The sequence below is a fragment of the Tauraco erythrolophus genome, chromosome 18, assembly GCF_009769465.1.
Source record: "Tauraco erythrolophus isolate bTauEry1 chromosome 18, bTauEry1.pri, whole genome shotgun sequence".
Classification (NCBI taxonomy): Eukaryota; Metazoa; Chordata; class Aves; order Musophagiformes; family Musophagidae; genus Tauraco; species Tauraco erythrolophus.
The window spans coordinates 11,048,216-11,119,901 of NC_141482.1; the positions used below are offsets into that span (position 1 = coordinate 11,048,216).

The 71,686-nt window shown below is 39.2% G+C and overlaps 1 protein-coding gene and 1 non-coding gene across 2 annotated transcripts; one reads left to right on the forward strand and one right to left on the reverse strand.

Moving 5' to 3' along the window:
• Nucleotides 1-632: 632 nt before the first annotated feature.
• On the reverse strand, nt 633-32,232 carry LOC104381049 (uncharacterized). The gene is made up of 20 exons (XR_015222704.1): nt 32,177-32,232; nt 30,740-30,845; nt 29,210-29,314; nt 27,208-27,294; nt 25,105-25,278; nt 23,420-23,568; nt 21,112-21,287; nt 20,247-20,497; nt 20,072-20,214; nt 19,727-19,888; nt 15,962-16,073; nt 11,909-11,999; nt 11,255-11,345; nt 10,834-10,842; nt 9,015-9,154; nt 7,272-7,400; nt 7,117-7,149; nt 5,258-5,361; nt 3,943-4,026; nt 633-737 (listed from the first exon to the last, which is right to left on the reverse strand). It is a non-coding gene; the product is annotated as an uncharacterized LOC104381049 (transcript).
• A 26,364-nt stretch (nt 32,233-58,596) lies between these two features.
• On the forward strand, nt 58,597-59,574 carry MC3R (melanocortin 3 receptor). The gene has a single exon (XM_009988682.1). The coding sequence runs from the start codon at nt 58,597-58,599 to the stop codon at nt 59,572-59,574; it is 978 nt and encodes a 325-aa protein (XP_009986984.1).
• The last annotated feature ends 12,112 nt before the right edge of the window (nt 59,575-71,686 follow it).

Consider the following 71,686-nt stretch of genomic DNA (forward strand, 5'->3'; position numbering starts at 1 on the left):
ATAGTATTTTACCTGAATACATGGCATTAGCATTAAAAAGCACCGTTTTATTGTACTACCTTGGGGAAAAAAAAATGAAAACACCCAGTCAGACACATTACATACTAAGGCTGCAAAGCTTTAATAGCAGAAAGACAAATAAGAATTTCTGCTAAATATTCTCCTCTGTGGGTAACAGCTCCCCATTTCATTATAAAACTTGTAAAGTTGTATTTAGAAAACCACAGCAAAAATAATTAAAAATTACATCACCATACAGAAACATATTCATTGAAAGTAATAGTTAAAACTCAGTCAGAAGACTAGGTATCAAAGGAAAAGATTAAAAAGAGAAATTATAAAATGTCAAAAGTGTCTCCTTTCTAAAGATACAGGCATCTCAAGGTACAACAGCACATACATCAGAAAAACGAAAGAGAGGCTCATAAGTGATCTGTGATCCTACAGGTCAAATACCATCTACAAATTACACATTATAACTTGAATAGCTCTTAAAATCAAGGTATACTACTGTACAAACTATATACTGTCTACGAGCTACTTATAAGCAGAGAAACTTTCAAATCAATTAACTTAAACATTATTTCCTGGACTTCTCTTTCCCTCACCTCTTTATAAGATTTGTGTTGTCCTTATTGCATGACTTCAGCACAGGCCTTCCTAAACTCACTAATGAACGAAGATATCCATCCAAATAATTCCTGAGAGTCTAGGTCTTGCGCCTCCCCAAATTTTACCTGTAAATTGAAAGAAAAAAATATTTAACATTAGTATATCCAAGTAATCTAAATCATGTCCAGGATCTTAATGAATTATAAAAGCAAGGAGAAAAGCATAACAATAATAATAATAGTAATAACAACAACAATAACAACAACACTTAGAGCTGGCTAAAATCTCCAGCAAGCTGAGATCCAAAACATCCCAATCAAAAGCGGCCCAGGACTTGTCATTGAATTTCCTCCGTAACCTGGGTTTCTGTATAACCAGTCTCTCTGGCTGGACTATGGATCTCCAGCTGAAGAGCAGAAAAATCAGTAAATCATGAAGCTTCCCAGCTCTGCAGTTCGATGAACCCATTCATAAAAGAAATCCATACATTAGGGAAACAGTTTGTATCCATGGTGGGCATGGCAGCAGCACGTTCAAGCCAAAAAGTTTTCCTTTTCTGTCATTTTGCTTTGTAAACAAACAATAATACTCATAGGGAAGCAGGACATTTTCAGGAGAAGAAGTAATTTATCAAAGAGCCACCTTTCCCTGCTCACTTCTTTCCTTCACCTGAAAAAGGTGAACAGATGGAAAGGTTTTGAAAAGACGTGAACAATATTGGCATCACATCGGCTCCGCTATAAAACAAGAAGCAAAAGGCAGTCATATTGCAAAGTTCAGTACTAGGGAGGATTCCTGCATTTACTAAAATTACTTCCACAAAGGTTCTCCAGTTCTAGGATAGGAAAGCATTTTTGATGTTAAACCTACTGCTAAGGTTTAATTCAAGAGATTTGTCATCATTTTCAAAGATTCCTCCTGAACAGGATCCATGAGTTAACATAACACTGCCTGCAAGGGCTTTCCAATTGAGCAGAACAAATCTAGAGGACTTACTCCAAAGGCTTCATCAAAAAGTTTAAAAAGGCATCCTGTGTTGCTACAAGTTCTTATCTTGGCTGTAATTGAGAGCTACAGCTCTCCCAAGGCTGAACAGCAATGCAGTTGTATTTCAGTATTCCAGATTGCAACCAAAATATACAGAAAGGTTTGGACAGGTATCCGTCATTATCTAAACATGTTCACTTGGACATCATCTAACATGTTCCTAGGAGCAAACCCTCTGCCTGGAAATCAGAACCAGTAAAGGAACCACTCACATATAATCCAATCCAAAAACTTTAACATTAACTGGTGACACCTGATTAATAGTTTTGCCTGTTGTGTTCCTAATTGCACCTCCTGGTGCTCCAAGCCCTTGATCTTTGGCACGCCTCGCCACTCACCCATGGTGTACCATCAGTTAAACAGTAATGAGAGAGGCATTTCCTGGAGCTAATGACCATCTGTGAGAAGTTGATAGCCCACAGCTATACCACAGGCAGTTATCCCCAATTTATTGTTCGTTCCATAGAAGTGTCACATGCCAAGGTCATTATTGATTTTATAAGCAGAATATAAAATCATAAGGTAGGCCTGTGGATTTTTTGTTTTATGTGTAACATGATTTCCATGGCTACCTACAACACATTTCCAGATCAGATATTCCCCCAGGTAAGCTGGACTATTCCTTCCTAGTTCTGTTGAGATGACAGCCTGGTCTTTGATCACCCATCCTATTTAATATTTGCTTTACATTTTTGCTGCTTTATAAATATGCAAAAAGATCTGCCTAGCAATAACATTATTCAAAAGAAAAAATCCGTTCTAAGTGAGAGAAATATATCAAATGCCTCACTTTAGAGAATAATGAGGAAGGGAGACCATGAAGCAGCTGGGTTAAACTTGAGGAAACTTCCAGCTACATGGAAAATGAAATCCCTTCAGATGCAAATAAGAGTCTCAGATGAGAGTTTCCAATACAAGGAAGGAAAGCAAAGAGCCTCACGCATATATCTATAGCACAGCATCATGCCTCCTGGCTGAATGTACACAGCTGGAGAGAAATTATGTATGGACATGCAGTGTCTGGATTAAGTAGTAGATGCAGAGATGGACTTTTTTTTTAGTAGATGCAGAGTATGGACTCTTCCCGTTTGTGAAAAGCTGCAAAAGACACAAAGAAACTCTTGCACATTCTTACAATATCACTTTAGTAAAACACTACTAATTAAATTTCCTCTCTCAAACATCTCACTAATCTTCAGTGTCTGTTCAGCTAGGTCCCCAAACGTCTTCCTGGCTGCATCTTCCTGTGTAACATTTGCCTATCTTAAAACCTATCTACTTCTAATCCCTCTCCCTCATAAAAAAAGGAAAAAAATAAAACCAACACCACTTAAAGCTATGTCCTAATCCCAGGACTGGGAAGTTATCCCAGTTCAGAGAATAGCACTGCATTTCAGCAAATCTATCACTTTCCTTAAAACCTCCTACTGTGAATATTCTGCTGGAGAATACAGTTACCATAGCGGAGAACTCCTAAATTTCTATCACACTCCAAGAACATTGTACTAAACGAGTCATCTACATGCTATGTTGTTAAAATTGCAGCGTGGAGCTTTATCATTCCTTCTGGTGTGACCTTCTGACTCAAAAAACGTTTTCTAGTGTATTGGACCTAGATGGGTTGCTTCTGTTCAGAGGAAAAAATGATTGAGAAAATTAGGTGCTTCTCTGATGCAAGAGTGGGTGAATATAATAGGAACAAACAAGAACAGACAGTTTCTTTATCAGAAATCTTCTACCCATGGAGCTTCCTTTCTGCTCTGCTCATTTTTTAGATCTCTGCTACTACTAACATCTCTATCCCTGTCTCTCTCTCACTCAAGTAACAGTAGCTAAATCAATACCCGAGACTATAAGCTTGATACTAGGAAAAAAACCTCAGCACAAGTAACAGAATATTTGCAGCTACCTACCAGCCACAGATATGATGGCTGGTAGGCAGCAGAAAGCATTGTTATTTTCCATAACATTTTCTGAAACATGTTGAAAACATTCAACAGTTAAGCTCATTGAATTTATAAAGTTCATGAACATCTACTCTTCTTTTTTGATACTTGGGCCATAGACTCTCTAAAAAGTGGGATGTAAGTCCTCAAGGAAAATAAAAGCCAGGTTTTCATTCAAAATATTCCACCACTGTTAGATGTGATTTTTTTTTCCCGTTTCTGTGCACAGTATAACTATAAAGCATGTGAAGTATGAGAACTTCTGGCACTTCTTCCTCTTTTTTTTTTTTAAAAGAAGCGTAGATTTTATTTCATTGCATTTTAATACGATATGTACCAGTATGTTGCTATAAAGCTTCTTCATTTCATCACATCTTTTTGACAGCTGGGATAGATCCCCTTCATATTTCTGAATTAAATCCTGTAATAAAATACAACTTCTTAATTTGGTATAGGAGCATAATATTAAAGCAGAAATTAAATAGCAGTGGAAAACAAGATAATTCAAGTCAAAATTTTCATGTCACAAAAATTTCAAATTTCACAAAAGATAAGCATACATCAAGTGCACATATTTCCTTGCAAGTATTAAGACATCAAAGACAAAAAAGAGAAACATCAGTGTTAGAGAATTTTTTACTGTATCATCCAATGACACTACCTAAATCTATTAAAAATGACAGAACTAAATAAACATCATAAGGTCCTAATTTCCACCCACATTTGCATAGTCCAGCCTTTTTGCAGGTGAAATAAACATTCCTAGTTGCTCGTTCTTAAGTATCAGAAGAAATACTTAAGTATTAAGGCCTGTAGAAACTAACACATTGAGACCAAATTTGTTAATCTTAGCTCCTTGTAACGTATACATTTATATAAATGTATACACATATACAAGACAACCCAATACGTATTGAAGAAGCATAGCATTGAGCTGTGCAAGGGAGAAGGAAACGTGGGTTTAGCAGATGCCAACACTACCCAGTGAAGCACAGCACGAAGATATCCAGGACAGCGGAGATGAACACGTCCACACCACGGCAGTGGGGAACGCCCTCACTGGAAGTACCCTTGTTCATAACTAGGCACCACAGCGCTCTTGAGAGTTAATTAGCTTCTTTACCCTGGAGATAATAAGGCCTGTGTTTGGCTCCGCTGACTCCTGGCCAGAACTGGGCTCCCTCCAGCCTGCTCAGGTGCATCTCCATTGTGTCCTCCAGTTCATCTCGTTCTGCCACTAGTATGGGCAGAATCATCTTATATCAAACTATACTCACAGCTCAGGCATGCCCTTGGGTGATGTTTCTCTATGCTATTTTTTTTCCCTTCTGTCCAAGGGCAGAGGAAGCTATTACAAACTCCTATATGCTCTAAAATTGCTATTATTCCAAAGTGCTTATCTTGGGCAACAGTGGGCTACCTGTTCCTCACCTGATCCAGCCTATTTGCCTGTGAAGCAAAAGCAGGAGACACAGAAACTCTGAAAAGCCCTTCCCCTGCTGCAGTTTAGGGTATGAGACATCATCAGAAAGGAATAAAGACCACTTTCTCTCAAATACTCCTGAAACTCCTTGTCAGAGCAGGACTCATCATAAACTAAGCAGATTACTCATCTTTTACTCCAGCCCACAATACAGTTGTGATAATGTTACCTTTAGTTCCTTCCAGAACTGTGACTCCTGGGGTGTTGCCTTGATCGTCTTGGGTTTAATAAGCCGCTTGCACTCAATAACATTTTCCAATTCTTTTTTTAAAACTAACAAAAGAGAAAGAAAATGAGAAATTTCACTAGCATGCAGTTGTGTCCAAAGGACAGCAAATGTCTAATTTAGGACACAGAAAATTTAGGAGAATATGGGTCTATAATATGTTCATCTAGGAATATTAACTTTCCATTTTGAAATAGAAATTCTAAAAAAGGCATAGGTCTTATGGAGAAAAGTAGTCTGTGATCACTTTACAAACAACTGCAGAATAATAAAGAGGTCGATAGTATGGTTATGCAGCAGCAATAAATTGACCTTTCCTGGCTTTGAACGTTGGGATGAAAATAACATTCTTCAAACCTACGTTTTTGTGTAGGAAAGTTCAGTGTTTCCTTTAAAGATAAAAGAACAGAAATGCTACTCTATGTAACAGTAAAAAAATCTTGTCAGTTGGCACTAAGCACTACATTCAAACTGCTACTGTGGGACTTCTCATGGTGTGAAATAGGGAGAGAAGAGGATACAGCCTTGGAGCCGGGGGCTCAGTCCTGAACTGACCCAGGCTGCAGTTCAGCATCTTCCTTCCCTTCTGTTTGTGCAATACTTGCAGCAGACAAGCCCCAGGATGTGCCTTGACCTACATAGTGAGAAAGGCTGTTTCAGTGGCATTTGTCCATCTCTTTCCCTCTCTGCCCTGGAGAATGGGACTCAGAAGAGTGATCTACAGTGGGCCTATCAGGAAGCCATGGAGGGAAGAGGCCAGCCAATCTCCTCCAGTTCCCATAATTTGCCTCTTTGATAGTTCCCAACAGTTTCTGGTACTGTGTCTATTGTACCATTTACCCAAGACTTTCCAAACTGTCTTTAAAATATTTAGTGATTTGGAATTGCTACCACATTGTCGCGGAAGAACACAAGTGACTGAAGGCAAATAGTGTTATTATTAGTTAAGTATGTCTCCTAAAAAGTCAATTGGAATTTCTTGGAACAGAATAAACCACACTTTGGTAGTCTCAAGCTACATGCCTGGTTGACTCCAAAAGTCCAGCAGAATAGGTGCAAGGGTTTTTCAAACAACAGCTGAGACTGACTATCATTCAGGTATGTTATCAAAGGGTGAAATAGGATATACTGGTCTGTAGTTACAGTCAACATCCATGCCACATTTTCAAAAGACAGATTATTTTTTATACACTTTCAACACAATGCAAGTCATTTTCATCCACTCATACACCTTATCTATCAGCTCTCAAAGGGTTCAATTTGAAATCCATTGACTTCGCTGGTCACCTTGTGATGCTGTTGAGTGGTAAGTTGTAAATGTCTCCCCAAGTCTATCTTAACATTTGAACGACCTTATTATGTTCTCCTCCTGTTGACTTCACTAGTATTAGACTCCTTTCTAGAGAAGGATGCTAGTTTAGTTCAAAGAAATTCTTGAACTTCAGACTGAACTGTAGGAAGTTTTCTCCTGCTGCATTGCCTGCCTCCTGGAGACTCCACTATAGCCCGTAACTTTGACGGATCACTTGTATCGCTTGACATTTGTAGTTTATGATAAAGTCTATTTACCATGGGCAGTATATTTTTTATATTCTAAACCACCTGGACACACTTTAATATTTCTATTTCAACAATTCTTCACAGTAACATGGCAGGTTAAGTTTCACCATAGCAACACTTTACCTCAATGTTTTGAACCTTTACCTCTCTTTACAAACTACAGAAGTGCAATGAAAACCTGTTCCAAATGACTGCATAACATAAGAAAATCTTCTCTGAATTTAGAAACCACATTTACATACCATCAACTTCAGCACTGAGGCCTTTCATGGAAGCTGGAAAGGAAGAGGGAAAAAAATGCTAATAAATGTCATTCATATTGCGCAGACGAGAGTTCCACAAAAGTTGAAGGACTTATTATTTGTTGATTTATTTTTTTTCCTCTTCCTCCTCTTACCATCAGGAACAGCTTCAAATTCTGTCAACTCCTGAGAAATTTAGCCAAATCAGGCTCATGTAAGAAGATCTGTTCCACAAGGGCGTGAAGCAAGGTGAATGTCCTCTCCTTACCCCGCAGCAGAGGTAACTGCAAATAGAATAGAGCAATAACTGACAGACTGAGCTATTATACTTTAAAAAAAAAAAAGAAAAAGAAAAAAAAAGAAAAAGAAACGAAGGGATGTTGATAGCTCCTAGGTAAATTTGACAAGAATAGAAACACAATGAAATTAAACTTCTTTCAATCTGCCATTTCACAGACATTCTTGATTAAGATCAGCTTTACAATTTCATATCCTTTGCCCTTCCTTGTTCTTTTGTGTCTTCTTTACTCACAGGGGTCTTTTTTAACTTAAGGTATCTTAATTGTTTGCAACTGATTTTGGACCTCCAAACGCAGTCATCATTCCTTTCCACTTAAAAGCAGTGTGCTGTGTTCACAAAGATAGTGAAGTTCCTTAATTGAATCTGGGAAGATGCTCTGTGGCAGAAAATGATTTTGTAGGCATTTTTCATTATGTTTTTCATTATGATAGATGTGGTATTACAGCTATTATATATATATATTAAAAAAAAAAAGAATGCAAGTCGTGCCTCAGAATTGTCACTAGAGTTATAAATCACTCATATATTAAAGTCTGCAGATAGGAAAGATACCTTTCAAAAACAAAGTAAAAATTCTTCTCTTTTTCTATTACAGATCAGGCATAATCTTAGAACAGTGTTAAAGGTATAAGGCAGCTTAGGAAATTTGTATCTATTTCTTATTTTTTAAGATAAGAGTATGATGCTCTGCCATTGTTGGGTGGAGGAGGGGGAAAAACCCTGTGCTCAGTAGCAGCATTTTCTGATGGCAAATTCTGATGATGAGGAGAAAGCAGTTTCCTTAGAATTAATGGAAAAAAATCAGCCTAATTGTCACGCAAGTAGTAGGTCAGTGAAGAGACCATGAGAGAACTAAGAGGTAGATGATGCTTCTTGTAAAGCAGATCTCAATCAGGAAAGAGTAAAAATCACAGCTGCCGCCTTTGTCCCCTGCTCAATCAGCCAGCAGAGCAATGATGGGGGGTTAAAACCGTTGCAGGCAAAACTTCACTCCCTTTGAATTTATTAATTTATTTTCTTCTACTTTCGAAACTTCACCTTACAATGGCATTGTACCACTTGTTGCAAAGACCTTTGCATTGGAGTAAAATGAAGCGCCAAGAAACTACTCCAGTGCCACAACAGTGTGACTACACAGAAGAAATGCCGCAGTTACAGCCTCTGACCACGGTGAAATGAAGAGGATCCATACAACAGTGCTCAGCACAAAACTGCAAAATAAAATTGATCTAAACTTGCATCTAACCAGGGACCTGCAGCTCAGATGCCTCTTCTAGCCACACGATCGTAATATCCGGGCAGCCAGCATTGTATGTTCTACCTCATTAGAAACTCAGCGTTTTAACTCCCCAATGCCCCCATCCAGCCAGCGCTGCTGCCTAACATCAGGAAATACATCTTCTTGTAATGCACATTAAAGAATATATTGTTAAACAGGATTTTGTTTCTAGTGTAACCAAGAGCAGACATTAAAATGTTAGCTTACTCATTAAAAATTATTGCCTTTCCCCACATTCAGGGGCAAAACTGAGTGAATATTAATGGCTAACATATCTTATAATACAATTACTTTAATGACAAGAAAACAGTTACTCACTTTGGTCAAAGATGACAATCGAAATCCTTTAGCCCTCTCTTTTCCTGCCTTTTCATTTAAATGGTTGCCAATGGCTAAAATGTACTCCAAGACAGCAACAAATTTCTGGCTGGATTGCAGCTGCTTACTCGCTTGGATTTCTGGTTTATTAGCTGAAACACACAAATCTTCCTTCAGTTCAAATTGAAAATGGCAGCAAATCATAGTGCCTATACCTTCCCTTTGCCAAAAGCCTCACTGTCCCCACCTGAAGCAAGTCACACAGCGATGGATACCTGCCTATTCCACTTCCTTGGTGGAACAAGCCAGGGGGGTCTCAGGAAGGACCAGTTAAAAGTCTCCCACTGAGATAAAGCTAGTGTTGGCACAGTTACCCTCGCCGTGATGGAGGTCGCATACTTCTGGCTGCCAAACCAGCCCTGCCAAAACGACTTCAACTTCATCTCTTAAAATTGCTTCCGAAGAAAAAGTATTTGCTGTTTGAATGCACCAGATTGCACCAAATGTCAGGCACCAGGGGAAGCAGATAGCTGAAGCGCAGTATAAGGTTCTCCATCCTTCACCTCCCACCCTTCTGTTTATACTAGCTGAAGACTGTTATCAACATTCTTAGCACATTTCCTCACAAGGAAGAGGAATAATTTCCTGTAATCAAACTCAGTATCAATTTCTGTTTTCCTGGGGAAGCCACATCCCTTCTGGGGCTATAGACACAAGAGGTGGTTTTGTTTTAAATTAGGAAATGTGTATTTTTTTAGCACCACACCTCTCTTCGTCAGTCACCAACACGCAAATTAAAAACAGGGAAAGGATGAATGCTCAGGAGAGCTGAAAGCCATTTATAGCACATCACAGGGCCAGAGGGTGCTGAAAGCAATATTCAGAGGGTCCCATAGAATTTGGATGTGTAATCTATGGTTTGCAAACACGTGTTAGTGTGCCTAAGTAGAAAATACTTTGACAACTAATCATCTCTTCAATGAACATTAAATATCCTTCAAAGCAAACAGGATCTATAATAGCTTCCAAACATTCAAATATTGGGTTTCAGTGAAGGACAGCAGAGGTGAAGTTTTGTACCAGGCAGGGTCAGAAATCTGTGCATCTCCCCAGTGTTTTCCATCTGTTCCTCTTCCAAGTTTTGTTCCCTGTACTATGGTTTTAATCACAGTCAGAAAAAGGATAACAACTCGGACTTGCACACTCTCAAATTTGTTTTCATTCCCATGCAGAATGAGAGCAAAACCTTTGAAACATTTTCATAGAAACAGATCGTGTCCGAAACACTTTGTTTGAATCAAAGCATGTCCACACCCTGGCAGGTAATGCAGCGGTTTGGAACAGGAAGATCCAGTCCATGAGACTGGAATGCTGTTTATTTGCATCCCCTCCATCCCTAGGTCATCATGAAAAAGGCAGAAAGGGACTTGAACTTTGGTTGCAACGGTTTCCCTTCAATGCTGTAATCCTTAGGGTGAACAGTTTCCTTCAGCCTTCTGAAAATGGTAAATGTCTATGAGATGCTGGTCGAATGAACTGCTCTATCTATGACTTTAGATGGATTCTTTCAGCTTGTAGGGCAAGAACCTCCTCACAAAGAGGAAAGTTTGACAATCCCATATAAAATCTGAAAATCCTTTCCTGTTCTTTTCTCCCTGCTTTGTGGATGTCTATTCCACTGCAGGCCCTTCAACAACTGCTTCTTGGACCTTAGTGGAATAAGGGTGGTATTAAATGCACATAAATATACATGCATGCATGTTATAGATCTCATTTGTCTCCATTTTTTTTTTTACTGTATTTTGTTTTGAACCAGTACTGTGGAGTACTATCATTAACAAAAAAGAATAAAATTAATTGGATTCCCAAAAGTATTCCAAATGCACAAGTCCATAGTGTCACTATATTTCAAATGTAGCCTCTCTCTAACAGTCTCATGTCATTTACAATTCCTTGACCGTCAAAGTCATGACCTATAGAGATTTTTAGAAAATTTTTTTAACCTTTTTGCTTGTTACTTTTGAACAGTGTCATGAAATGTTTTTTCTATACTAGGCTGCCTGGATGATTACACTATGGACTGTGAGATGTTTTCCTATGGGGGGGGAGGGAGGGATGGAAAAAAAAACACAAACCTCTGCAGCTACAGAGCTGTGAAATCTGCATTGAGGCCACTTGGCTCTTTACTATCTAAACTGGTAGACTTTGATTGCAAACACACTATGAAGCAGGCAGGTTACTTACAGGCTCCAAATCTCTCATGCTCACAGGGAGCTCACGTACGGTAAGCAGGAGATCCAGCCTCTGGCCTAAGTGGGGGATTTTGCACATCTGCATAGAATTGAACAGAAAAGGAATCAAACCCCATGTTTATACCAAAACATACACATATCTTTCATCATTTATTGAGTAACCCAACCACACCATAGTTTTCCTAATTTCTATGCTCATTTATTAATTTTGTTCTAGGCCTTGCATCTGTAGATACACTTTGGCACATACCTGAATATGCATCTTCTGAATATGCAAATTCAAGAAGACACTCTATGCTCGTAGGGCCAGACATCATTAAAACCAATGACGCTCATTTCTTGTGAAAAAGAATAGTTAAATGCATACAGTTTTACTTTATAGATTTTGGAAATCTAGCTCAGAATAAATCAGCTCCTACTTTGGAGGAAGCGAAAGGGGTCTGACTTGGAAGCACAAAAGAATCCATGCAGTTCTCTTCATAATATCTAACTGTCTCAACTCTATCAGATAAATCCTCTTATACTGATTCTGGCTGAGACTGTAAATTTAAGTTTCAAACAACAGCTTCTTGTAGTGGTTTTATCTAGAAGGGAGCATCCTAGAAATAGCATGTGGTGTGTTTGAACACTGTGTCTTCTTACCTCCAACATAAACTGGTCAACCACATGCAGCTCTGAAGGAGACCCCTTGAATGACTGATACCTTTCTGCATCTTTTGGTGTTGGCATGTATCTGTAAAACAGCAAATGAAAATTAGTGTTGCAACATAAAATAATCACTCCATTCCACACGTGGAAATTTCTTACTGTTTAATGTGGTTTACGTATTGCATATTTATTCATTAACCATTCGAATTTTATGGACATTCGAGCCAACTATGCAATGGAAAGCACAACTGTTCTGCAGATACATCTACATATCTGGAAATACTTATATATACACAAGGCTTGAAAATAACTGTCAGCAGCGTTCACCTGCAGATCTACAGACAATTTCCAATGTCATGGGCTGTTGTAAACCCGTGTGACAAAGGACTTAAGCCATAATTTCCAAAGGGGTTCATTAATTTTGTGCTTGATACGTATGTGCCTTGTTTCCATTGATACGAGGAACCTTTCAGAAGCACCTAGAAACAATATGCGATTTTTGAGCAGTTATGGCCGGACTGACTCAGCTTGTCTCCTGCAATAACTTCTTTGGAAAATTAGGACAAAAGCAGAGCAGACTCATGCCGCGGTGTGATTAACCAGTGGACCCCACAGGCTGACTGCATCCTATCTCTAAAACTTTTTTTAATTGCCCATGAAAGAAAAGTGGGCAATGACATTTCTGTCTAAGTGCCACATCATGAGATCCATTTCTCAGTTTTTGCTGTGATAGCACGTAACACAGCCTCACAACTTTCTTCCTTCTGCATAAGGTAACAGAACATTCTCCCACAGTACTCCAGAGTTGCAGATTTTTAGAAAACTGACATCTTTAAACATGCCTCTACTTGGAAAAATAAACTCACCACCACAGTTCCCCTCCTTCGGAGATCTTCCTGTCTGTCTGACTGATACACCATGGGAATTCATAGCATATCTTAAAGAAGAAAATTAAATCGATGCTATAGCTAACACATAAGAAGGAGTGTAAAGAATCTTAAACAAGTATTCAGGTCTACTATCTTCTCTTCTTTCTCTGCAAACAATCTACCAAATTTGTAGCAAGTGTGATTAAAAATTCCTGGGGACAGATATATATTTCATTAAATGTAAGGAAATTTATTCAAAGATGGAAAAAAATAAAGCAAATAATTTAGCATGTTATACTGAACAATAAGTTTTTTTTCACTGTTGTCAATAATTTAATATGACACTTCAATTGAGTAATTGCTGGGGTTTGAATTATTAAATCTATATTGAAGCAGATTATAAAATATTCCATTCATCACCCTGCATCATCAAGAACAAAAATGAATTCTCATTTAAAAACAACAGTTATCTTTCAGCAAATGAAAGGTTTTTTATTTATCATTAAAAATAGTTTAACTTTTTAAGTAAACTCAAGAACTTTTTTTTAAGCTGCAGCAAATATCTTCATTTAATCAGAAGTCTGATATCTCATCAAATTGTTTTAATGTATCGTGAATATAAAACGAAGCTAGCAGATTATCTACAAGGTTTAAAGCTTAAAGCATTAAACAATGGAAGCCATGGAAAAGGAAGCACAAGAGCGTGTGAATGCATTCCATAAATATCTTTTACATGAATGCAACTCTAATGGAATCTGTGTAATGAAAAAGCTCCCACTGTTCTGAAAAATTAAGTTTATAGAGACAAAGAGTGCTTAGCTATTGATTTTAAGACATCAGGATAAAGAACCATTCAGAGAACTATGGAAAGGTTTCCATATCAAAATAAGTCTTGAAGTTTCTAATAATATTCCACCACCTCCACTAACCTTCACTGGATACGTCAGCACAACATTTGCTCCCTGGTCACAGTCTTGAAAATGTAATCTTGATTTTGGCTTTAAATATTTTTCATTTCACAATAAAAGAATTTAGACTTCCTGCTCAGACTTAGACAATATGACAGGTATAATTTGCACAGGGAGGAATTTTCCAGTCCCTGACTATCCTGCTTAAACTCCTGTCATAACCACAGGTTGTCAATTAATTGGAGGCCACAGTTTTCAACAGCAGAATTTTCCACTGTGGCACGTAAGTCAAGTGGAAGGGTCTCCAAAAGTGTTAAGTGTCCTGCTACTTGTATCATGCCAACTCCACTACAGTGCATTGTACAAGAGAAACTTCTGAATGCTGATGGTTTTAGACAAGCATCTGCCCCTTCCATGAGATGTCTGAACGGGAGCGTAAGACATGAACTGCCTTGGAAATCCAACCCTCAGTTCTGCAATGCATCTCATCTATTTCAATAACATTTTTTAAACTGTTGAGGTGGAAAAAACAAGCTTCCTTTCACTACAAGATTTGTACATGCATTCCTAGATTTTGGCAATAAATAAGAATCTCAGGAATTGAATCCTTAACCCTAAAAAAATACAGCAATACAGCATCCAATATCTTTTACACATTCTATTGCTAGAAAAATTTCCTCAGAGTTATTGCTATCAAAGGAAGATTCTGAAATCTTCAAGGAAAAACTAAAATATTTCAAGCTTCATTCCCATCATTGCCATCATCATCATCATCATCATCTGATGACAAAAAGCCCAGATATTACAAATCAGTGATCTCAGTGGTCTTACACTAATTTTAACAGCATGGAGATCCTGGACAGAATCTGCGGTGTTATATTAGGGCTTGAACAACAGAGAGCACTCTCGATGTCCAAGACATTTCACTGCAAGCATGTCCTTACCAATTCCAGCACTGCAATTAGAAACTGCAGTAAGATCCTTCTTTTTTGAATGAAACCTTTAAGGTCAACTTTTGAAAGGCAAGAGAGCTCCATTACCTTTGGTGGGGCGATACACCTTTCACCAGCTCAAAATCTGCTGTGCACCAGTGTGGGGTACAACTGATAAAGTACTGGGCAGCAGGGACTTCCTCCAGAACATTGGCACGATTAAAACATTTAAATATTCAGTGTCTTGCTCATATCCCTTTAACCTTCAGGCAAGCTTTGTACAAGCAGTCTCTCAGAATGACTTTAATTCCATACATTACCTATCTGTTCTTCCTATTCACATCACTTTGTAAGTACAGACATGATTCTGCAGACTTTAAAATTACTGTTGATGTACTGATTAAGATCAGGATTTGAAGGCCAGAATTAAACTCATTCCACAAGAAGTACACATATTGGTCGCAAAATTGATTATTTACTTCCTCAGTTTCTTTGCCAGTATCATCTTTTTCCAAGCACACTCTAGCAAAAAAACTCAAATGTTTTCTCATTTTGAAGCAAGAACCAATTTCACATCAGATTTTCATATGAATGTATCTAATGAAATGGTACAGGTAACGCACGGGAACCGGGATGCACAACAGACACTACTTCAGGATTCCACTTCTTTATTTCTTTCTCTGTCTTAAGTTATTCAAAAAGATACAATCCAGTTCCTACAAATTTCACATGCCAATAGTTTGCTTACACTCCTGAAATCTATTTCTGTCACTATAGTAATTCAATTTTTTAGACATACAGAAATTTGCATTCTCCTTTAAACCCACAAAGCTCTGCCACTCAGAAATACTGATATTCTTAATATCCTGTCATCCATGAAGCTCCTTTAACACTTGCCTGGCTTCCTCCTCTCCAAACTAATTTTAAATAGGGAACAAGATTCCTTTTCTTTCATTTCTGATCCCCTAATAGATGGTAAGGCTGTAGTAAGAGGTGTTATAAAGTCATCTCATTGAGTTACACTTGCTCACTGCCACGACTTAGTCTTTTATTAACTCTGCTCCTTGTAACCACTTCACAAAATCATGTCAGATTTGCTGTCATTTTGTGCAATCCTCTTTCCTACATAACGTGGGGAAAAGTGGGTTTTGGGGACGTACTCTAAAACCTCAGTTGCAAGGATTGAGGTTTCTGTGTGCAGCACAAATATTCTATTCACAGCCAAGATAGATCCAATGTCTCCGTAACATCTCTCCTGAACTTCCAGTATTTACAGAAGATTATGCCTTCTCCAAAAGATAGCATATTTTAAACAAAAGATTGAACCTTAAAGATTACCTTCTTAGTGCTGTAATCTGCTCATCTGTAAGTCCACCACTCTCTTCATGTATAATGTACAGTTTTTCTTTCAGCTGGCTTGGTTTTATACGGAAACTTTTAAGAAAAATATCTGGAGGAAAACGATTCTTAGGTTACTTGGAAGAAAATCTTCAAGAGAAGGAAAATCACCAAAATATTTCACATTTAGTTTCCAGACTAAAGAGGGGGAAGGGGGGAGGACACCAGAAACCTCCAAAACAGTACCTGCTAATGCTAAGGCAAAAACTCAGTCTTCAGGTTTTCTTTAAATACACATAGCAATAGTCAAGTGAAAACCTACTTCTGTCAGAACACAGCCAATGCTTAACACGGAATTGTCAAGATACTGTTATTGGAAGGTACTCAAGTACGTGATATTATATATTTTCTTGTACTCAGCTGAACAGTGAAAATACTTTTTTCCAAATAAATACAAAATGTACTGGCATATTATAAAATTTTGAAGGGTAAAGAAATTGAATTTTCCATTTGTTTTCATTTTGTTTACTTGCTTTTTTTAATTTCTAGGGTTCAGAAGAAAGTAGTTAAAAGTCCATGCAAGAAAAATTACTCCCAAAACAAAAGCAACCTGGGAAACAGAAGTACTCGCTTCTTCCACGCTGCCTGATCTTTTAAAATCTGATTAAGATTTTTTGTAATGTTTAAGACATCTGTACTGACATGGGGCTGTCTCTTACTAGGCATGGAAATAAGACTTCTATTCCCCAAACAGGTGCTGTTTGGAAGGCAGTTGCTTCCAAAAAAAGTACTTTGACTTGCCATTATTCTTTAATTACTGTCTATCTCCATCATTACCAAAGGATGAAGGTCAAAAAGGAAGCACAAGGAAGTGAACAGAGGGCATAAGCAGAGAAAGCAAAAAGGTTTAAATGCTTCTCAGTGTTGGCATGAAATTGTCCTGGAGTCTCTGCTACAGAAGAACTCCTCTGAGCAGCACAAGGGGATTGGGAAGGAGAATTCAAGAAGGATGTGTATGATTTCCTGTGGATTTTTTTCTCCAAACCTAAAAAGGAACCGTTTTTCAGGTTATAGGAACATGCTGAAGCCCAAATCAGCTATTAATGGTTCTCAAGAGGTGTTGGCCAATGGAGTATATACCATTTATTCTTCCTCTGACACACTTTCCACCCTTTTAATTTTGTTACAAGATCTAGCTTTAGTGTTAAGCCTGGCAGAATCTTCCCTTTTTCATTCTTATGTTTTATGCCTTTTATATTTGCTTCCCTATGCCTTTTAAACCATATATCTCTGCAAGTGGGGTGATGTCTATGGACTGTAACAGAGTGAATCATTCGTAGTAAAACGTTGATTTTAAAATTTAGCTGCTTCCTTTTCACAAACTGTCTACAAAGTGTTCATTTTGGTTTTAACATTTTCAGTAGTTGAAATTAGCCACTGAATAAATCCCAGTAATCAGGCTTTGGCAAAGTAATCAGCTGCAATATTTAACAAGTAAAATTTAAGATATTCTTTGTTGGTCAAAGGTCACAAAGGCTTGTTTCAGCAGCTCCTTTTCCTGGTTGAATTTGTTCTGAGAACTGGATTTCTAATGAAAATATTTATCACACAAGTTCAGAATTACTGAACTTATCAGAACAAATCAGATTTTCAAATCTAACAAAATCAGAAATATTTTCTAATCTTTTGTACGAATTCACTGTCTATAAATGTTTAGCCTGTTAAACTCATTTTTCAAAATACTCATGAAAACCTGGAACAAAGTGGATGAATACAGTGATTTGTCTGAATACATAACTTACCTTAAAAACTAATAAAATCCTATTCTGCTATAGCATTTACCTCTCTTTCGAAGTAGGTAAATTCATGCCTCCTTTCTAAAATTCCCTTCTTTCCAAAATAGTATCGGCAACTTTTCTTCAAAACTAATACGTATGTTCTTCCTGCTCCGTTTCTACTGTTCTTGATTTTTTTTTTATCAACATTACCATGTCATTGAGTTTCAAAGTATTTTCTTAGGCAAAATAAGGATGTTTATATGGGAAACTGAGTCTTGTACAGAGAAACAGGCACCAATCAAGTCTCAGAAGCTGGTATTTTGACTCCTAAATCAGTTTTTCACCCACTAGATCGCACATTCTTAGATTAACACGTACATTATAGTGTCTCCCAAAACATTTGCATTGGAAATTTGAGATGTTTTTCTCCTTTTTCTGATATTTGTTCTCTGTATGGCAGAAATTTATTTTGTCTACAAGAAGCCATTATATAGCTTTTATTTGCATTTTCTCATACTTTAGGCTGGAATTCGGTGTGCAGATTTTCTCTCAGAAAGACTCAGAACATTTTCCTCTTGGGTTCAGAAACCCATTCAAATTCTAAAGAAATTTTAATCTACTGGCATTTTGGACCTTCATCTTTTTATTCGTTAATTTAAGAACTGTGGTTTGCAGCACTTGCAGGAAGATTAATCAGAATTCTCAGGATCAAATTAACTTTTGATCTAAGTAATGTCCATTGTAATAAGTATATGCCAAAAATCTCACTGATGAGACTTTAAGAATAAGATTAAGAAACACATGCAGAATGTCTCAATGAAAAAAGTTTTAAGAGGAACAGGATCAAAAGGAAGAATGGCGCTACTTGCAAACCAAAAGAAATAAATTTCCTCAAAGAACTGCAATAATTTAGCAGATAAAAGTGCTATTACAGGATTCTTTTTCTCTGCAACAGCACTTTTGTTCCACTCATTCCTTTTAACCCTTCAAATTGTTAGTCAATGGATGTAATAATTCCAACAAGTTATCTCCATTTACAGTTTCCAATTAAAATTTCACACAATCTCCAAAGTATACTTTTTTATCAATATTCATCAAAGATTAAATCATTAGAACTTCAAAATTAACTGCCCCAACTTCTTTACATATGTAACATTTCTTAAAACAGCGCTAGGTTTTAGAACTTTTTTGGAAAGCCATTTCTGTAATAGAAATCAGAGTAGTCTTTGAAGAGTACTCTTGCTCCTTCAATATCTACCACTTCTTCTCAAAGGAGTTGAAAGACCTTTACATCATTTTATTAGTAAGACCAGAGCTATGTGTTGAACTGCTTCATTAGCTGTGAAAGACTGTTCTAGGTCAGGCCTTTAGCAGAATAATATCTGGGATATGAGAAGGAAGGATCCTGTTCATGATCATTCAAGACAACCATTCACAGTCTAAGCTATTGGCCAGAGAAAAAAAGAGAGTTCCTGCGACCTGGCTTGTAGCTGTCTCAAAGGCTTCTTACACCAACCCGTCTACACCTACATGAATTCTTGAACTCGATATAGGAGAGAGACTGAGCACAGTCCTCGAAGTTCTAGATACCAATCTGTTTCTGTTGACTTGTTTCACCTGGACAGCCCATAAAATTTGAAAAGTCTTTGAAGTCAGAGTCTTAACATTGATTTCACAGGCATCATACGTGATTTTACATGTCTGCCCTAAGACAACAGCAACACAGCTCAATGGCACACCCACATGTTTTGTACAAAAGGAGGAGAAGCTTGGTGCTTCTACTTTACATCATTAAGGACCACATTTAGAGCAACAGAGCCATGAGGTCTATTTTTATAAATGAGTAGAGGGGCACTGAATTAAAAGGTGATTTAGACACAAGCTTGTCTCCTTTGCATATTGAATGGCAGAAAGTATGAATAGAAAATACATGCAGTGCTCACCCCAGGCTTTCAGACAGGAGTACAGTTCTTATTAATACACTTACTGAAGTTATGTGCAACTTTTCGATCTAACATGATGTGCTGATTCACTGAAGGTTCATTGCTTGAAAATGCTGCCATGTCCTGGATCTGGAACTGATCACAGAGTCTGGATACGTCTATTTTTTCTTGCATGGGTCACATGATCCCCAGATAGATTTTTGAATCTAAAAATATAGAGTAACAGGGTAAACAAAAAGCCAAAAGAACAGAGTCACTTTGTTCCATGAAAACATACAGAAGGGTATCCATGTTGTTGTGTGGCACAGCTATACTTCTATGATAACTATGCCTGTAATACAGGCTACAATTTTATGTTTTTCTTTAACAGCTACCATCACTTTCATCACCTTATCACAAGGAACAACATCCCAGTGAAAGGCTTTGGTTCTCTTTGTCGATGGAGAGAGGCTGCAGGGCTGCGGGAATGCAGGTGGAGCTGGTGGTACCTCTGCCTTACTTATGGGAAGTGGAAGAGATGTTGATGCTGGGGCTGTGTCGCCTCTGCAGGCTTTGTCTGAGAACTTGAAGACTTGTTCAGACTGGTTGTTGCAGAACTCACACCTAAGAGGAGGGCCTCCTCTTTCTGTTCATTCAGAGGTACAGTAAAATCCTCATAATCAGCTTCAGAGGAGGTGCATCCTTCAGATCGCTCCTGAGGCACTGAGGCACCCTTGCACAGTGGACAGTACCTTTCTATGAGAGACACCCATTCGTTCTGGAGCTTGCCAACATCCTCTGCCCTGTTATTTTGGACAGTAAAGGGTATTCGAAACCTGAAATTTAAGAATGTCACATATAAACGCAAGGAAGTGTAAAAACATGCTGACTAATACAGCCATAGATATTTCTTATTTAAGCAGAATGATGTTCAGCAGCTTTACTTGTCAAAGGAGCCCAGTGCTGCTGACTCTGACCTTTTCAGAGAGAGTTAATTGCTTACGTGTCTAAGGTTAGAGAGCTGAAGTTTTGCCATATATTGACTTCGTGGTGCAGTTACCTCGTAATTCCTCTTCTCCACCTTGGGGGAAGGTGAACAATGTGCTACGTCTTACTGAGCTTGTTGCACAAGCTAGTCAGAACCTGTTCACATGTCTGTCCTACAAGCTGAATTATATCTCTCTTCACTGGCTCCTGACATGACAACTAGACAAGTCTTTGAGGGCAGTATTTCAATGTATCTTCTCAATCCCACAATGTGGTACCTTTGATTCCTCCTTAAAATACTCATCGAATCAGTGCAGGGCTATGGGAGGGGTTATCTATACAATTCTGATGGCTTCATTTCTCCACTGTTGTGTTTTGTTCTGAGACATTGAGATTCTCTGTTGCTTGACCTTGTTTTCAGTGGTTCTGCTTTAACAAGTTATTAATTACCAACTATACTTACAAATAATTGTGTTCTTTGGTCTGGACTGAAAAGGTACTGCATCCATTCTCCTTGCTGACACTCACATTACCACCTGACAAATTAATTGTATTTGTTACAGGGTCTGCAGACTTGTTCTTTCCTCCAGACCTATGCAATATAAAGTCAATTCTCCTTCACGTAGTTGTACCAAGTACCTGAAGGACAAGGAATGGAGATACAGTTCATTTTTAACTAACTACTTATTTATACAAGCCTTGCCTTTATTAAAGCATTTTCTAATGTCATTAGGTCTCCATGGAACAGTCAAAAGGTATCGAAATTAAATCATAAAACTTTTGAGATAAGGCTTCTATTCTCATCTAACATGTAAGTAAACTGTGACAGAAAATATGGACTTCCACCCTGCCATAACAAATGGAAGAGCTGAAATGAAGATCTATCAACTGAAAATCACCCAAGTCCTGTTAATTTGTTAGCCACATTCTGTCCTCCCACTATTATTCCTCTCATTTGTTTTGGACTGTGAGCTTTTAAAGGAATTCACTGTGTGACTGAGCGGCACATAGTATGACAAGGCGTCAGAGGTTCTGTGTCTTCCAGGTATTGCAGCTACCAAGCTATTAAGAAGTCACCATAATATAAGTTAGTGCCCAATCTTATAGTCCAGTAACTCTCCTTCTTGGAAATGCTTCTGCGCATGCTCTTACTCCATGAGGACTGATCCTGGACCCATCATTCCCATGAGTCACTTGGCAGGAAAAGGTCAAAGTATTCTGCTCTTAAGGGCTTCCATCAGAAGCGACTGTGCCAAATTTGGAGTATTACCTATTTAAATGATAAAATAATCCTGGCCAAAATTGCCTGACCATACACAGCTTCGATTACAGCAGAATCTTCTGCTTCAGTCTGTCCTGAAGGATTCTGCTCTGCTGTTTATAGCAAAGGTCCCACACTGAGCAACAAGTGGGGCTTTTACTGCATGTTTTTTTAATCCTACTTAAGCATTTGCATTCTCTTTTTTTCTTGAGGGTTACTGCATTTCTTTATCTTTTGACAGTTCTATCAGACCCTTCTTTTCTTCCACTCTCTCTTCAATGTGTGGCTAGTTGATTAAAGAGGAATTTGAATAAGTTTAGCTGCTCCATAAAAATTAAGCATAAAATATAAATTGCATCTATTCCCAAATAAACAGTCAGAGTGATAAGAATTGTTTAATGGAGCTGGAAGTCTATTGATCTCTCCTTTCTTTAAAGCAGGGACTTCTAGTTAATCAGATCTCCAGATGTTTCCACCATTATTTACTTTGCCAAAAAAAAAAGGAGAGGATTAATATCAAGAAGAAAGCAAGAAGGGCTTTGCTTCACAAGATAAATAAAAATCAATATTTGGTTTGTTAACAAACTTGTTAAATGTTGCAAGGTAACAAATCCTGGACACACTTGAGGATAGTGTTTACGAGACATACAGTGGTAGCCTTTTAAAAAAAATTAAAATCATTTTCTGTGAACTGTGAAATCTTCTGAGATAATTGTCCTGTGCAGATAATTACAATCTTAATTTTTTCCATCAGTTTTTGCTAATCAGATTTTTTTTCTCTCTTCTAATAGTATGAGCAGTTTTAGGTATTTTAGGAGCTGGCTCAGGGGATGGGGGGGTTGTCTGTAGAATGGAGAGCAAAGTATGTAAAACCATTATGGCTGGTTCAATAGTTCAGTAATAGAATAAGCGGAAGCAAAAATTGTACTTATTTGTGACGGTGTAGGGGCTGAATGAAATGGTGGTGACAGTCCATTCCTACTGAATAATGATTCCTGTCTCTGAACCACCACCCCATTAGGCCACCGTGGTTGGTAACCCCCACAGGAGGAAAGTTCAGAACATTACAGGAACAAATTACAAATTTGGGGGCAGCCATTTGGCCAGTGTGAGTCAGTGTTCTCCAGCAGATCTCCTGTACTCCTTATCTGCTTTGCCAGTCTTTCTCTCCTTTTCCTTTTCCTCATGACTGAAAATGCAGTAAAAAGTGGAGGTAAACATAAAGAAGTCTCACCATTAAAATCACTCTGAGCACCATCACCACTATATATTTGTGTTAGTAATACACACAGCAGTCTCTAGCACACACCAGAACTTCATTTGGTTGGGTATCACTATTGCACTAACAGTTAATTTCAATGTTTTCGTCTCATGTGGGTTTGGCATCTAAGTTTTAACTTAAAACCAATTAAATAATTAACTTAATATCAGCAAATTAAAATCTTGATGTATTTATCAGAAATTTGAACAAAATCCACAGTCCAGAAGTCTACAAAAGTGCAGTTCATACTTCACCCATTCAGTGGATGTAAAAGTGTTTTGCTGCAAATCCAGCAGTCCTTCGTGTATCACATCATATTCTGCAGGTCTTCCAAAGCAGGACTCTGCTGGTCTCTTGTATGAATTGCTCTGTATAACTCTGCTCAGAAGGTATATTATCTATATAAGAAACAGCAGCAGAGAGTATATTTTCCACGTTAATTCCTTTGAATAAGACATTAAAAGGTGGATTTTTCAGATATAAAAATGACAGACAACACTATAAGCAGCAGCCAAACAGGTAAAATAAATTAATGTAAATAAATAGGGCCTTTCTATGATGCTGAATTATTTAACTGCAATTTGGTTTTATGTCCACAGTTCTAAACCTGTCAGCGTAAGAAGAATATAATTTTATTCTGGAGGGGTTACTGTAAAACATAATTTTACTGTTTAATTCATATTCAAAGCAATCCAGGACAAAGTTTCTGTTCAGCTTAGTTCAAGCCCAGATAGTATTTGATTGATTTAGCTTGAAATGTCAAACAAAGCCAGCAGAAAAAGAAAGGCTTGCCTACAGTTGAAAGCAGCATGTGAATTTAAAATGTTCTTTTTGTTATACAGGGTCATATTTGAGTGTTCTTACTACAGAATACCTTTACTTTTGGAGCTCTTCTGCTAAATGTATTCTATATCGAAAATTAATTTAATCAATCATCATGAGGTACTGTTCATCTGGAATAAAGTTCCTGTATGTGGAGTGAACTGCTAAGTTCACAAGAGATGAACACCTCTGCAAAAAGTCCCTTAAAAATGGGTAACAGCAGAAGTTTGGATGGAAAACTCTTCCACACTTTTGAGGGTTTGTAGCTCAACCTAAATTGCGCAGCTCTTTCCATGTCTCAGCAGTGGGATGACACAAGACTTGATCACCCCTCAACATGGGTGGGATGTTGAGGGATCACCCCTCAACACATGGGATATCTGCGTTCAGGTGAAAAGCTAGTGCTAATGTCATGACTTGAGTTTCTCAAGTTTCCCAGGTTCCAGCGTAGAGCCTAATTACACTAACTACTTGGAAAACTGAATTGAACCTAGAACTCAAAAGGAGCCAAGACCTCAAAATGAAACAGGTCGTATGAAATCTTGCAACACTGCATTATTTAATGAAACAAATACCTACTTGTACCTGGGCTGTCTTCCTCTGATAGTTTTATAATTTCAATGTATTTTGATGATAAAAGATTAACTACTAAGTTCTTTTTTTTTTTCACAGCATCAGGATTGGCCTCATTCATTCTTCTTACAAGCATACATTTTAATAAACATATATAGGGAAAAAAAACTGCTTAGATAATTTCAACTGGGATTCAACTGGGCATGTCATCAGTTTTGTTTTCCTTGTTTTAATACAATCTCAGACCAGTTACATTCAAGGTGTAGTTGAAGAAAATGCATCCATTTTCATATCACGTCTTGAGCTGGCTTTACATCTTCAATCCTAGTGAACTGTGGCAAATCCTAAGGCCAAACTTTATCCTGAACTTACATTCCCTTTGTTCTTTGTACGAACACACACAGAATAAAGGCATGCCTACTTCTTTCCTGCACAATGCACAGCATAACAATTCCCATTTATGATTGGGACCTGCTGGGTACTACCATAACATTAGCTGTTATTTATAGCACTCTGTCTATGACATTGTAAAAACTTACCTTCCTTTTATCATCAAGAGACACTGCTTCCAGCTCATAATCTTGTCGCCCATGAAACACAATGCTGAAGCGCCTCCTTTCAGTATCTTCACAGGCTTTGACTTGTGAGAAAGGGAACTGCTTCTAATAATTCCTTTTTCAATGTTTAAAAATGGTCTTTGTGTTGAAATCAATCTGGAATAGAAAGTTCTTCATTACTTGACTCCATCACGTCTCTTCATTGAAAGGGAAAGACAGCATTCCCAATATTGCCATGCAAAAGCATTTAGATAAAGGACCAGCCTAGAATAGTATCTTGCCGATGAACAGAATAAAAAATGACATTCCATCATCAAGATACTGTACTATATTTGTTTTAGTTACAAAACAAACAGATATTCATTGTAACTGTGTTTCCCTATCTCTTTTGATGAATATACAACAATTTATCACTCTGAAATATTATTTCTTTCTAAATTCTCCTCATCTTACACAATCCAACGCAAAACATCCCATTCAGCAATAGAGGTTAGCACAAACTAATGGCATGACCATCTCAGCAAAACTTGAATTACTAACTGCTTCAACCTATGCCCAGTACTAAAACAAAGTGAAGGTGGTTATAACAGCCGCTTCTGTGTCAGGAAAAGAGGATACTATTGAGAGATTACTTTCCAATATAAATATTACTGTGTTGTTGGTTTAGATCTTGTCTAACACAGATTTTTTTGCCTGCGTGTATATAGACACATATATGTGTACACATAGATGAAGGGAGCAACAATATTAGCCAATAAAGTTATTTTACTGCTGTTTCTGAGCTATAACAATTAAAAATTGATTGCTTCAAAATAAGATTATTCTTCTTCCACTGCACAATCTGTATTTGCAATGTTAAAAACTGGTACAAACAGATTCCAGTATCTGTTCTACGCGTCAGTCCCTGCTGAGCAGGAACAGCTTTGTTGATACAATAAGATGTGAATGTTATCTGGCTGCCTGGCTTCGGTGAGCACGGCCCACAGAGAAGACGAACTCGGACGAGTCTCAGATCTCATCTGAGTTAGATATTTACCTTTGGTCATAAATGATTCTTGGCACCTTCTTTTCCTATAGTGCAGACCATGCCAACCCCATGCTAACACCGTGGCCTTTCCCTCTGTTCTGTTTATAGCAGGAAATCTCCAAAGCAGAACCATTCTCATTATTAATTCTGACTTTTGAAGGCTGCTGGGAACTACAGAACTGGAATTAAACTACTCCAGATTCCCAGACTGATAACTTCCACATGAAATACAGCTTTCTCCATTTTCCATCAGACTTATGTCTAAACAAATAATCTTTAATTCTGAAAACCAGTGGATATTGAGGGAAAAAAGGGAGATTATACTTTCCACAGTTAAGATGTAATAAACGAAAAAAATCATCCTCTATCATGTATGACTTGAACTTGCTCTTTATCAAATTTTGTCCAAACTGCAGGAAATTCAGTGAAATCCAGGTTCCTGGAAACAATATGAAAGTTTGTCACTGATTTCATGGAATTGAGAAATCACCATTACGTGTTATCGATTGAAGTTTGCTTAATACCATGCAAGTCAGTAAAGCCTTAAGGGTTCATAATGTCAAAAAAAAGAATTCACGGGACAGAATAACCAGAGATGAAATGCTTAGTCTGCCAAATGAATGTTCTGAGAATCCCCAGGAACATTTCTTCCCAAGGTTTCAGAGGGTGCCGTTGAAGTGATGTCCTGTCAAAAGGGACAGATATTTAAGGATGTCTACATCACTTGTATGCATTTAACGTCACTAACTAACAACAACAACTGCCAGGCAGAACCTATTATAATCAATCATCTTTGTGATGAATCATGGTTTTTAGAGGTGAAATAATCTCCTAGATCGTGAAGTCCATTCTACAGCCCTCCCAGGGACTCAGTAGAGGGAGTTTCAGATATTACTCCCAATATTCTTTTGCAGTAAAATGTAGAAAGTTTGTTCAATACCTTATATGTCTCTGATAGGTCACTGAAGATGTTTTAAGCTATCTCATAAATTTACCACGCAACCTAAGCATCCTATATTTTTCTATATTGCTTCAAAAGTGAGAATTTTTAAAGTTACCTGCAAAATACGTTTCTGCCACCGATAGTGTTTGTATTTGTAGATAACGAAGTTAAATTGTGAGCCAGTTAGCAAATCCTGTGAATCCTGAAAAATAGAACAGAAATCAGAAATATGTCCAACACTGTGCTAATTTTTTTCCATTCAAATCCAATCATGTTCTCAGGTGAAAGCTCCCTCAGTGAACAGTGTTCAAACAGTGCTGGAGGCTTTGCAGAAGAACTGCACATGGAGATACATGAAAGCATCCTCCTGACCTGATTTTCACAAGCACAAAACATCCACGTGTGCTGCTGAACTAATGAAGGGACCACAGATTGGGATGGGAGGTGAAAGGGAGAGCAGGAAGACAGGAAGGGGAAGAGCAGAGCCCATGAAATTGTACTAAACACGTTTCAAAACACATGAGTACAAGCAGTCCTATTAAATGAGCTAAGTAGCAAACAAGAACCATATGTGACTTTAAAGAAAAATATTTACAGACCCTCGAATGCAGTGCAGTGAAATGAAAGATCTTTGTTCCTTCATGTTACATGAGGGTTTACAATTTGCTATCTCGTCCCTTACAGCAGCTGTACTGTGCGTAGGGAAAATGACTAATTTTATAATCTTCAGGAAAATGCAGGGAAGGGAAGGTCATGATCCAGCTATATTAAATTTGATTTATTGCTAATAATTAGCTATCACAAAAACTTTAATGCAGCAGAAGTAGAAAAGGAACCCTTTCTCTGCTTATTCTGAGAATATATTTTCATGTAGTCTTACACTGCTGAGTGTAACATTTTTGTTGACTGTAGCTCTTCTGCAAAACTTGGCACTACTCTTTTATAGTATTTATTTTTAGTTCTCCATCTACTTCTTTCCAGACAAAAAGTTAATAAGCAGATCAGAAAGTTATTTTTAAAAATTCCAGGCTTGTCTCAAAAATCACTATCACCTCCTGTGGTGCAAAAAAATTTCAGATTGTGTCATTAGCACATGATGAGATTTCACTGTTTCCTGGAGATGCTCCCATAGGGAGGCTGGTTCAAAAATCCAGAGCAGAAGGGGAAACAGGTAGTGAAAATTTCTCCAAAGGTTTCAATGAGAGAGATATTGGGCAGGGATTACAGAGACGAGTACCAGACTGATGGGCTAATGTACAGAATTAATGTACTCCTCATTCTCAAACTATCTATACCTACTATTATCAACTTCTACTTTTCTCAGGAAAGCACTTCCATGCTTTCTACAAAACAGAAAGATGCTAATGATCCACTTCTTGTTGTCAGTGAAGAGATAAAGGTTTTAACAGCAGAAAAAATAAATTTCTGGGTCTCAATCTGATCCTGAAGAAATCTCTGGACTAGACCTCTTGGTCTCATTAACCTACGCTCAGCAAAGCTATGTTGGTTTAGGACCCAAAAAAAGTTTTAAGCCACCTTAACACTGTTCTGCTTTTGCCTGATGGAAGGTCAGAGCCAACCACAGGCAATGGTAGAACTGAAGTCACACTGGCCAAGGCTTTGCACTTCTTAGCCAGCCACTGTTATGGCCATGCAAAACCCTGAGTTGCCAGACTTTCTTATGGTGACCAGTCATGTCCCAAGAACAACTCCAGAGTAGGAGACCTCTCAGAGGTTAGATAGATCATTTTGCTGAGGTGCTTCATGGTACCAGCCCAAAGATTTTGCCCTAAATTTATTGTTACAGTACTCAATGCTGCACTCAGAATAACAAAACTCGTGTCAATATATCCGATCTAGATTTAAACTATGTAATCCAGGTAATGACATCAGCGCAGCTGCAGCATCTACATGGGATATCTGTTACACAGGATACACGGAGCATTAGCCATTAGCAGCTGACACACTTGGTTATAAACCGGAGTGTATATGTTTGCACAAGTTGGGACTGCATCTTTGAAAACAACACAGACATGCTCCTAACACTCAACCAGGCTTTCCAGAACATGCTCATACATTTCAATGTCTTGCAAAATAGATCAAAGGAGCGACCTTACCTTTTCAGCATACACTTCTTTCTGTGCCAAATGTAAAGCTCCTTCAATGCTCACTTCTTTATTTTTCACCATGTTCATAATTTTGAGGATTTTTTCCTGGCTTAACTGGAAAAAAAGTCAATCAAATGTTTTTAGAGACTGTTTTTTCATCTGGCTATTGAGGATACAGAGTGCGTGTGACAGTTACAGTGACGGTATTGGCCATAAAATTACAATTTCATTCATATTTTATGTTCCATCGACAACCTGTCCAGCAAATATAATCTCCCTTTGAAACCTGGTGAGAGTCCATAAGATATCAAATATACAGGGGGTTTTACAATTTTAGAAGATGGGGTGGTAATATCTGGAGATAGAACTGCCAGGAGGAAATCTTTTTTAGTTAGAAAATCTGGCAAGAAGGGAAAACATCAATTTTGCATGCTTGCCTGTGTCTTACCCTTAGTGTAAAGTACTGCATACAGACAACATGAAAGCAAAATCAGGACCATTTGAAATTTTCAGAGTGAAGGGAGGAAAAATTGATGTTGGTACCAGCAGGTACAGCTGTCACGTGAACTTATCTAAACATGTTAACAAGCCAGCATTACACTTCCCCTTTCATCAAAAAAAAATGAGGTTACGCTGTCAATATGCTTACACACAAATTTAAGTTGCTCTTAAGCGAACCAGGTGGAGATTGCAATGCCAAACAGGAATCAAGCAAAGAAAAAAGGCAAGTGGAGAAACCAGGGATCCAGAACTGCAGCTGCTTACACTGTTGGTAAAGTTCTTTCACAGACTTTGTAGAAGGAATAAACAACCTCCCTTTGAGACAGACCGAAGAGTTCATTCCTCGACACTAGCAGAATTGGAAATTTGGAAGGAACGTGTAGGTTTTACCACCAAAGCTCAGGAACATGGGATTTTTTAATCTGATATCTTAGCTACAATAGACAACGTTTCCTACCTCCCTGGAAAACGATCTCACCACCAGGAGGTAAATTACTACAGCAAAATCTTTCTTTCAAATCTTTTGAACTCTTTTTTAAAGAGTTTTAAAACTCTTCCACATGGATATTCAGGTGAAGAGCCTTCCCAGCAGCATTTCCCAGGCTGTGCAGATGTCTCAGGGAATGGGAAGGGGCCCTCCCCTGCATCCCCGTTGCCAGGAGCTGCTGCGAGAGCTAACATGTTCAGAGCAAGGCAGCTCGATGCATCTTGGTATTGCAAGCAAACCTGAATTTGGCTACCCCAAGGATTAGGCACCAACACCTGGAGTGGGTTTTGCTGTTCCTGCCACAGGAATAAGAAGGTGAAGAGCTAAAGACAGGCATTCCCAGAGAGCCAGGTCTGCTGCCTGAGAGGGCAAGGGTGGGCAGGAATCAGGGCTCCTAAGAGCTGCCAGTTTTGCCTCCTGAGGCTCGTGATTGCTACCCCCAGCAGCAGCCACCGAGCTGCCTTCCAGATGTCTGAGGAAGGCAGAGCTGGCGGCAGGGCTGCAGCTGCTTTCCCACCCCCAGCACCTTCCTGTCCCAACCCACCACTTACTTCTCCTACGCCTACAGCTCCCCACAGACGCAGCAGCTGCTCTGCTAAAACCCCCAGCAACGCAGCCTCTCCACCCGTCCAAGCACCACAGTCACCTGGCACAAGTCTGATGGGCAACGTAAAAATAACCAGCCACACCACAGAGGTCAGGGATCAGTAAATCTGCAAGTTCAGTCTTTCACTGAGTCACACTACACCAAACGCACTTTAGCTTACCAAATTTCTAACATCTCAACTAGTTTCTGATCAGCAGACAGATTGTATGGTTTTACAGCCTACAAACAGAACTGGGAGCAAAAGAAGAAGAAATATTTTGTTTTTAAAGGCTTGGAATTTCAATGCTAATATAAAAGTGACTTATAGCATAGCTCCCAGCTGCAAATAGTAATCCGAAGAGTGAGGAAAGAATGAAAGCAGTCTGATAATTCATTCACACTTGCTGAGGCACAGAAGGTTCCTACAATGACCTCCACATTCCGTATTTGAATTTTAAATGGCCATATATTTACACCACACATACACTGTATACGATTAGATCTAAACAAGATAATTCCCCACAGAACAGGCTCTGTGTAAGCAAACAAGAATATGGATATATTTGAATTGAAAAATATAGTTTCCTTAAGGCTAAGCTCTACCAGCTTTAAAGTGCAAGATCCTATTTATACAGGATAGCTATTCTTGATAAGAAGTTGGATAGATTTTTGCAACTGTTAGGCCCTTTTGTATGGAGCAGAGTTCAAAGATTTTGCAGCAGGCTGACATAAAGATAACATCATAGCCTTATGTCAAAGGCACAGTCTGGTTAACATAAACAACAGAAGTATTTATTTCCTTTGCTTCAGTACACAAGCAATTCAATGAACAAACTCAGTTCTCATTTGAATCTCAAGGTGTTCGCCAGCTACACAGTATATCGTGCACATCTGCAGGGATGCTTCCTAAGAGTGGCCAAGAAAAGAAGAGTTTAACTTGAAAAAAAAGGAGGCTTTGATTTGTTTTTTCTAGTATATAGGCGATTTGTGTTACCATCTCAATTCTCGTGCAAGCAGACTCTGTACTCTGCAGTGCCCCAAGCACTGGGTGTTTTAAGGTCTATCTTCTGGTCAAATGTTCTATCTAAGATCACGAAACCTCACTATAATATCTCTACCAAAACCAAGAACTTTCTTGTAATTCACTGTGTGTCTCTTTTGCATTGCTGAAAATTTTTAAAAGTTCTTTTTTTTTTTTTTCTTTTTATCAAAAAATTGCGGAAGTGAAGGCAGTTTTGGCTCGATGAAGTATTCAGCCCTTCATTCTGCTTATATATATACACTGTATATTGTATATATACTTTATATATTTATATACAAATTCGGGAAGGTTAGTTAGTAAGTTCGGCTGCTGTCAGTTAGTGCCTTCCCCAGAGAGCGCGCACACGGCGGCGCTCGGTACGGGTTATTTTTAACAGCACCCTGTTGTTTCAGCGCCTCTGTTAACTCTCCGCACATCTGTAAGCGGGACGGAAACATTTCAAAAGATGAGAGAGGCAAAAAAGGCACTTTTCAGCTTATGAGAACTGTCAAAATTATTTGTCAGCAGTCCGTCTGGCTCGCTTAGGTTTGTGACAGCCACACGTTAGCATGGTGTTTTTACTTGCAAACAAGGCTTGAGTAACAGATCCTGACCTTTACCATTTTGTATCTATGGGGCTTTTCTCTCAGCACAATTTTTGTAATGCTCATTCTTATGTTTGTTTTGGTTATTCTTTTTTCTTAAAAAGAAACAATTTTTGTCATATTATCCACTGAAATGTCACTAAGTCAGATCGTGTTATGTTGCCTAATACAATGTGACTGGTGCAACCAAACAGAATGTTTTTATAGAAGGTTGGATACCAAAACTTAAAAAAAAATTAAATGCTTCTATTATAAAGCATGCACATTAAGGAAATACATGAGATTGTGTTAATAATGCCTTCGTTTACCTGCCAGGTTAAAGAAGCTTGTTTAATACAGATTAAATTTTCAACACCTACCCAAAATTCAGTGTAGCCATGTAAGTGATTTGAAAGAAAAATCAACGCTCACAATTGAAGGAAGAATGTGAGGCTCCAGGCATTCTTCATATATCCATTACTCTGCAGGGTGAGGCTTTTATATTTTTGGCCTAGATTGGTATAAATTGTGTTTAGTGGCAAGATATGAGATTTCTGGCTTATTCTTGGGCAGCTGCCAACACAGTACTCTACATGACCCTTTGCAGGGCTTCCTGCCACTCTCTGTCTACCCAACACAGTCTCACAGGAGGCCCTAAGAGGTACGGAAAGTTTTGCATGGAGTCTCCATGCTGTGGAGACATTACTCTAATGTCTCCAGAAAGGTCCCCAGACCTTCTGAGCATCAACCAAGAAAGAGGGGTTAAAGCCATGTCATCTGAGTCATTTGCAACTGATTAAGCATGGAAAGCATACACAACTGTTCAAGGATAAGACAAGCAAATGTATTCCTGTGTCTCTTCTTTCTGACTCTCATCCTCTAATACACACCAGCTCACAGCCCCCAACCAACCACAGGATTGCTGTGACTCCCATGCAGTCAGTGGAGATACCTGGACTTCTCCAGGTGCCAATTCATCACAGCACTTTCTTTCCATTACCTACAGAGGAATTTGAGCTACGTGGCTTTTGCTCAGCTTATTACTATTCTGTGGACCGTCCTACCTGAATCATCATAATATGACAGCAATCTAATGCAAAAAGACTCCTGGAATGTGTGCACGTACACCCATGGAGACGTAGAGCGAGAGACCTGGCTGTCAGTCAGCTATACATATGATCTCAATTATTACAAATACTGGCACAATTGGGTAAGACATTATTTCAGGTTTACTTAGGTGAAGATCATAGCTAATATGCACTGAGCTCTATCATTTCCTGTGACAACAAAACCAAGTCATGCAGAAATCCTGCTGCCTGTACAAACGAGTAGAAATTTTTATTCAAGTCTAGTCAAGCTTTTCACCGTTAAGCATTCCTTACATTTGTCCTTATTAAACATTAACAGTGTTAAACGTTCTCATCTGCTTGCTGCAAGGAGTACAAGATAAACCAGCTTCTGGCTGTCATGGGACCCGAAGGGAAGGCTGGACCCAGAGGGCTTCTTCCTTGTCCTCTGCTCTCCAAACAGTATCATCTCCCTTTGAGCACTGCTCGGATCAATGCTCCAAGGAACAGGGAGCTCAATCCAAGAGGGAAGAGCCAAGTAGTGGCTACATATTGTTTTACACAGATCTCATGAATATCTGGGCATGAATCTAACAGAACACTAGTGTTGTCCACACAAAAAGAAACATGCTGGTTTAAAACACATTTGACATTTTTATCCAGCGTAGGGTCATGTTTTTGTTCATTTTGGAGTTCAGTTTTTTAAATACAGCTTTTAATAATAGAAGATTTTGCTTTCTATCCAGAACAGCAGGACAAAGGGACTTTGAGGTAAAGCCTTCTGGGGGTTTCTGTTGACTCAGTGCCTTCCAGCTACAGTGCACACCACTTTCTGCAAAGCAAGTATAGTGTAAAAGCTTAAAAAAATAAGTGCCAGGATATAATGCAGTGATTGACCTGTGATGAAATTTCAAGTAGCAACTTCCTTTTCCAAGCTGTGTTTTTAAAAAAACCACTTTTTTACTTTTTCTTTTACTTTAAAAAAAAAAAAAAATCAAAGGCACTGAGTTTACTATTGATATTTTTCTTCCTCACAATATTATGTCAAACTGCACTCTACTTGCATGTTGAACATGTCATTTAAGTGATTTTAAAGAAAGCAGACACAATCTGGGTTGCCTTAAAAGTTGCAAGCAGATTTTATCAATTTTTGTCTCCTAACGTATTCACTTTTATCAGATTTGAACTTGGTCCAAAGTGTGCTGAGTGCTCCCAAATATTTACATGGGACTGTCTTACATGATGGGGGTATCTGAAAAGCCTTCTCTTGCAATTTATATAAAATACCAATACTGATGACTAATGTGATATTTTTATGTGGCAATACCATCTTTTGTAGCCATTCATAGAGATAGGCCAATATTATTTGTCAAATAGAGCTGCTATTCATCAAATACATTATCCATCTGTAATAATGTTTTGCATTATTTGTTCAGATCTACATCTGGCTGAATAATATCTGTCAACATTTATTCAAAGAAGAAGGTATTCATCAAACAGTAGCTTGATTTCCTTGAAAACCCTGGAAATTCTGCTGCTTTCAGTAGGAGCTGAAGGAGCTCAAAGGTATTTTATTATAATTTATGTTTTTATTAGTATAAAGATATATAGAGATTAAGTACAACAACAACAACAAAATCTCAGAAAGTTAGTCTCAAAAATATTTAGGAACCTAAAATATTAACTGATGCCTAGTGACGTGTATCTAGTACAGTGCACAGTACAAACTACGCTATCTACTTCCAGTTTTGAAAATATCACTGTATTGAGGAATCTCAATGCCTAAACATTTCTTAAAGTTCCCTCTGAAAAACTGATGATTTATAGGTCTCACATGAAGCAATTACTTTAGAGTTTCCCTCGATCACCACTTAACAGACCAGCATGTTCTCAGCAGGACTCTCCTGCTCTAACAGCGCTTGGAACTTGTCAGGAAATGACACTCGCAAAGTAATTACTGGACTTTCAGTGTGAAAACTCAAAGGATAAATTGAGTAGCGTTGCACAGGAGACAGACTTCGTTTTGTACTATTCAGTGTTTTCATTAACGATCTGGGGATGGACTGGAGATTTTGTTTATTAAATTTGCAGACTGACACAAAGATGGAAAGAACTGCAAGCAGGTTGCAAAGGGGATTCAAATGCAAAACAAGTTTGACAAATAAGAGAAGCAGTAACATACAATTCAACAAGTGGGGAAAAAAAAAAATCTTGAAAAAGTTCAGCAAGAATTACCAGCTTCACAAGGACTGGCTGAAGAACACATTTTCTTCAGAAAAAGACCCAGAAGTTATAGCAGCTTACAAACTGACACACGTTAACAACCTCATGCTGTTGCAATAAAAGCAAATATCCTGCTGGGAGGTTATAGACAGCAGCATAGTCTGCAAAACACAAGTAATCTTTTCAGTACTCAGCACCAATAAAGGCTTCTGCTGGAATAGCTTGTGAAGTTTTACACATCTCCAAGAACGAGTTGGACATGTTGGAGAAGTCCAGATGAGGACAACGAGAATAATCAGAGCTTTGGAAAAAACACGAGGTACAGGGAAAGGGAAGAAGGGCTGAGATTTCACAGCCTAGAGAAGGCTGAGGGAGTCACAGTCTTCAAGCACATAAACACCTGCTGCAAAAATGAAAGGAGCAGGTTGCTCCCTGTATGGTAGGATAAGAAGAAATACGACTTAAATTACAATAAAAAAGGTTCAGCTTAGATGTTTGGAAAACAGTAAGGGTAACACTAGTCACTGAGCTGTCTAGGGAAGACTATGGAATCTCCCTTTACTGAGCATCTTTAAGAAGAATTAAACAAAAAGCTTTATGGACACCATGAGATGCAAAAGCCTTGGATGGAGCTTTGATATATGTCTGACTAGGTTGGCGCTATACCTAACCTCCTGCTTATTTGACCCATATTTTGCACAATTGATTTGCATTTTAATTGAATCCAAGCCTAAGTGTGAAGAACAGACAACTTCACCACTTTTCAAAGCATTGTTTTCAGGGAAAGATTGAAAAAAATAAAATAATCCACAGTGATAACAACTATCTAGGATTACCGTATTTGCTTATTAACATGATAGTCCAATTAATCTTCTGAATAAACAAAGATTACCAGACTATTTGAGTGATATCTATTCTGGAGAAAAGCATGCATCTTTGTGTTCACAGGCATCCAATCTCATCTTGTGCACTAACGCCTTGTAAAAGAAAGATACATATCTAGCAAGACACGGGCTGCTAAAATTATTAAATGCTGAACAAGACTCATTTCATTATACTTGAGGTTTATTAAATCGTATTAGTTAACACCTGCTAAGCAAAAAGTATGAAGTGCAATATAGAAAATGCAACACTTATTTCATGTATATTTAACTGAGAATCCAGGGTCTCCATGAATTTTAAGTTAATTAACTGGAACATTTAATGAACAAACTCTTCATTATGTTCTAATCAAAACAAGGTCTGAGAGCTTAAGGAAAAACACCAATGTGCATCCATCTGATGATGTATCGTTTCTGAACTAACTTTTTTTTCCCCAGGATTCTGATTTGTTAATGAATCATCCTAGCAAAATATTTAGGTAAAAAGGGGCTATTCTCCTGGCCACTGTACTCCTAAATTTTAACAGATTTAGCAGAATTTAATCCTTGACTGTATAAATGTTTTTTTTGCCATGTTCTTTATATTTCGCTACAAAAGTACACTACATTTTCCAAACAAGGTCAACTTCCTCAGGATCGGTTAGTTGGACAGCTGTTTATGCCGGGTCTTTTAAGTCCTTTCTTAAACTCAAGAAATACTTTTCTTTCAAACAGAGGCTCAGCAATATTCATTGTGCTCCCACTTTCAGGAACTTGGACAATATCAAGAATGAAGCAAGACAGATGGAGCTCCAAATGGCTCAGTAGCAGGATATTTAACTGAAGGATTTCACCTTTGTATGGGCAATGGGGAAGACATACCTCAGGATGTACTTCATTGCCTGTTCCACGAGTATTTCTTACCCTCTTTGTTTAATGAGCTACTTCCTGCTAAGTAGCAAACATATGAAAGTTCAGTGCAGCCTCCCTGTGTCTTTTGATCTTGTCTTATACATTCTCAGGCTTTGAGGAGTTTTTTAGGTGGATCAAGGAAAGGTGAGCTCTGATTCTCACACAGACTCTCTTTCCATATTGATGCTTTAGTCTGCCTACAAGTGATTCTGGCTTTAAGTATAGGTGCAGTCTCAAAGTAATATGCACTTACAGAGTACATCTCATTTAGCAGTTCTACAAACATCTAGGTTCAAAACACCAATCAAACCAAGGAAGCTGAACCATCTCACAAATCCTCTGCTCTGGTTGACATTTGATGTTAACCACAAGGGAGCTTGTTCTGAATCCACATCTGTGCTGTACTGACCACCCGATATGTACAGTCAACTCATTAGAAGCCCCAGAAGACCAGCAGAACATCAGATTTCTGGTTCACAGTCTAACAACAATAGCCTATCTCGGAGGCTACAAGAGCCACTCCTGATACTCATGTTCATGAATATACATATCAGAAGATACAGAATCATTTGGCCTTATTTAAATGAAATTGATCCCTTGGTAAATATACAGTGAAAAATCTGCTTAAAACTACCTTGGAAAAGACAAGGAGGAGGAGGGTGGCAAGAAGGGTGGGAAGGGAAGAGGAAGGGAAAAAAAAAATAAAATCAATCACCTAAGAGAGGTGGCCTTTAAGAAAAAGTCTAGTGAAAATTGTATGGGAAAGCCATGGGGACAAAGTACTTTAAAGTCATTGATTAAAGTAAAGGAGGGTGGAAAAGCAAAAGGTCTGACAACTGTTCTACCTCACATCATGATCTTATCAGCTCTCAGAAGACTTAGATGAAAAGCCTCAGGAAGACATACAGTCAAGCTTTAAAAGAGTTCACAAAAAGTTTAAGACACGCATTTTTCTCAGGTGCAGTTTAGCTTTGCAATATTTTGGTGATCATACAACTTGAGCTTTGTGCATACATTTTATTGTCAGCCTTGGGGAGTGAAAGAAAGGGAAAAGTGGCACCATCTGGTTACAGTTTCCTGTTTTCTGATTCTCATTCGTATAAGCCCTTTCTGCTAGCAAACATTTGGTTATTTTCACATCTGTGCAGCCCCTGATCTCCCCAGTGGCACCTGAAGTAAGAAATAAGAGCAATGATTCATAAGCTGCAACTCAGGCCTGTGCATCAATGCCAAGCAATAAACGCACAAGCTGTAGACAGCAGGGAAAGGGAAAACACTTCCAGACTGGATTTGTGCCTTTTCAACACCACTGTGATCAACAGCTTCTCCAAATAGATCCCAGCACCTCAGCATGTCATTATACTGAACAGTGCCAGATGGGACCTGCAATTTTATGACACATCAGGTGCTATTACTTCAGGTGAAGCAATTAATATCTGTCAAGATAAATGACTCCATCTTTGGATCACCTGGATCGCCCTCCACAAAATCTTCCAAAGCCAAGGAGGTTGATGTCGTATGGAGGTAACCAAAGGCAGCAGTTTGTCCTGCGCCCTTTTTCCTCTTTGACAAACCAAACAGCAGTAAGGAGGTTTCACCCTGGTTCATGAAATTGCTCTGGGTTTGTCTAGAGCCCTGCCTAGAAAATCTTTTCAATGAACACCTCATATTTCTCAGTGAAAAAAGGGGAATCATGCAAACAGGGCTGGATTCTGCCCAGCTCTCACGTTTCGCTCGAAGCACGCAGTAATTGCTAGCCAAGCCACCTCGGTAGCTGCCCAGGACTAACTCAGACCACTCCACCACATCTTCTCAGCCTACACATAACACTATCATTCCTTCTCCTAATTGCTCTTTACTCCAGGTCGCAGACCAGGGAATTTCCACCAATACACGCTGTCAGCTATCCTTGTTAGAGGGGAGTTTTCTGCTGCTCACTTCTCCAGATAACAGACTCCCAAACATGCAAGTAATGAAACAAGCAGAATGCTACAATGACTATATATCTGGCAGGCACACTCAGACAAATTCAATAGTGCTGCAAGCTGATGTATATTTAATTCTGGCATATCAATCACTTCACATTCCAGTATGGTTATCAAAAGATTGTATTTGTCTATAATACAAACCACTTTTTTCCCACTCCAATTACCTTATGGAAATTTTTAGCACAGATAATATATAGTATTAATAAATCCTTCCTAACATGGCAATAAAAGACTGATTTTCTCTCTTTGTCCCTTTCTTTGTATCAGGAAAACCTCACACATTTCAACTTTCTTAAGAATAAATTATAGGATCATAGAATAAAGCACAAAAAATAATATTGTTTCATACACGTCTACCAACACTTTCTGATACATTAGACCAGTTTGAGCTCATATCACGTAATAATCAATTACATTAAATAACCTACTGCAAATTCATTGCCAATAAGATACAAAGTCATTTTCAATTTCTGATATGCCATCTCTTCAGTTACGCACCACAAATAGCACTTTCATGCAAGCCATAACGGTTTCTGCCTTTACCTGTGAAAAAGTGTCTTGTGTTCTTGTATTATCCATGTCTGTGAAAATTCTATTTGTTTCATCAGTATCCCATAGGGTTGCAAACTATAGTTTATTCATGAATCACACCTGCTTTTCCACAGCACAGTTCTCGTTCTTTCTCTCTGCTTCTCTCTCTTATGAAATCTTGCAGCCAATGGCTTTTATTAAGTGTTACTTCCTTTTATGCTGAGAACTGAAAGAAACAATAATGATGCTTTGCTTCCTTATGGCAGCTCTGTGAAAAGACAAAAAAAAAAAAGTAGAAGTTGTTTGTTTGCTTTTCCTTAAACTAATATTTATGTTCTAGTGACTTCCCGAAATCACTGAGCCATGAATGCTGAAATTATGATTTATTACCGTACATTGCATCTATCTGAACATCCAACATGTTAGTTACCAAAACAAATTTCATACTAAATGTAACAAGTTTGCCTGAGGAATTACAAATACAATGCTCAATTTCACAGCAATATTTTTATGCACAGCAGCAATCTTTAACATATGTCTTCAAACTCCAGCACGAATATGTGCACATTGAATGAAAGCACAAAGGCACCTGCAGGTTAATGCACAAGACTCCTGTAAAGATAAACAGCATTTTAAACTCTGCCTTTGCTATCTGTATCTGAGGAGAGTGTCTGGTGATTGGAAGAGGGAATTAACACTAAGGCATTCCTGAAATCTAACCCTGGCTCTGACAAAAATTGTTCAGCAGCTACAAATAAAACATACCTCAGTTTCCTCATCTAGATATGGTGACTTCTATTATGACACAAAAACATATCAGAATTAATTCAAAAGTTAAAAGTTCTGAATAGACATTACTGGAAGGTGGACTCTTCGTATTTTGAACTGTCTTCTCCTCCAAATAGCGGTAAAAGGGAAAATCAAAAGCCATTAAGAATCTCCTGCAAAGTATTTTTTTTTTTTAAAGTGACAGGAATTGAAACATTTGGTTTTGATGACAAGTCTCCTTCCCCTACTAGCCTAGAAGAATTGTTTTAATAGAAGCAATGTAGGGAGAGGAAGTTGAGAAGTTCAGTGCAGAAGAGGTGCGAATGGACCACTCTGGGTGCAAGGACAAGGCTCCCTGGCCAAGCCCCACGTGCCCATACACATAAATCCCACCTGCTCTTTCAGCTGACGTAGTTATAGACCTTTTGCTGAGGAGCTCAGCTGATTTATCTGTGAGAGCTCAGCCAAAAGACAGCACTGCCAAAGTACAAAGCGAGTGCAGGCAGCCTGAATTCAGACTGGAAACCAGTGACAAGCTGTGGAGAATGGCATGGTGCAGAGTTGGCCAACCCACTCATCTCATAGGCAGACCTTCAACATGCCAAAAACAGATCTGTGCCCAAGAGCAGGGTCTGACATCCATACACGATTCACCAGCTTCACAGGCAAGAGCCTTTAAGCTCACTCTTGCTAAACACTGTAGATTGACCCAAGAGATACCATAAGAGCAAATGTGTGGGAGAGAAAGGATTAGGAATGAATTCTCCCAAGAGTGCTTAAGGCAATACAAATGAAAAGGAAGGTAAATATACGCTAATACAAACCAGTTTTAATCTTTTGAAGTGATTAAAAAATAAGTCCTATTCTTTGAAAGAACGTTAGCTTAACAAAGGCCAACAATGTAACAGGGTCTGACTAAGTCCAGATCTTCTAAAGAAATATTTAATAAAAGATTGTCTTTCATTCAATGCTCTCAATTCTGACTATTCTATGTTCAGGATGAGAAGATGGAAATTTTTCACTAAACTGGAAAAAGAAATCATGGGAAACATGTTTCTTTGACAGCTATCTTAAGTCGTTTGGTTAAAATAAAATAGCAACTAATTCACTCAAAATCAAATTTCTAATATTGGCCTGTTCCCCCTTAGAGTCCTCAGCTCTTGAGGAACTATGATTTTCTTTTTAAATTAAAGAATCCCAAGGAACTTCTTTTTATAATGTGATTATAGCACCACAGAACATTTTAGAATGGAAAAATGACAGGCTTCTTTTATAAAGGTTCTGCAGAGAGATGTTAGATGGTCTTTTTCCCCCTCACTGCCTGCTGAACAGCACATTCTGCAAGGTTACAAAGTCTGTGAGAAAGCAGTTAATCAGAATGGAGCTCAATTGCTACTTTCAGAGCAAACATTTTCAATTAATCTGAAGTCATTAATTACTTCTTCCTTTAAAAAAGGCTCTGCTGTAATTTTCTTTTTTTTACTCTCAGTTAATCGATTGAAACATATGCCAGAATCACGTGCAAGCGCATAGGAAAATTTGGTACTTAAATAAACTACTCTCCAGTGAAGACAAAAAGTACAAGAAAAATAGTTTTGAACCAATCTGGAAGAAGAAGAACACTTTGTACACTGACTGATGCACAAGGTAAGGGTGTGGTATCACCGATGTGTATTTCTCTTCAGAATAACATGAACAACTCTGACAATAGGGAAAAAAAGACAGTGTCAAAGATGACCTCGTAACCACTTTTCCCTCCTCTTTTAGTACTTGCACACAGTGTGTTTGCTGCCAAGCAGGGAAGTCTTTTGCCTGGAGAAGCATGGTGCCCTGTCTCGCCACGGCCCCTCCGAAAAGAAAGTGCTGCTGCCCATCTCACTCGCTGGCCACGATCCCCGAGGATCCAGCAGAGCTGGAACGCTCTCACAAAATATTTTACAGTTGAAAAACAAAGCCTTTCACTGGAAACTTGTTTCGCCTCAAAATTACTGCCTAAACCTGTTTTATAAATGGGCTCTTTCTTTTTTCCGTGGAACAGCGCTGAAAAAGAGAGGAAGGCAGAGCTGCTAACGACTCCATCGTGTAATGTGGGGGTTTGACCCGGTGCGACGGTGAGCATACCAAGGGTGTTAATCAGCAGAAAGCAATGTGGGGACACATGCTGAAGGTAAACCAAGAAAAAAGAATTGGGGGAAAAAAAGATGAGTAACTGAAGAGAGAACAGTTCATTTTTCTAATAGAAAGTGGGAAAAAAAAAGAAGAAAAGGCTGAAAGGAGCAGAAGAGGTAGAGTATCTACTCCAAAGGCAACATATTGCAACTGTGTCATTTCTTAGACTGGGTTAATAGGTACATCAAGGAACTGAGATACTGGGTAAAAAACATCCTGACATTAAGAGCTGGCACAATAAAGGGCTTATATCTACTGCTCAGCGACCAAAGGAGAGACTGTGCCTTGATGTGCAAACACAAAAGAGAAAAACGACACCTTCAGCACAGCCTGGATCTCCACAGTGAGAGGAGATGGCAGGTTGAGAGACACTCTTCTGTTCTAAGGAGACCAGCAGAAAAATAACCAACCTGTAGGATGCTGGGCTTGAGCTTTACATTAAATGTTTGCAGTCATGAACTGGCTGAGCACTGGTGTTCAATCGTCCATTCATCCATCCATCCATCCGCCCAGCCATCCATCCTTCCTCCCATGAGCTCGCTCCTCCTGCCATGAAGATTTCGTGGTTTGGGGGCTTTCAGTAATTTTATTTTAGTTGCTGTTTTAAAGCTACCAGTTTGCAACCTTGGGAGCCTGACATCTTCCATTTACTATGTGAGCTGCCCTGCCAGGGTGCTCCAGCCCTTGGCACAGGCTCTGTGCCACAGGTCCTCTGTGCCTCTTTTAGTCAGTGATCCAACAAGTAGAGCTGGGAATCACTGACAGGACAGGGGATAAGGGATTGGCCTGGTCCTTCCCACACCTGAAAGTGATAATTGTCCTACATGCACCTTTATTTTAAAGAGACAGAGAACATTTGGGGCTATATTGCAGGGATTATTTAGTTTTTCAGAATGAATAGAGCCCCTTTTCTCCCTCTCCCCCAAATGATTGCTGAGAACAGCAGAAGACCACTGATGAATATTCCAAGGTGTAAGGTCCTACAGACATCACATGCATCTTTACAGCTCAAAAAAGAAAGCCAAGAAGGGCTCCTTATGCCTCGCATCTATGAATGGCCCATTCTTCTTCACACTTTCAAAGTCCCAGTAAGGCAGCATGGAATGCCCTGATGCAGATAAGCCAGGTATCCCAGTTCCCAGCTGCCTGCATTGGTGGGTTCAGCCCTGTTCCAGAGAGAAGTTCCTTCCCTGCCAGGAGGTGAAAGTCACTTTTTTATGTCTCTACCAACATTTAAAAGGAGTCAATCTGGACTCAGAGCCTGTTTGGTAACCACTTGCTCCTGCCCTTACGGATGCTTGAGGTGGCACTGCACTGCAGAGATTGGGATTGACATGTTAGAGAAGGACAAGAGGCAGGATATGACCAGGAAATCATATGCTGACTCCACGTAAAAAGCAGAGCAGAACTCACTATGAGAGGTGCCAGGGCTCACGTGTCGCCCTGCAGCAGGAGCCCCTCTGCCCCAGAGCCCGGGGCTGTGCCTCGGAGCTGTAACTGGGACACAAACAGCGGTACTGGGCAGTCGTGAAACAGGACACTGGACTGGATACAAGGAAATAAAGGTATTTACCAAGAGGCAAATGAGAACTCACAAGAAACAGAGGAAGTGCGGGGAGGGGATTTTTTTTCCAAGTCATTCTGTCTCCACAGACGCAGGTGAACAAAACAAGCTGAAATTGGTATTTCCCTCAACACTCTTTGAATGCACTGAAGAAATTTGGCTCAGTGAAGCCAAGAAGTATCAAAACAGAAACACTTCACAATTCAAAAGAGAACATTATTAAATTAAATCACATAAATCATCTAAGTATCACCTCTTCTTTTTAATATAAGCAAAAATCCAGCGTTTTGAAGCAAAGATCTTTCAGACTGAAATGGATACCCTCCTCTTCGTTTCACATGATGGATAGTGTGACTGTGCCGACAAGTTCTGAATGAAACTGGAAAATCAATCAAACATCTTAGAAGGAAACCTTGTTTCAGGGGGTCTTGCCTTTTCTATTTCCCCAGTGAATATCTAGCACAGAAATTGATGGTATTGCAAATTTTAGGTATTTCTATTTGACCTAATTTTGATCCTAATTTTAAAAAAGAAAAATATTTATGTACAACAGATTCTGCTACACAGAACTAGAAGATCCTCTGTGCACTAAATGCCAAAAAAAAAAAAAACCACCAAAACCCACAGCCAAACAAGGAGTGAATATAAGATAAATAATCTAAAATGAAAACTTCTGACAAGTGATTGAGTCTGTGAAACTAAATTCAGGTCGAGAGTGACATCTAGTGATGCCCAGTACAGGATCCTCGCACAAATTCTGCCAGCTTTTGCAGTGTTTTCACACATAAATCCTTCCAGAGGTACACAGCTTCATACATCTTACCTTCTTTTACGTGTCTGTAAATTTCTTCTTAAACTGTAAGCAGAAACAATTAATATATTTCAATATGAAAAATGAATGGTTTATGTTCAACTATTCCTGTTGAAACAGGCTCACATCCAAAACCCCATCCAGCCTTTCCTGGCAGGGTCAAGACAAAGCATGCTCCAGATCTGAGAGCGCCAGAATGCATCAATTTCATCTTATTTTTATTATTTAGTTCATCGCTATGATTTTTAAATAAAGCCCAAGGAAGAGAGGAGAGAGCTGGGAAGAATGAGGTGGTGGGGACAGGACTGTCAGCGTGGCACTATGTCCAACCCAGCAGGACATTCAGATGCCTGGGGAATGTCAGCCTGCAAGGGGGCACTGGCGTTGTGCAGTGGAAGCCCATGCCAGACACACTGGCTGGATATGTGGCAAATTTAAACATTTTCCGTATGTTTCACCAGGAATACCATAAAAGAAATCTTTTCCTGTGAAATGTGGGTTTCAAATTTTGGGGGGTAATTTGGGTTAATTTTGTTAATTTAATTCAATGTGCACATTTTGAATGAATACCAGGAGAATCCGGAAAAGAAAAAAAAAAAAATAAGCTAGGAACTAGAAGATAGAGATAATACAACTACTCATTAAAATGAAGAAGTAGGTACATAGTGCCTAACTCATGGAGGTGTCATTTTTGGGCTTCTTTTATAAAAGCAAAAATTCTTTTCTCATTCTTCACTTTTTTGTACAATACATTCCACAAAGCCTAGTGGCAGTTTGATACACAAATAAAGCAAATCAGTAATTAGCAACGGAGCCATGAGTTATTCCTTTGTGAATTGGTAATGCACAAACTACTTAGCCGTTGACTTTAGAACAACAAATGTTTCCAGCAGTATTCCGCCTTTGATAGTGGTTCATTGTCACCATCAAGAAAAGAAACAACCTACATGTTTCTAAAAATAATGATTCCTCATCTACTTGAACAATTTCCTTTGAACTTCCCACTGTGTACAACAAACATTAATAAAGGAAATGTCAGAGCCGTGCTCTCGAGCATCCCAGCGGTGCCCAGGTCCTGCTGGGGGCTCGGCTTGGTGGAGATAAAGGGACCTGCCATCCCAGCTGACTGCTCAGCTCCAAGGGATGATGACATCAACCCCGAACCCTGCGCCCAAGGAGGGGAGACAGCCACGGCTGCCCCGTCCCAGCAGCAGCCGCTGCATCCACCGTTCCCTCTGCCAGAGAGGCCATGGGGGGACAGAGGCAAAAATTACTTCCCTGAAAGGGGTGACCAAACCCTGAAAAGGACAACTTTGTAAAATTGTGATGAAGTAACATAAAACCAAGCAGTGATCCCCGTGAAAAGTTCCTCTCCAGTTCAGCTGTAGTCTGATAGCCAGCACTGCTCACACCTGCTTGCCCCACAGCCTGCGCTTCAGAGTCAAGAAAGATTTGCTGAAGTTGGTAATACTACAGTGATTCATATTTTAACTCATTTTTCAACTGCCTATAACACATTTCAAACAAAAATCCTGGACCACTGCATGTCACTGGAGATCTTGCCTTGTTAATACTGATGCTTCATCCGGTGATGCACCCCGAAGCTGAGCAACTTGAAAAATATGTGACAGCTCTAGCTATTTACTCCTCTGACACCAGATGGCACCAGACACTGCCCTAATTTCAGGCTATCAAAAAAGAGGACCATCAAAGCGTTTAAAATTGAAGAGCCATATATACAGGTTTAAATGACTCGAATCAGAACACAATGGATTTTCCAGTGGTCATGTCCAGGATGTCCACTAGCTCGTGGGAATGGTTGGGGCAGAGGAGGGGCAAGCAGTAAACACTGAAGGGTTCAAAATAGCAAGAAATTGGCTGTGCAATCAAAGAGAGAGCTAAAGCAATCCTGGCTCTCGAAAGCCCCTGAGGGCAATAGCCAGATCACTTCCGAAAGCTGTGGAACACGGGTGCACCACCCATCTAAGGAGATGCAGAAGGGGCAGAGGAGCCAGAGTCCTCCAAACTCCAGGGCGGCCTTTTCATCCCGGAAAGAGCCCTATGACAAGATGCCTCTTCTCCTACAACCTCCTTTTGAAACTTTGGTCCTTTCATCAGTCAAAACATATTTTGGGTTTGACAAAAGCAGATACTAAAGACGGACGACAAGATATTGCAGCTGCCTCCCCACCTTCCCCCATTTCACTCTGGCCGCTGTATCATGTACCAGGACAGCTCTAATACAGTCACCTCCTGTGTTTCAGTCTTGGTCAGCAAATAACACGGTGAGAATAAAGCAAAAGGCTTCCACACACGACTATGTCTTGGGTAAGTGATGTTGGCTGAAGCTACGCGCTCGGTTGTCCGTTGTGCTGTACACACAGCAAATCCCATCGCAGGCTTTAGACAGGAGTGTTGCAAAGAAACTGACCAAGCATTCACTAAAATCCTCACCCTTCTCTATACACACAATAGTGTAATTTTAAGCTCAAGCAAGGCAGTGAGTCACCAAAACTTTAGCAAGCCCAGCTTTTCTGAAGAGGCGACCATTACACGTCACTAAATTCACCAGGCACAAGCCAGATTCCTAGATGCTGGCTTTAAAAATAATTGACAAAATTGGTGTTCAAATGAATTTCACTGAAATAAAACTTGCCTTTGGCACAGCCTCTGAAAGATCATCCTAGAGAAAACAGCCCTGCAGGCACAGTCCTGGGCAGCAGCAGCAACAGAAAACTGAAATGGGCTAAATCGAGATCCTGCCCTGCCAATTTTCCCTCCAGGAAGTATTCATCATTATCCTCTATTTTACAATGTAGGGAGCATTCAGCTGCACTCTCTTCTGTATTTTTAGCCATGGCTGTTATTTAGAAACCTTAGCCACCAGTGTTTGCCAGTGGTAGGTTATTACTAAGAGCTTTTTGAAATTCCAGCCTCGGTGTCACTGAGTTACTCATCATCAGGCTATTTGCTGGGCAATGGAAGAGCAAGGGGCACTCGGCAGAGCTTGGCCGTATGCAGTCACCGCTTCTCACTTAATATGGAAAATGAATGAAGAGATTTCAAGAAAAATCCCCGCCCAGCTACAGAGGAGAAAACACAAAGCTCAGGCTCACAGACTGAATGAGCTTGCTTCTCTGCTTTTCATGGAGTGAGGGAGAAAGGAGAACTGGAAAAAGAAGTATCTTGCGGTTAAGATACAGGAATGAGGTACCCTGGTTTTGAATCTTGTATCACCACTGCAAAATAGTAAAATGAGTATTTTATTCCCTTTCCTGCTCTGAAATTTAATTAACCGGTGCAAGAACAATAACCCACCAGGCAGGAGAGTGTATTTATAGCAGTGGCAGATCTCTGGATGCTGTCAGCACATGGGCTCTCCAGACAGTCCACACAAGCCTTTCAAGCTGGCACCGTCTGGAGGAGGAAAGGCACCACTGGCTCACATAAAGAAAACCCTTAGTAGTGTTATGCCTATGTATTGTTAATATATTGTATTTAGACACATTTTTAATGTGTGTACATATGTATATACAAATTAATTAATAACAACCAGTCCAGAAGACAAGGGAATAATAGAGCACACATTCGTTGTGACTGGAGTCAGGGGAAGCAAGAGGGGTTTGAAGGTTCCCTCTGCAAAAGTTTGTTGGGCAGTGACACATGTCCTTCAGATAACTGTGAACGAGGTTGCTCCTGAGGTCAGGCTTCATTGGTTTAGGGTTCTAGCACCTGTGTCCTCCGAAGCGCTGGCCTAGAAGAGCAAGGTTACAAAATGTTTTGAGAAATTTCTAAGCAGTCAACAAAAGTGCCCTTGGTGAATTCAGCTGGAATTTAATTATTTCTGCTGTCAGAAGTTGCGTAAGATGAGCAATAGATGCAACCTTTTCATGACAACACCTTTTCTGGTCAAGACAATATTCAGTAACAAAAACTTAAACATGAACTTGTTTTCTTGTGTTAAATGGGAAAATGTGCTATTCAGAAACACCTGATCATATGTTATTATTAAACACAAAGAAAGATGTGTAAATAACCTTGTGCACTTGAACTCTAAAAAAAAGGAACAAGGAATAGTATGAGACTAGCTAGTTGTCACTTGTTTTCCATAATAAATAAACACAAGGTTTCAAGAATTGTACTCACCTTCCAAATACTTTTTGCCTTCCAAATAACAAAGATTCTGTTTCTAACAGAAAATATGCCACATTCACACTCTGTAGTTTGATATTACTCAAAAAAAAATGGCTCATATTGCAAATTTCAGAAGCTAGAAAAGGGAATCTCTCTAACCATGAAGAGCATTTAAGTCCCCTTTTACTGTTGAAGGGCACCATCTCCAAGGGCAGCAGTACCATTGTGCACGTGTCGTTGGTTCGATAGATGGACACGGGCCTTTGCTATTCCTAGTCACCCCTAAACCATAAGAAGTAAAGATTGCCTTGCTCTGTTCCAGAAGGTATTTGCTGAAAGCAATGCACATAAAAGCACTGAAGCTGAATTTTTTAGAACGATAGGACAGCATCTTCCAGATACAAAAAGAGTAGAACAGGAAATCCTTGGACCAAATTAACAAGGCAAAAGTTAGACCTCACTGGTAATTAAAATTAAAGGATAGGTTCTGATAGCTCTGATAGCTCACTGTCTTTGAGAGAGAAGCAGTCTTATGGGAGTGCTCTTCTGTGGCTAGAAAGAGGAAACCACCCATCCCAGGGCCTTTCCCAGCGATGTCAGGAAAATCCCATACACTGAAATGTGAACCAACAACCAAATGAACACTTGCGGGACTTTTTTCCCCACTTTCTTTTTCCTCTTTTTTTACCGTTTGGCTTGGTGTTGGGTTTTTTTTGTCTGTTTTTTGTGGTTTTGGTGGGTTTTTTTTCAAGATGGCTTAGTCAGCCAAGGATGTTTCTTTTGGAATCTTCATGTGGGGCCACACACAAATAGACAGTGTATGCAAGTAGACATCACCTTAAACAGGCTGAAACTGGTGCTGCTGCAGGTTTAGGAGTGGCTGGTGACAGGCACAGCGTACAGTTTCTCTCTAGCATGTGACGAGTGGCAGCATCAGGGAAAAAAACTTCCATTTTCTGGTTGCGGGTGGTTTTTTCTGTCCTCCTTGTAAGAGTATTTTGTCTGCAATGAAGCAACACTGGACTCCAAGTATAGCAAAAATTGAGGTGCTCTAAGCATTAGCAGAACAATCTGTCCCAATATCCGTCCACACACAGCATCTGACAGCTCAGTAAAATCACCTTTAAAGCTTGCCAGTCTCCAAAGTCTTACAGTTACCTACAGCACCAGGAATGAGATCAGTCAGCAGCATTAGGCTGTTCGGCTTTAAAAAGCCAAACGCACCCACTGCTCAGCCCCAGCACTGCAGGGCAGTAAGATTTATGAAGACAAGGGCTTCCAGGGAAATAAGGAAGATATTCCAGGGATTCTTGGCACTGATGAAGCTGAATAGCAGAATGCAGCTGGCTCAATCACGTTTCCTTGTCTCTCACTCTGTAAACGAGAGGACAAAACTGATACTGAGTATTAGTAGTCTAAAGCACTTAAAATCACTTGAACATGACAAAGCACCTGCAGGTGCTGGTAAGTGTTTTGCAATCAGCTCTGCTTTGTCTCTTTTCACCCTTAGAGGGGAAGGAAAATTGTATATAATGTCCAAAAGTTGAGTCTGTTTAAATTAACCGGTTAACTGGCTGAAATTATAGAAGCATTCATCCGAAACCCATCTCACCGCAATCACTCTTACATGTTCCTCACTGATCACAGAGGTCGGCCAGACGCCTCTTCGTTTGCAGCACTGGTGCTTTTTGCTCCAGCCAGGGTTGAAAGAAAATTCAATGGGTCACATCCTAAATGATGCAAACTGTCAGTGCTCTGCTTCAACAGGGTTTCATTTGGTTGTACCAGGTGAGGATCTACTTCCAATTTGAAAATCTCTTCCAGTAATCTGGTACAGACATATGGACCTTCCACTGACCTCAGCTAATGTCAGATTCATTCCTGCCTGAGATCATAGTGAGTCTCAGTCTATGAAATAACGTTATTAGCTGTGGACACAACTGTGAAGTGTGTGAACTACAACTTCTTGGAAGGACACAACTGAAATCTTTCCAATATCACATCTGATATCTAATATTGCAAGTGATTCTGCAGTCTGCGAACCTAAAAATGCTCTTAGAAAACCAAGACATTCAAGAAAATCAGTGTTTTAGTAGACAGTGCTTAATCACCTGTTTACAGTGGTGTCATTGTATGTTCTCTTTGCCAGATTCTTGCAAGGCTCCTACTTCCAGTTTCACTGGAGTTTGATAAACTTCAAATAAAAACCAGCCCGAACCACATTTCCACTATGTATTATAACTAGTGATATCTTCATTATTTCAGTGAAAAATACTAACACTTTTTCTCTTGAACTAGGTCAATACTCAAGAGGTTCATGATCTACAAGTCATTTGGTGAATAAGATTTGAAGTTTAATTTATTGCATTTGTCAAGTATTCTATTATCAAAAGCTAAAACTCTACTAAGCCAGCTCTTCAGCATCAGCTAACTCTGCATGTCAGTAGAGAGCTGAGCAACCATCATGAAGAGCCCAGACAATGAACTCAAGCATGTGTTTACAGATATTTCCAAATCAAAGCCTGTAAAGGACACTCCTGAAATGTGCATGAATTCAAAAAGAGTGTACTTTGCTTTTGCTTTGCTAAGATTAAATATTTTATATGTTAAGTCCTTTTCTATAAAGAATAAAACCGAGGAGAGGTCTTCAAGAGTATTTCACTCACTATTTTAGCTACTTGGAACCACAGGAGAGTAGCAATTACCTGCTGCATGGGAGCACCCATCTGTTTATTATCCTCTAACTTCCTTTAAAATTTCCAATTTTGTCTGGCACAAACTATTGTTGAAAAAGAGTGAAAACAAAGCAAAATTATAAGCATTTATCAGCCATTATCAGTTTGAATCTCATGACAAGTGTTAAACGAGTTCTCTCATTCAACAACCTCACAGGGAATTCTCTCTAGAAAGCTCCATTATCCACACTTAGCAGTAGATGTTACTTTCTCTTTACCTTTCCCTGAAGATTAAATAGTTTCACTAGTGAAGAAACATCTGAGTAGTAATAAAATTTTAAAAAAAGAAACCTTACAATATGAACTGCTTTGTAAAACGTGAATGAGGTTTTACCAAAGAAAATAGTTCATTTCTGCTGGTAGTTAAACCAGCTAAATCTTTTTCTTTGACTTCATCGCAGCCAGTGCTTCATTAATTGTGCTGATGTTCTCTTATTTACAGCTTTTTTTCTTAAAAAATGAGTGATTTTAGGGTAAAATAATGAGATAAAGAACATTAATGAAAGCCTCCTTGGTAAGAGACATCCTGATAGATCTAATTTCCACATTTTACTCATTTCATCTCTGTGGGCTTGGGGTGGGTTGCCCTGACATTTTTGAAGGACTACTTACGATCCTTCTAAGGATCCATCTGCAAACGTACCATTCATTACCAATATCACAGACTCGTGGAATAGGTAATAATTTTAAGTTTAGAAGCCTCGGATAGTGAAGGACAGCCATGGTACTGGCAGATAAGCAAAGATGACAGCAAGTGTGTATTAGAGGATACTGTTAAAGAAATGGTCTGATAGAGCTCTGTGAACTATGCTCCCCTGAAATTACAGGGCGAAACTCTGACAAATCAAGGCTCATGCTGGTGATATGTGAAAACATGAACCTGAAGATAAACTGTCTCATCTTTTCAGGCAACAAAAGGAATGGAAATTGGGTCTTGCACATCCTGGGTAAGAGCTCTAGTCAGTAGCCCACAATACAGAACAAAAGCAAAGATGTTTTTTCCTCTGAACCCATTCTAAAAGAAGGTGACCACTGCTAAATATTGTCAAATCTGGTCACAGGTATAGAGTGTAGGTAGGAGAGAGCACCTGTAAGTGTCTGTTCAGTTGTCTTACAGGTCCTGGTCAGGCTTAAGCACAAGGAGCTCTATCAGCCAAACCTGAGACATGCACAGGCTGAGACCCAGAAATCTTCAGGGTCAGAATGCTGGTGCTGATTAAGTTCAAACGCCTCCACGGTTAGGGAGATATTTTCACAACAAAATTTAATGTTCATTTTTGCAATCTGGCCTTCAAGATACTGAAACTTTTCATTTTTGTGGGTTTTTAAATTATTGTTTATAGAAGCACAGAAGGGTGTTTCCCTCAGTAAAAACTGCCTTAGTTAGGTCACACTTGTTTAACGAATTGGTTTTAACTGTAGCAGTCCACACAAGTGCTGGTATTTGAAGACAGAACCAATACAACATTTGAACTCTAAGTGCATTTCAAAAGATTTCTATTGCTCAGCTAAGCAAGACCCTGAAGACCATCTTCACAATTCACCTCCAGCAAATCATTCTGGAGGCTGAAGAGCACTGTGCATTCAGAATCAGACTACAGGAGGTTAAGTTGTCACAGTAAAACACGAAGTAAAACAAACATTAAAATCACCTCTTTTGGGTGCATGAAGACTCATCATAAGATGTATATTAACAACAAAACCAGAAAAAGAGAAGAGTAATTCTGAAGGTCAAAACCATAGAGATTTCTTACCACCTATTTGATCATTACAAATATGATAGTCTAACTGAACCAAAGTCATGCCAAATTACTGAAACACACAGATTCCTTTCCATCTACAAGGAACAAAACAGTTTGGGGATTTGGGGCTGGGAGCTGAAAGAATAAAAAATGAGAAAGAGGTGATATAATTATCAATGATAGCTGATACAGCAAGCAACTGAAATTAATGCTGCAAGAGATATTTTTCCTTCCTGCACACCTATTCTCCTCTGATTTATGGCCCTAGCTGCTGTCTGACCTAAACATGGCATTGAGAACTACAGAGAGTAGGTGACAGTTCCATAGCAACTACAGGCACAGAAACCAAGGACTTCTCTCATTCAGGACACAACAAGACTAAAAACCAATGTTGATAATTTCAACAGTGAGTTTGTTTTTTGAGCCCAGGGAATAAACAAGATCACAACAGAAAGATGACACTTCTTCCTAGGTGTCAAATAAACATACTCTCACAACACTTGAAGAGAAGGCTATGAAATGTAACATTAATCACAGACTGCAGAGCCCAAGACAAGAGGCAAGAAGGGTATTTTACTCACTGACTTAAAACAGATGACACTTTCTGCATATTAACAGAGTTGCAATGAAACACTTAGATGTTCTGTGAGCTTACTGGCTCACCATGACCCAGTAAAGCCCAAAAATCCAAAACTTTGACTGGTCTCACTCAATCTGTGTGATTTTCATCATGGATCTCCTCTGAACAACAGTCCTGAGCACATCCCAGGTGGCTTTACCAGTTTAAAGCTTTACCTCGACACCTTGGGTATAAGAGGTGGGAACAGCTATGCACAAGGCAAAATTTGAGGAGTACACACAGACGTCTCATCTCTCTAACTTTTCAGTCTTCTCTTCACCAGGTTTTGGTGGAGGGAGGACCTAAACCAAGTATTATTTCATTTTATATGCTCTGGGTTGCAACAATTGCCATGGCTGTGCTCCCCTGCTCAAGACAAGTGGGCTTCACTATCTCGGAGATTGAGGATATGAATGTCTACTGTCATTTTACTACATTTTAATAAGTTGTCACTCCTCAGATGTAAAGTAGCAATTGCCAGGACACAAATCCACTGCAACACTGCAGTGGGTGTTAGAGCAACATATTTTGCACTGCAATGAACACGATCACTCAGTATCTCTGAAAACGGAGCAGGAACTGACAGCTGAGGGACAGCAACCGATGATATGTTATTGTAAAATTTCAGATCACGTAGGTTTTCCAATGCTGAGCAGAGAAATCCCCTCACACTTTTTGAATTTAAGGCCTAACATGCCACTGTCTTTTGTGCAAACACAGCTTCTTCCCATTTTTGCAAAGACCTTAGAGGCAGTCTGAGCTTGCTATCAAATACGCGAAGCTCTAGCCCACTATTTTTAGCACTTAATAGCAAAGCTAATAGTGCCATTAATCCACTTTGGCATATACTGTTCAATTTCCACTTCAAATTGTATCTCAGTGAAAATGGTAGCTAGATTCCTGCTGTCAGATACATTCAGAAATTCACGATGAAACGTATTTAAACGACTTCTTACTCTCAGATTCATCTGAAAGGTGGAGAAATCTGTAGCAGCCTTTTGAAACAATGTGGCAACAAGGGATGGAGCATTCTGGAGTCGATATTTATGGGGCTAAAGCAGTGTATTGCTGAGACTAACCAGATGGGGAAGGCAGGTCTGGAATGTAAATGGCAAAGCACTCCTATGAATTGTTTTGCATGTGGATGCCTCCCATGCATAAGTGCTCCTCCATCAGCAAGTAATCCAGAGCCAAGCCCAGAAGGATGCTATTCCTCCAGGGTGAGCTTTCCTCCCTGAATGGGAGCGCTGCCTTTGATCCTGTCCTCACCCTGGCAGGATACAACCTCCACTGGCCACTTCACAAGGCAGTAACCAAGGACAGGGCTGGCAGGGGAGGACATCTGTCCAGCCTTGCAAAGATGGGCTCCTCTTCTGTCGGAAAGACAACACTTACAAGGCCAGTGATGGTCATTGTGTCTTGAAATCATTGCCTAGAGTGCACTCCATCAGCTTGAGAAAGCTGGCGAGAAGCAACAGGGGCTCACTGCACAAAATAAAGATAGCTGCTCTGGGCATAAATCCATAACTGCTACACTTGAACAAAGGGAATATCTTTTCCCTGGCATGAGATTAGAGGTATGGGAGAGATAGCTTGCTGTTTTAAGCTATCTGCTTTAAAATATATCACTGTGAATTTACGGAGAGACCCATTAAGATCTTTAAAATGTTAACTGGACAACTCAGTGAGCAAGTCTCCATCTATTTTTTTCAGATCAAAATTACTGCGCTGGATATTGTCCTTGTAAAGGTATCATCTGGAGTTTGAATTTGAGATTTGTTACCTCTGGGTATTGAATTATGGAAGCATGATAATAATTCTGTGGGCTGAAAATTAAACTGGAAAATGCTTGCTACCTTTTGAGCTAACAAACCCAGAATAGAAACCACAAATATTAGTATACATGACATTGTACAGTTTTGATTCTAAAGTACTTCTGTAAAAACACGTCATGAATTATACAGACATCAGTGAACACTTTCAAAACAATCAAACTAAGAAAATTCTAAGAAAATTCACTACAGAGATCTACAGTGTGAGTCAGTAGCATGCAACAAAAATCTGCTTTATGCTTGCCTGTTAATATGTGATAATGGAAAATCTCCCTGGTCCTGCATAGGCTTAAAATCAGCACAATCAGCACAATAGGCTTAACAATCAGTTAAGATCTGTTATGGTGGGCTCCTGTGAGAAAAAGCAGTTGGTGGGGGGAAGGATTATTTTGAAAGAGTAAAGAAAGGAAAAGGCCCATGGAAATTTGTCTCAGTTCTCCAGCAGAGATGTCCAGCTGGACAGCTCTTCTAGTACAGGTGCCCAAGGGTGCATGGGCCTGCGGAAATACTGGAGACAGACACAGCAACCCACTAACATGCTGGGTCAGACCAACTCATCCCACAGCTCTGTGTTCACACAAACTGCCCATGAAGGTTACTAGAAGAACCTTCATTAAAATAGGTCTGATATCAGAGCAGTCCCACATACCTGGTATTTACTCTTAGGAATAAAGGACTTTTCAGGGATTTAAGGGATGATGAGAAAGTTGAAGACCAGTTAGGTCAGAAGGCTTCAGGCTGTTGGAGATGTTACCAAGGAAACAAGAACAACATCATGTCCACTGTCATGAACTGGGCAATAGTATTAAAAAAAAAGGAAGAAAGAAAAAAAATAGTTTAACTGAGACAATTGAACTTGAAGAACTCTGTCCTTGAAACTAATGCTGTCAGAGGTAGTTTGGAAGTTGAATTCATCTACAAATTAGCTTCCGTGCAACTGGTTTAATAACCAGCTGAACTCCTGGCCCTCCTGGGATGACCATTCTCTGCCAGTACAACATACCACACTTCTGCAGACAGGGAGAAGAGTTGGGAGAGGCGGGGGGGAAGGGGTTGGAAATCAACTTGCAATAGCTGGTTAAGCCTTTAGGCTGACTGAGATCCTTCAGCATAGCTGGATACTCATGACACAGAGAGAGCACGGTGTGGAGACTCACACCTGCACTTTGCTTCACTTATGAGCAAGGAATTTAGGAACCAAAATAAACAAAAATAAACCCAAACCATTTGTGAGCAAGGAACAAAATCCCTGGGAGCTTGTCTCTGACCAAACCAATGTTATCTAGATAATGACAGCCTTTGGAGCACCTCAGCAACTGCCATGGGCATATTCTTTGCACCCAAATCCCATCTGTGCTACAGCTCACTCACAAATGGTCTTTAACAACACAGTCCGAAGCCCGAGCAAGGACAGGACACCCTCAGGGGAGGTGTTGTCTGGATTCAGCTCAGGGCTCAGCCAGCAACATCGAACGAGGCAAGAGGAGCTCTGGCTCCAGACAGGAGAGCAGAGGCCAGAACAGCATATGGGCATCCTGCCCCTGAACACTGACTCGGGCAGGACCCGGGTGCCTAGAAGAGGCATAAAGTTTTTCTGGATGAAAATCCCATTTTTCAGGTGAATTTCAGGCAAATCCACCCTGCTCGCTCTCTGCAGAGGGCGCCAGACAGTTTCGGATCAGACGGTGGGGATGCTGTACCTGCTGTTTGCAGCTGCCACTCAGAAAGGTGCCTGCTCTCTAATGGCCAATGCTCTGCACGGAGGATTAAGTAGGAGTTGTTTTTTCTTTCATGCTTGTATAAATCCCTTAGTTCTCTTTTCCTATCTTGCCACCGAAATAGCAAGAGCTACTTCACTGAGCTGCATCATACTGGCAATGAACCTGAACTGGCCCCAGCAGACAAAGCAGATGAGAAAACTCCCTGCTTTTCATCGTCAGGAGAGCTAGAACCAGCAATGTGCTGCTGCTGATTTCTCTCTTCAGAGAAAACTGTTTGATGCCTGCAAGATTTGAAGCTCGCTTTCTTATAAAAGAGAAGAGCATCCTGTGACTGACACAAAACTCATTGTAAATGCAGATATTTTTATGTTTCTACTTGTAAAAGTGACTAAAGAAAAGTCCTGCTTGATTCCATCCCATGTGCACAGCAACAACTGGGAAGGACTTCTTTTCCTTTTTCTTTTTTTCTCTTTTTGCCTTTTTTTTAACCTGTGCTCTATCAGGTCCATAATCACCTGTGAATTCAGCTCCTTTGCTGACAATGAATACCACACGCTTTGCATTTTCATTTCAGCCTGTGCTGCTTAATGTCACTGAAGACTTCAATGACTCAATTCTGAACAACAGAAGCAGCGATGGATTTTGTGAGCAGGTCTTCATAAAAGCCGAGGTCTTCTTGACTTTAGGGATCATCAGCCTCCTGGAAAACATCCTTGTCATTCTTGCAGTGCTGAAGAATGGAAACCTACATTCTCCCATGTATTTCTTCCTTTGTAGCTTGGCTGTGGCAGATATGTTAGTGAGCATGTCAAATGCCTTGGAGACTATCATGATTGCAATCCTGAGCAACGGCTATTTGATCATTGATGACCACTTTATTCAGCATATGGACAATGTTTTTGACTCAATGATTTGTATTTCTTTGGTAGCCTCAATTTGCAACCTCTTGGTTATAGCCATTGACAGGTACATAACTATTTTCTATGCTCTCCGTTACCACAGCATCATGACTGTGAAGAAAGCTTTAACCTTGATTGTGGTCATTTGGATTGCTTGTATCATCTGTGGCATCATATTCATTGCCTACTCAGAAAGCAAAACTGTCATTGTCTGTCTCATCACCATGTTCTTTACCATGCTCTTTCTCATGGCCTCCCTTTATGTTCACATGTTCTTGTTTGCACGCCTGCATGTTAAGCGAATTGCAGCCCTCCCTGTGGATGGGGTGCCCTACCAGCGTACCTGCATGAAGGGAGCTGTCACCATCACTATATTACTCGGTGTCTTCATTGTTTGCTGGGCACCTTTCTTCCTTCACCTCATTCTCATCATTTCGTGTCCAATGAATCCGTACTGCGTCTGCTACACTTCACATTTCAATACCTATCTGGTCTTGATAATGTGCAACTCAGTAATCGATCCACTCATTTATGCTTTCCGGAGTCTGGAGATGAGAAAGACTTTCAAAGAAATAGTGTGTTGCTGTTACGGCGTGAGTGTGGGACAGTGCATGCTGTAAATGTTTGGCTTTGTGTTGAGAATAGAGAGGGGATACACACAATAGGTGTATGAATATACATATATCTAGATACATAGCAGCTCTGCTTTAAAAGCAGGGCTTGAAGGAAGGGCACAGGAAAGAAAAAATAACCTTTTACTTGATGCCTTGATCCATATTTTTCAAAATGAAAACTAGATTCAACCAAATTATTTGTAATTATTTAAATAGTTATAACAGAAGGAAATCCAGAGTGTCTTACAAAATAGATTAAGAAACTTTCTTGAAAAATGAATCCTGAAAGGGAATACTACCTTATAGAGACTGAAATAACATTGTCTCTACCATTCGTTTGTACTTGTTGCTTTATCTCCATGCCACTTTCAACAAGTCAGTGTTTCCTAAAAGATTCCATTAGTAACCTCTATGGAAAGCTATTCACTTGCAAGACAAATCAAAACACCAACAGGTAACAGCATTGCTCTACACTTACTCTCATGCCTCCACCTTTTATTAAAAGAAAAGGTTGACATTTATGCTGCCTGTTATAAAGCAATCTGAGCAAAATGTCTGAAGGGTGAAAGTGAACATTCCTCTTGCACTGAAATATTCTTTCAGTAGAAATCAGTTAAATGAAAAGGAGCAGTTACTGTATCAGTGACAATGTGACTTAAACAGCTGCCTGATAGAAGTGATCCATATGAAGAAGGCATTTACATTACATATTGTGATATAGGAGTATTATATCCTCAAATCTTTTTTTAATTGGAATGAACTGATCAATGTAGTATTTGGTATGTTAATAAAATAAGTCACAGAAATCTGCTTTTGATAAATTGTCACCAATAAGACCCACCTCTAGAAAATTTTGAAGATTACACAGATCTGAACATAAGGAATAGCTAAAATGCAAAATAGTTTGAATTTAGCTTTGTGTAAAAGCTGCATGGAGTCTTTAGAGATACCCATCTGTCTACGTCAGGTATGTGGAAGAAGAAAGATGTATATGGCAGATATGACTTCTATGCATTGAGAAATACATCATGGGTCAGTCTCTTTTTGCTTAAAGAGCTTTACACTCAGTTCACTGGATGGACACTCCTGAACCGGAAACAAGAAAGCAACATGCTGTTTGCAATCATTTTCAAACTCTGTGAGCAAGTTGGTGGCATGTAAAGCACGCAACTTTGGCTATAATAATTTAGTCTTTGCCTCTGCTTTTTATAGGAAATAAATCATGTAAGTGGCCTTCAAATAGCATATTGTAACTGTGCAAAGGCTGACGCGATTTGTATATAATACAATGTACAAGCAGTATCACAGTGCCAGACTAAGAAAACTCTAAGCCATTCTAAAGTCTACTTAGCACCTTTCTGTTATCTCACTTTTAGGAGGGGCGATAACCTGAAACCCTCAGGGTTGTCTATTGCTTTTAAACATCTAAGAGATCCCATTTGTCTTAAGCCTTTTTTTTTTTTTTTCCTCTCATTTGAGTGGAGTTGCTGGGTTCTGGGGCTGCCCTTTGTCAGTGTAGAAACAGCTATCGAGACCAGAGCTTCCCAGTCTACTCTGCCTCCAATTCTGCTTTCACATGCTAGCCCTGGTACAACTCAGGCTGACCGTGTTTCACTGCTACTGGCTCCAGAATCCAGCTCTGTCTGTCCATGGGGAAGGCATGTCCCACAGTTTGCAAATACTGGCCCTTGTTTGACTGTGTTTTATCCTCAGCATCTTACAGCCTACATAGGGAACAACCTAACTTCCCAATCCTATGGAGTGTATAATTTTCATGGGGCCAAGAACCACCTTTCTTTATGCTCTAGACACACTCTGCCCATCAGCTCAAGCCAACCTCATGTTCCCTATTTTCCTTGCCCTCTGATCATACCCTAAATTCCTAGTCAAGTTCTCATTTCCTCCCATAGTCCTATCCTCCAGCATCCCACCTTTCCAAGACTCCCATTGTTCCAACAGTTAGCTAATCTTATAATCCTTATTTTTTTAAAAAAAAAAAATTAACTAAAAAACCACCAAGGTCTCTGTGGAGCACATGGTAGAACAGGCACAGATGAAAATTCTCCCATATTTCAGGTAGAGACCACAGAAAATGCCTTTTCTGTGTCACAAATCACAGTTCAGCAGTACTAACATCTGTTCTGTTAGCTCAGCCTGCCTTACTTCTGCAACACCTGGTGTGGCACATTATGATGAACTGAAACAACTCAGCATAGGAAACCACACAATTGGCCTTTTGTGGTGTGGAGAGACTGTACCTACTTGTTGTAAAAAATCTCTACCTGTTGTCAGCTTTATGTACCTTTACACTCTGGAGCATGGTTTCCCATGATATTCTGCCTCAGGTTATTGTGCATTTAGCTTTTATTGCACTCGATGTTCTACTTATTTCTCTTTTTAAAAGCGATTTTAGACACGACTGATTCATATTGTGCTTTGCCTTTAAGCAAAACATACATCTGTCGAATAAAACAATCTGAAGACATCACTTAAAGTTGTGTTTGCTTCTCTCAGAGCACCACGCCATGTCAAATCACAGTCCTGGTGGTCTGGTTCACAAAACTAGAAATAGAGTCTAACACTAGGCAAAAGCCTCTTAATTCTAGATGCTGTCTACAGAGCTACACAATGAGCAATAAAGCCAGACTTGTCCATACCACATGCAAGCATGATGGAAAGCGAATCCATAAAATCACTCAAAGATCTCCCACAGTTTCTGGCACCAGCTGGTGAAGGGGCAGCACCTCCCCACAGGTTATCCACAGAGAGGAATGATGAGTTTTGTCCAGCCCCAGTTCCAGGTTACCAACTTTAACTTGTACTTTGGAAATCCACTGTGCAGTCTTCTGCATGGAGCCAGGATAGTAGCCAGCACGAGCCTGTCCACGATGGGAAGGGAAAGAAACAGTCTCCATGGCACTGAACTCAGGAGCATGAGTTATTCCACAATAGGAAGCAGTGAATTACAACTAATAGCTACAGCTCCGGGTGTGAAATGAAAGTGAAGGGAAGAACAGGACTGCACTCTAAGGAAATATCACTGCCATCAGCTGCTGTGGGACAGATCTTAACACTTTGCTGAGAAGGGAGTCCTGGAACTGGTATTCAGCCATCCTCAGGGACAGAGCTGAAGCTCAAGTCAGGACTCATCTAAGAGACACACAAGGACTGGAACACCAGCAGAAGCCCCCCAAAACCGTATCATTTCCCAGCAATGCACTCTATAGATGCGTACATACAGCAGAAAGAGACATCAGAGACACATGCCAGTACAGGGCAGCAGTCCTTAACATGTGCTAATAACCAGAGCAACATTTCTATCTGCTAAGAATCTGCCCTTGTTTATAATTGCAGTGAAACATGAACACTTTCAGAGTTGTTACTACTAAGCTAATGTATAATTTGTTCATAAGAAATATTTTTTCCTTGGTAAGAGCGCTGGGCTGAACAAGATATATGCAGTTTCCCCTTAAACAGTACGGGAAATGGCAGACTGAGATAATATCTTTTTCATCTAAAGGCACCATTTATATAGATTTATTGATTCATTTTTTCTGCAAGAAAATCAGGCAGTTCACAAGTACTGTAGGATTATTGTTTGCTCAAAGACTTGTTAGAAAAACCTCATATATGCAGACAAATATTTGAATTCACAGGAGCATGAGTTATTCCACTGAGTCAACTCAACATAGCATATTCTGCAAATTACAGCCAGATTTGCTTCTTTAGTATAAAATTCAGCACCACACATGTAATTTTCCCATCAATAAATGTCTAAATATTTTATAATTGAAAGCACTTGTCCTAATGGATAAATAAAAAAGTCCAAGCACAGAATTCTGTAGTCAACCAAGGTCGTCAGCAGGGCCATTAGTACAAATACCTTGATTACCTCTTCACTGAAATAAGATGCTTCTATTTGTTGAAACCTGGTTTGGGACTACGGTTAGCTGTTTGGTTTGGTAGCTCTATCTAAACCATTAAGGTGATTTGGAAGCTCACCCACAAAGGAATACTGCCTCACAACATACACTGGAAATCCTTTTGCTGGGCAACAGAGACACTCAGCATGGGTACAGCAGATGCAACAGTTCCAGAACAGTTTGTTCCTTCCTGTCACCACCATCCAAGAGTAGAGGCAAGCTACACTCTGATCAATTGATATAAGATGATCCCTTCTGAATAAGTCTTAAAAATTTGGAGAGCAAAATTTGGGCCACAAGGTGCAGGGCAGGGACAGGAGGGCTCACATAGCTTGTATCAGCAATCTGAAGGTCAGCTCCAGATACCCCTGTAAATGTTGCTACTAAGTCACAACAGGGCTCTCCGGTGTTACCTCTTCAGAAAAGCTCTGGGTACCAGCATAGGTCTAACTTTTTATCACAACTATGACACAATGCCTGTGTTCAATAGGCTTTCAAGTGGAAGGCAGAGGAAAGAAGTAGCTTTCAAGGCACGTTATGAAGACTCATAAAAATTCCTATCCATATATATCTCTGTGAAGAACATTCACATGGTGCTGTTCTGCTCAGTTTTGAAGGTTAAAACTTAAAAAGCTAAAATACAGCCTTGTTTTTAAGTGGTTCAGTTAACATTAAGTGGGCAGAGGCATTGAAGAAGGAAGATAAAGCAGATTTTTAAGGCCAGAGCTATGGGTGAAGCCATTTGCACAGGGGAAGTTCACTACAGCAGGAGCAGTGCAGCATCACAGCTGCACATTTCATTGTGTTCTTTCCTAGGTTGCCATGTAATGGGGTCACAGCTCAAGTCAGACTTTACACTGATGAACAAAAATAAGCTTTATCAGATTCACTCCAAAGACAAAAGCATAGCTTTTGATGTTTCAAATCTGCTTGGAAAACAAGCACTTTTTTATTCTTGTTTAAAATTAATTTTTTCAGAAATACCAAGCATAGGGAAGCTTGCTTCAAATCCATTTTTCATAACCATCCACCACTTTAATATCATCACAGTCATTATACATTTCATAAGTGATTTAAACTGTAGCACAAGATTATGCTCATTCATCACTCTCCTTACATACACCTCTTAGAGTCAACCTAAAACCACTGGGTGAGGTACCAACACAGGACCTTGCTACTGGTACCAGTGATGATTTGAACAAAAAGCATATTTCTATCACACTCACTGATTCAGTGCTATGCAAAGTAGCCCTAAACCTGCCTGATATGCGTAGGCTTGCATATCATAGGTGTGTTAGAAATGTCTGTATGAAACAGAAACCATAAAAACCAGAACACAGTAAATGTGGTGTTTGTGCAGTGCTGTACTGGTCAACAGGGCAGAAGTCCACAAGTACATACTTTGTCAGGACTTTTAAGAGTTAAGATAAATTTATTCACATCATAAAAACATTCACATCATTCTGAAAACATGAATGACAAAAGTAGATCTACTCATTCTCATCCATTTAAATGACTGTGCACAAAAGGACATACCTCATTGTCTGGGACAGGGATGGAAGTCTATTTGTTATCTGCTGGTGTCAATGTTCATAGTGGCATAGCCAAATATCTGCCCTAAGCAGTTATGAATTTCCAAGGCTTTTTTGTCTTGTTTTACACTTTTCATTTCTTTGTTTATGAAAAAACACACCACTTTTATTTGATGCTATTCCTCTTTTGTGATTACAAACAAAGGCAGCACTGCTGAAGTGAGATTTACCTAGAAAATCCATAAATCCATGATTCTACTGCTCAAACTGTCTCCATTAGTAACAAAGACAGTCAATATTCACCTTCAAGCCCAACTAATGTAATTTTGGTTTGTTCTGTACCTATTACTGATTTAAGGTCTAGAAAAAAACTTAAAACATATAGAGCAGTCTTCATTCACTGTAATGGGTATAACAAGCAGCACAACACTTCCAACACGTTACTGATATAATCACTACAACTGTAAGGACACACATTGGGGCTAAGCTGCAACAAAACCAGAGGCCAAGCATTATGGACTTGAGACTACTCTGCATTAACATATCAATATTATAACCAGGTATTAATTGATATAACAATTAATATAGTTTAAATTATCGGGATGCAGGCTTGTTTTTTTTTAAATAAACACCCATACACCAAATCAGAAACACTTCCAGCTATCTAAATTCACTAACTTAACTGGAATTAACACTGAAGCACCAGTAAAACTACAGACATCCTAAGAAAGGAACATTTCTTTAGACTTACATACTCACAGAGGTATAAGAAACTGTAGGTGAGGCAGAACAACTCCAGCCCTCTTGCCTATATGCACCTGCTAGTACACATGTTCCCATTCAAGGTTGCTCACTTCAACACAACCCCATTTTGTAGCAGCAGTTGGGTAGCAATTGCAGAGCCTCTCCACCCTGAAAAGCTGCACTACTGAAACAACCTACCCCAAAGAGGCCATTATAGTGAGTGAGTTGATAATCACAGCAGTGAAAAGGTGCAGCTGGGGGAATCAGTCTAAACAGTTGTTTCCTGTGATAAGAAAAGGCAGTGAGGGCCTATTAGCACTCATTTCATTAGAGGTTCATTTTATACCTTAACAGAGTTTTGCATGAGTGTTGGTGTGTATGACTTAAAGCTGCTCAAGTGCAGGCTGAGAAAAGCATCCAAGTGTGAATTAGAATAAGTGCATTAAGAAACAGAGAACTTCCTCTGCCATTAGCACACAGCTGTGGGGGTCATCTCAGGACTTCTTCAGCTCTAAGTGTACACAACTCTTTTTCTATTTTTAGAACACCTTATCGCATGGTGGTGAGTACTCCCAAAGGCTAATGTTGTGGGAGAGGATATTCCTCTTCAGCAGTCACTGAAAAGGTGAGACTTTTTCACTCATTGTCTACAAAAGTCAAATTAGGCCACTGCTTCACCATACCTACACCAGAAACAACTTTCTTCTTCAGCTACAGAGGGAGCTGATAGGGACCACTGAAAGTTAACATGCTAAATGTTTTTACCTAATTCCTAGTTTTGTCAAGGTAAGTGGTTATGTAAAATTCTATATTCAGGAAAAAATATAGAAGGAGCACAATTTTTTGAACTAACTTGCTTGGGGAACTAAGGAGTCTTTTTATCTCCACCTCAGTGAAAGAGAGTGAATTTCTGTCTAACCCTGTAGACCCTGACCTTCCCAAACTTGAAATGAAATAGTGACAAATTTACAAAGTTGCATTTTCATGAAATGTGCATATGATGGAAAGGGTCAGGCAGAGACACCTCTATCCCTACTGGTTAGGCCATCACCTCTGCGATCATAGAGAAAATCTGCTTCTGAGATCGCCCAAATGCTGGGAGATCTGGAGCTATGGCACTACCAGCAGGCAGGAGACCCAACATGCAATTAGCTAATTCCATGAGTCATTGCAATTCAGATTTTCATCACCACCAGCATCAACACCTCTAAGAAAATATTAGGCAAAGAAGAGAGGTGAGAGAAAGCTGGATGGGAAATTAAAGTCGGAACAGTTGTGCAAAACAGCTACTGGAGGCATGCAGTGACTTTTGAGACACGGGAGAGGGTGAGGTCTGAGGATGGATATCTTTGGTGCCTACCAGCAGATAAAAACCATTAACTGTGAAATCAAGAGTCTGCAGCAATTAGCACAGACTTCATCTGCATCGTCGTCACTGTCTTATTTCACAAAGCCTACATGCTACTCCTGTCTTCAGCATTTAAGAACAAAGCGCCTCTTCGCAAAACACTTGTCTCTCAAAATGAGGCTGAACTTATTCTTCATTTTCATAAAAAAAATCAGACCAATCCTTGTAGCCTTTTATTGCCTGCCTCCTCATCGCAGTCAGTTACGTGATACCTGTGAAAAGATTTGCCTTTAGTAACGTTAAAACTGTACAGCATGTACTTGGAAATGCACTCTAAATCAAGGACTCGTAATTTTAAGTTCTTAAGCAGTACATGGACAGTAAATAAAGATAATCTGTTTTCAGATTTCTCAGCGTGAAAGCAATTTACATAAACCTGGGAATTCAAAACTTCTGGTAAAACAGATCAGGAGGCAGGACCAAACATGAGACATGCAGTAAAATTATCTTCATATATAAAAAAGCAATTAATGGACTTGCATATACAATTTGATGTACAAAAATTAAACCAAACACTGTACTACTGTCATAATAAAGTGTACTGCATTATGTTTTTATGTTTATGTAATAGACCACCTATTTAATCAGAAAGGCACATTATATAACATAAAGGTTGTTCTTTAACATACGAAGATAGAATCATAGAATCATAGAATCGTTAGGGCTGGAAGGGACCTTCAAAGGTCATCTAGTCCAACCCCCCTGCAAGGAACAGGGATATCTCCAACTAGATCAGGTTGCTCAGGGCCTCATCCAACCGGGCCTTGAACGTCTCCAGGGATGGAGCATCCACCACCTCTCTGGGCAACCTGATCTAGTTGCTCCTAAACTTAAAAGAAAATGTTGTTATGTAGACTCTGTTCCCATATTTCCAGGTTTGCAGCCAGGTATGAGGTGTGGGGCCTTAATTCTTGTCTTTGTGACTACACAGCTTTTCATTTCCTTCTGAGTCAAGAACATGTAACCAGTAGCTGTGATCATGTATTCCACGAAAGCTATCACAGGCACCATTAACCACCTTCACATCCTGCATTTGAGAAACCAGCTGTCACAACGCTTGTACAATTCCAGTAATGAAAAGCATTTGCGAGAGTTACAAAAGTCTAATGTTTAAACAAGCTTTAAAGGATATTAATCATCTAGTATTTCTAAGAGATCATGGGCAAAGTAAATCAACATTTAATTTAATTTATGGTCATGAGCCATGTAAATTGCATAAAATTGAGGGGTTCAAAGAATAAAATTTGGATAGGTGTGGCACAAGCTTTTGAACACCCAAACGAATTGAGTATATGTTAATAACTTATTTATTGGGGGAGGGGCAGAGCATCCATCAGCAGACACCAAAGCAGCCTTAAAACAGATATTTTTTTAAGCAGAATCAACAAAAATTCTCTAAAATCAACTTTCCTCTCAAATTTGTTTAAGCTTATGGGGACACCAATGCTGCTCCCTGTGACATCTGTCACAGCAGAGAGTTACAAACAAAATCTGACCAGAAGATGCTCTTTTGGTAGTTTGATCACTGTTCTTTACCTCCTTGCCAGCCATGCCACGGTGTTTTCAACCTTCTGCATCAAATGCAGTCTCTCAGCTACCACCCTTCTCTGTACTGGTGGCTATTGTAACTCAAATGATGGCTGAATAGACAAATAATTCACTACATTTCCTAAGTACTATTTGACACTACTTCCCTGTTTAATGACATGTGTAGCAAATGGGAACTTCAGAAGACGAGGTCTAAACACACAAAAAAATCAATAATCCATGTATACTACTGGCACAAACCTGCTGTTTATATAAATAAACCTATGACTGTGTAGCTAGAGTTCATGTGTTGGTTTGTCATTATTATTTGTGCAAAAAAAAGCAAATGTGTGCACAGGAGTAACTCTGAGAAAACTTCATATAAGGCTAAGACACATCAGAGAGTATAGGAATAAACATTTAGAATCAATTTAGGTAAATGAAATTAGTCAATAAGACACCATATTGGACTATTTATGAAATCAAAGTTTCCATTGATTAAAATCAGACTAGATGAAGCAGAAAAAAGTGCCCTGAGAATGTTAAATTTGGAAGCATGTGTGTATTTGTATACAAGGTGACAGCTGCATATCTCAATAGTAAAAAAGCTTTTATTAATGAGCAATTGTTCTTTTCTAACTGCATTTAGATCAGAAAGCATGGGCTGGCTTCTTTCGACTAAGCAAGCTGAGTTGAAACTGAAACCATATACAAGCATATACAACTAAGGGCATACACAAGTTGACTGGGGGGTGCAATAACAATGCAAACGTTGCTTCCACCACTGATTCACATAATTTAGCCCTATTATGGATGATCTGGTATGCAATTTGATAATTGTATCATTGTTATTGCCTAACATGCATATACTCTTTTGCTTAAAAACACACCTTAAAATTATAAACTAGGTATGTCATAAATTCTGTTACAAAGTTAATAACTACAAAAACATAAATTTTAAATCAAAAGCTGGAAGAAATGGGAATGAGATTGGAAACAAAGGCAAATTGTCATAGGGCAGTGGCTTTCTATCAAGAGAAGATTGTATTTCTCTTTTTTTTTCCCCCAGAATTTCTACAAGTAGATAGTAATTAGCTATAAAATCTATTGAAATGAAATCATGCATACATGGAATCAGATGGTGCACCAGTTACTAAATACTCTTTTTAAAAAATATTTTTATTTATTTTTAAAAATTAATTCCCCAAGTGGAAAAACATAATGTTCTTAGAGTTTCAATGCATCATTTTCTTCTCTCATCTTATATAATATTAATTTTAACTGGTTTAGATTTATACTACCTCTGATTATTTATTGTGTAGTGTCACTAGGAGCTGACATATCACTATGACTTCATATTGTAAAGATTTTTTCTCTTGCATAAAAATACCTTTTTTGCTGGCTGACAAAAAAAGCTGCAAGACGCAGTTAGGAGGCTCATATATTTCCAAAGGCAATCCTATAAATAAGACCAGGGGACACTTGCCTCCACCCAGTTCTGCTAGCCAGAAGACTTTATATTATTTTATCCAGGAAGAACAGCTTCCAGCTGGCTTGATGGGAAGTAGTTCCAACCTCTGCTGACTTCCAAAGGCACAGAAAGAGAAAACCTCCGAAGGATATGTGAAAATTTTGCCTTGTAGCTTTGGCCTCTCTATTTAGGCATTTTAATTTGTGTTAGCTAAAAACATGTTGTACTTGTAAGGGTTAAAGGACGATTAAGCCAATAATATCCTTTAAAACTTAAAGCCTACAAAATATAGACGTTTAAGGCAACCAAGACAAAATAACAATGTTGCTTAGAGTGAAATATCCACAATCTAAATTCCATATGATAACACAAGTACAGCGAAAATCGATGCTCTCTCTGTTAATGAGACAGGGTAATCAAAATGGAACTAATTATTTCTCAGATATGCTGAATTTTAAACACCATTTTTTGACCTAAGTGCCAGAGTAATGAAATTACTGACAGTCCAAGCGTACGAGAAATGTTCAAAACCCGCTCAATTATTATTGGAAAAGCAATATCTGAGGAGGTAGTGAATATTGTACTGGACACTTTTGGGTTTGCTTTACTTAAGGAAAACTAGAGTACCAGGTTTGGTTTTTCCTTTGTTGCTGGCTTATAGACCAGAACACTATTTAATTGGTACCATGGGCAGAAGCATCTTTCGCATACTTCCCTGCTGTTGCTGCCTCCTAAATGAAAAGGATTTTGTATTTAGCCACCAAAACATGCTGCTTATAAGTTTTCATCTTTGAAGGCTCTGTAAAGCTTAGGGAAGAAATTGGAAAAGATGTAGGGGACTATTTCTTAATTAATGTCAAATACCGAAGCCAGCAAAGTTGGCAGGGAAGATGTTTAGTTTAGGAAACAATATTTTCCAGACTGTAACAGCCAAGAGACAGACCAGGGAACAGAATTTTCTAGGATAGTTGGAGCTATGTGACAATTTTGTGCTTTGTTTTCTTAAATGCTGTCCCTTTGGTAGTTCTCCTTAATTAAAAATTATTCTGATATATCGAAGTAATAGTTTACTTCTAATGTGACAGTTACTCCCAATTTGTTGTATAATTACTAATCAGAAAAGGCAAATAGCTTCCTAGGCATATGCACAAATATTGCTATTCAGAAAATTAATTCACTGATACACTACCCACTTTGTTGTTTTATTGGAAGCTGGTAAGAGCAGAACATGTAACACAAGGTTTTAACGTTACTTTTACTGAAGAGATAAGTACATTAAGACAGCTCTGTAAATGGTGAGTGAAAGCTCTCCACAATCAAAACCACCACATCAAAGAACTTTGAGCAATCAGATTTTCTGAATAAAGGAAAAGATGGAATTAACTAAGAATACAGTTCCCACATTGATACAGCAATGAATACAAGATCATTAAGCCATCTGCATAATGAGTGAGCATGTGTTAAAAGCAAAAATAATTTCTGTAGGGGAGGAAAAGTCTAGAAACAAGTCGTA

Bases quoted from the DNA above. Each gene is read 5' to 3' on its own strand.
- MC3R (XM_009988682.1), top strand. From the start codon at position 58,597: ATGAATACCACACGCTTTGCATTTTCATTTCAGCCTGTGCTGCTTAAT.